The 72,089-nt window shown below is 32.4% G+C and overlaps 5 protein-coding genes and 1 long non-coding RNA gene across 10 annotated transcripts in view; 4 read left to right on the top strand and 2 right to left on the bottom strand.

The window, feature by feature from the left end:
- Window positions 1-4,039, top strand: part of LOC107916923 (cellulose synthase-like protein E6) — a 5,937-nt gene extending 1,898 nt beyond the window's left edge. Inside the window, exons 2-7 of the mRNA XM_016846298.2 lie at window positions 853-1,171; window positions 1,827-1,967; window positions 2,063-2,194; window positions 2,274-2,486; window positions 2,560-2,784; window positions 2,977-4,039. Of these exons, the coding sequence (XP_016701787.1) occupies window positions 853-1,171; window positions 1,827-1,967; window positions 2,063-2,194; window positions 2,274-2,486; window positions 2,560-2,784; window positions 2,977-3,873 (1,927 nt within the window). The 3' untranslated portion in view covers window positions 3,874-4,039. The remainder of the gene's footprint in view (window positions 1-852; window positions 1,172-1,826; window positions 1,968-2,062; window positions 2,195-2,273; window positions 2,487-2,559; window positions 2,785-2,976) is intronic.
- Window positions 4,040-33,003: 28,964 nt separating this feature from the next.
- LOC107918220 (cellulose synthase-like protein E1) lies at window positions 33,004-36,277 on the top strand. Its single transcript, XM_016847759.2, has 8 exons — window positions 33,004-33,445; window positions 33,538-33,856; window positions 33,961-34,098; window positions 34,209-34,340; window positions 34,524-34,736; window positions 34,859-35,089; window positions 35,187-35,534; window positions 35,624-36,277. Exons 1-8 carry the CDS (start codon window positions 33,174-33,176, stop codon window positions 36,182-36,184), a joined length of 2,214 nt encoding a protein of 737 aa, XP_016703248.1. The 5' UTR covers window positions 33,004-33,173; the 3' UTR covers window positions 36,185-36,277.
- Window positions 36,278-48,713: 12,436 nt separating this feature from the next.
- LOC121203018 (transmembrane emp24 domain-containing protein p24beta2) lies at window positions 48,714-51,668 on the top strand. Of its 2 annotated transcripts, none has more exons than XM_041076694.1 (5): window positions 48,714-48,951; window positions 49,497-49,706; window positions 50,310-50,496; window positions 50,590-50,697; window positions 51,358-51,668. In XM_041076694.1, exons 2-5 carry the CDS (start codon window positions 49,497-49,499, stop codon window positions 51,489-51,491), a joined length of 639 nt encoding a protein of 212 aa, XP_040932628.1. In that variant the 5' UTR covers window positions 48,714-48,951; the 3' UTR covers window positions 51,492-51,668. The 2 variants fall into 2 exon arrangements, with proteins under 2 accessions (XP_040932628.1, XP_040932626.1); XM_041076692.1 differs by lacking the exon at window positions 48,714-48,951 and adding an exon at window positions 49,002-49,147.
- A 166-nt stretch (window positions 51,669-51,834) lies between these two features.
- LOC107922044 (protein NOI4) lies at window positions 51,835-55,195 on the bottom strand. Its single transcript, XM_016851874.2, has 3 exons — window positions 54,861-55,195; window positions 52,363-52,548; window positions 51,835-52,220 (listed from the first exon to the last, which is right to left on the bottom strand). Exons 1-3 carry the CDS (start codon window positions 54,864-54,866, stop codon window positions 52,176-52,178), a joined length of 237 nt encoding a protein of 78 aa, XP_016707363.1. The 5' UTR covers window positions 54,867-55,195; the 3' UTR covers window positions 51,835-52,175.
- Window positions 55,196-55,337: 142 nt separating this feature from the next.
- On the bottom strand, window positions 55,338-60,064 carry LOC121206183 (pentatricopeptide repeat-containing protein At5g55840). Of its 4 annotated transcripts, none has more exons than XR_005901205.1 (3): window positions 59,674-60,064; window positions 56,195-59,567; window positions 55,338-56,107 (listed from the first exon to the last, which is right to left on the bottom strand). XR_005901205.1 is itself a non-coding variant. In XM_041076688.1 (2 exons), the coding sequence occupies exons 1-2, from the start codon at window positions 59,969-59,971 to the stop codon at window positions 56,317-56,319; spliced, it is 3,549 nt and encodes a 1,182-aa protein (XP_040932622.1). In that variant the 5' UTR covers window positions 59,972-60,064; the 3' UTR covers window positions 55,338-56,316. The 4 variants fall into 4 exon arrangements, 1 of the variants encoding a protein (XP_040932622.1); XR_005901208.1 differs by having other exon boundaries at window positions 56,243-59,567; XR_005901209.1 differs by having other exon boundaries at window positions 55,338-55,828; window positions 56,243-59,567.
- Window positions 60,065-66,777: 6,713 nt separating this feature from the next.
- On the top strand, window positions 66,778-68,853 carry LOC107921430 (uncharacterized). The gene is made up of 2 exons (XR_005901202.1): window positions 66,778-67,719; window positions 67,802-68,853. It is a non-coding gene; the product is annotated as an uncharacterized lncRNA (long non-coding RNA).
- Window positions 68,854-72,089: the final 3,236 nt, after the last annotated feature.

The raw sequence follows: 72,089 nt of genomic DNA, 5'->3' as shown, positions 1-72,089 counted from the left end.
ATAATATATTGGCATGTCGATCCATCCAACTCTGTAATGGACAGAAATAATAAAAAAATTCATAAATTAACAAAAACAAAATCTTGAAATGTGTGCTACTCCATAAACTTCGATGGTTGTTTTCTTCTGTCTTCAAAGGCCGATTACCTAAAATCTCGATTTAACCCCTAATTTATAATTTTTAGAATTTATAAATATTTTAAAGTTATTAATTTCTTTTTTTTATATTTTATACAATATTTTGATTTTATGTACTTTATATATTATTATAAAAAATTTAAAGAATTTTTTAAAATTATATATTTTATAATAACATGATAATTCCTCATTAAATAAAACAAAAAGTAATGAAAAATTTATAAATAAATACTAATAATTTTATTTTAACATAATTAAATAATAATTAATTATAAATAAATGCTAAAATCCTAACCCTAAATTTAAAATCCTAAACCCTTAAACTCAAAATCTTAAATTTCAGAGTTATTAGTATTTATTTATAATTAATTATCATTTACTTATAAGTCCTTTATTTTTTTTATTTAACGATAAAGTGTCATGATATTATTCACTGATAGTGCATGAGACTTATGTACTTATGGTGCATTTAATATTACTCCATATTTTAAATAATGAATTATTGTTTTTCTTTAAAATTTTTAAATATGTTATGCAAATAGTAATTATTTTTATGTTTATTTTAAATATTAAATTTTTATTCTAAATTTTCTATTGGTCATAATACAAAAATTAAACAATCTAAAAAATAAAACAAATAAAAAATATATAATATATTTTAATTATACATGTTAGTTAATGTTTTGATTTTGATTGATGTCATGAAATCAACAGTTCTTGCAAGTTACCGGGGGTGGACATATTTGTATGCACGGCGGATCCCACGATGGAGCCACCAACTTTGGTGATTAACACCATTTTATCAGCGATGTCGTTGAATCATCCCACTGAGAAGTTAAGCGTCTATCTTTCCGATGATGGCGGATCCCAACTTACCTTTTACGCGCTATTGGAGGCCTCTCGTTTTTCCAAGCTTTGGATACCGTTTTGCAAAAAGTTCAACGTTGAACCGAGGTCACCCGACGCTTATTTTATTCACAATTTTGACCTGCATGAACACACCGCAGACGCTCAACAGCGGCTGTTCATCAAGGTAAAAATTCAGTGTTTAAATAGGTTAAATTTTGTTGTTAGTCCCTGGATTTTAACAAAGTTTGAGGTTTTGTCGCTATACTTAAGAATTAAATATTCTTACCTTTTCTATTTTACAGTACTGATCCAATTATTAAAAGTACTAACCCAATTATTTAAGTTGATTAGGCTATTTCATACAACATGGCATGGCAACCAAAGGAAAAATTTCATATTAGCCCCTCAAAATAAATTAAAATATTCAATTAAGCCTTTTTCGCCATTGATTAAATAGAAAATTTTTATTTTTGTCTCTTCAAAAAATTTAATAATTCAATTTAATCTTTTTTTTACACATTTTTTAGCTTTGGCCCCCGAAATTTTTATAATTTTATCTTGGCTACCTAAACAAAATTACTGATTTCGCCTCTACATAATATTGACGGAAAACAAATATGTCAGGCTGAAAATTTTAAATTGAAAAGGTAAGAAGATTTAAATTTCAACTTTTAAGTACAGAAATTAAATCTCAAACATTGCCAAAATACAAGGACGGTAGCACATTTTTACCTTTTAAACAAGTATTTTTTTGTAGCATGTAGGAAAACAAGAGTAATCCCCCAACATTTGATTTGATTTTAAGATTTAATTGCTTTTTTTTTCTTTTAATTTTGAAGGAACAATATGAAGGTATGATTAAACGAATAGAAGCAGTCATTAATAAAGGTGGTGTTCCAGAAGAACTAATGAACCAACACAAAGGATTCTCTGAGTGGGATTCTAATGTAACCAAGCAAAATCATCAGCCCATTGTGCAGGTATAAAAACACGTACATTTTTTTTCACCTTGTATATAGAATTTAGATAATTTATTATTATTTCTTGAGAATTTTTCTTTTTTTCTTTTTTTCAGATTATTATTGATGGAAGAGACACCAATGCTGTAGATAGTGATGGTTGTCGATTGCCTACATTGGTTTACATGGCACGAGAGAAGAGACCAGATTGCCTTCATCACTTTAAAGCTGGAGCCATGAATGCACTGGTATAACTTACTCTTCGGTGAGATCTGGTTTTTAATATTACATATGTTGCATATGATTTTATGTATTCGAATGATGCAGATAAGAGTGTCGTCTGAGATCAGCAACAGTGCGATCATTCTCAATTTGGACTGCGACATGTATGCGAACAACGCGGACTCGATTAAAGAGGCTCTTTGCTTTTTCATGGATGAGGAAAGAGGCCATCAGCTTGCTTTTGTGCAGCATCCACAGAAATTCAATAATATTACCAAGAATGATCTGTATGGGAATTCCTCCCCAGTACTCCATAAGGTTGGTTTTATGGTAAAAGATATTGGAAATGTTTATGTTCTTCACTGATTGCTTTGGTTTCATGGTTTTGAAGGTTGAACTTCCTGGAATAGGTGGTTATGGTTCGGCCTTATACTGTGGCACTGGCTGCTTTCACCGACGAAAGAGTCTTTGCGGAACCAAGTATTCTGAGGAACATAAAAGGCTATGGAATTCAGAAACTCGAAAGGATGATAACAGGACGGTTCATGAATTGGAAGAAGCATCTAAAGTTCTTGCTAGTTGTGGCTTTGAGAAGGGAACTCAATGGGGAAAAGAGGTATATTCAATGTGGCATGGTATAAACATAGAGATCGCAAGGAGTTCAAAGCACTCGCTAAACACACTAAACCCGAGTCTTGAAACAAATTATATTACTTGATGACTAAGCAATTTTTTACTTTATATTTCTTACCTAATATACCAATAGATAATAACATTTGGGTCAATATTTGGTTGTTTGTTTATGCAGATGGGATTAATATATGGGTGTCCAGTTGAAGATGTGGTTACGGGCTTGGCAATCCAATGCAGGGGATGGAAATCAGTTTATTACAATCCAGACAATACAGCATTTATAGGAGTTGCTCCACCAACCTTGGACATGGCTCTTGTTCAGTTCACCAGGTGGTCTGATGGGCTGTTCCAAATTTTCTTATCCAAATACTGTCCTTTCATCTACGGATACAATAAGATCAAATTGGGTGCTCAAATGGGTTACTGTGTCTATCTGTTATGGGCTCCATCTTCCCTTCCTCTCCTCTACTACGCGATCGCTCTCCCCTTTTCTTTGTTCCGAGGCATTCCTTTATTCCCCGACATACGGAGCAGATGGTTTATACCCTTTGCCTATGTGTTTGTATCCAAGAACATTTACAGTTTAGCCGAGGCTTTAATTTTTGGAAGCACATTCAAAGCATGGTGGAACCTGCAAAGAATGTGGGTACATAGAAGGACAACATCCTTCTTCTTTGCCTTCATTGATTGCATAGTGAGACAATTGGGATTGTCTCAAACGACATTTACTGTCACGGCCAAGGTCGTCACAGACGATGTCTCGAAGATGTACCAGCAAGAGATCATGGATTTCGGGAGCACTTCCATCATGTTTACTGTTATATCAACGTTGGCAATGCTGAATCTTTTCAGCTTAATTGGGGTAGTAGTTAAGGTGTTTATGGGGGGATTAGAGTGTAAGGACATGGAAAAGTTGGTATCGCAGGTTGTCCTTTGTGGGCTTATGGTGACAGTGAATGGACCAGTGTATGAAGCACTCTTTGTTCGTAAGGATAAAGGCAGCATGCCGGGTTCGGTCATGTTCAAGTCCATAGTTTTAGCTTCGTTGGCTTGCCTTATCCCTTTAAATTAGATCAGAGATCAAAGTACCAATTTCCATTGTATTGCTCGGTGTATGCTGTTTCAATAGTAAATAAGAACATTCAACTCTCTTTTTTATATGGGTGAAAATGTTGTTGTTTAATGTATTGAATTATCTTGTTGAATCATAATTTTTATTTATGAAGTTTATTAATAAATATTTTATATTTGAATTTTTTTCCTCTCGAAGTTTATTTTTATTTTAGGACCATAATCTTTGTATGATTTTAAAATATAAGTTTAATTGTTAATACTATTAAAATTCTTTTACTAAATTCAAGTTCATTATAACTACATTTTTTTTAATTACAAGTGAGTTTTTTTTTTAAATATCAAAATATTATATCAACAAAAAAAACTCAATGACATACAATTGCATCTGAATTTTGAAATATTAAAAAGTAAATGGATCAAATTCCTAAAAATAAAAATACAAATATTAAATTTCAAACTTTTGAAGAGTATAAGAATTTATAGCATATTTTAACCTATATGTTACTTATATTTGAGTTTTTTAATCAACATAATATAAAAAATAATTTATTACGAAAATGGTATAAGATGTAAATTAATTATAAAAATGGATCATTTTCTATGGTGTTTTTGGGTGTCGCCAACCCATCAAGCGACACCGCCCTATATTTCTCTCCAACTTCTGCCAATCATTCCGGTGAAGTAAAAAAGTATTTTTTTTCAAGTGATGCTGCCAACATGTCAGACAGCACTAAAAAGTATATGAATATTTATAAAATAGTAAACAAATAATATACGAATATAAAAAAAATATTTTGTAAGGTGGTGCGACTTGACACATTGGTGGATCAAGTTAAAAATTAAATATATACATTTCTATTCATATAGTATTTATTTACTATTTAAAAAAATATTTGTATTTTTTTTATGTTGCTTGACATGTTAGTGACACCAGTTAAAAATATTCTTTTTACTTCACCTGAATGATGAGCAAAGCTAGAGGGAAATCTAGGGTGGTATTGCTGTCAGGTCGGTAGCATTCAATAATATTGTAGAAAACAAACCATTTTTATAATTAATCTACATCTTCTACCATTTTCGTAATTAATTATTTTTATATAATTTAAAAAAAAAACCCTTATATTTCCATAGCCTTTTACGTCATTTGCATCAATCAACAGGATAGAGCATAACATGGTTAAAATCAACTTGATTACACAGTAATTTTCTCTAATGTCGAATGAAAATAGTGATAGTTCTCTTTCGTTGGAGTATCGGAATACAAAAAAAGTATGGTTTCAAGAAACAAAAAGGAAGGAAGAGTAATGACTCGATAGTCAGGAGTATCGGAAAGTGTATTTTCAGGACTCAATTTCTATTAAATCGGATCCGTAAATATTTTTATTTAATATTTATGGAGTTTTATTAGAGATGAATTAATTTTTAAATTAATAATTTTTATGAAATTAGGAGTTATTAAGCTACGAAGACTAAATCGCGTAAGGGTTAAAAGTTGAATTATAGATTAAGATAAATAAAAAGTAACTAAAGTAGCAATTATATCTCTGCTTAAGTTGTAGTGGACGGCATTAATGATGTATATTATAAATATATATGTTATAATAAATAACATCAACTTAATGAATTATATATTAATAATAATTATAATAATATTAGTTAGTGGAATAAAAACAACCAAAATCCATTTTTTTTATTTTATTCTCCATGCAAACCGAAAACAATTGAAGAAAAGAAGAGAAGCATTCGGCCTTGGTTTAAAATTTTCAAGCCCAAAATTGATTAGTGCAATTTAGTCATTTTCTTGTAATTTTTATATTTTTAGAATCCTGATACTTTGAGTTACCCGACCCATGGTATAAATTTTAGTATTGCTTAAGATTTTAGATATTGTCATTGTTGAATAGTTTAAGTATTGGGGGTATTGGGGATTAATTTGATAGATTCAAAAATTAGAAGTGAAAAAAGGCTAAATAGTGAAGTTAATTGTTGATTTTGAGTAATAGGGACCAAATTGAGAAAAATTCAAAATTAAGGGGTAGAATTGAAAATAGAGAGCTAAATTTAGCTTATAATGAAATTAGTATAAAAATTTGAGGTTAAATATGGAGATTAAAATTAGTCCTGGTTTACAGGACTAAATTGAGGATTTAGCAAGATGTATAAAAATTGAAATTTAATGAAAATTTGAGTTGTGTATTATTAATCTATTTAATTATTTTATTCCGTAGCAAACGTTGTCTCGGAATCCTCAAGTAAGAAGGGGAAAGACAAGGTCGACGTTGAGTAACTCAGAATATACAGTTTGTATTTCTATTATCCGAACTAAACTAAAAATTGATGCATATTGCTATAACTATCATGGTAAGTATTAAGGTGAGATTTGTTATTCGATTGGAAGATTAGAATTGATGGTTGCGTATGAAAGCAAATGTTACATAAATGAAAAATATGTGTATTGAGAAATTATGGTTGCTATTAAATTTAATATATGTTTATATGTGTGTTAATGTACATATATGAAATTGGAACATTGGTTGCATTGAAAAGTGAAAGAAAACCCTATTAACTGTTTCGGGTTGAGTCAGATATAGATGACATGTCATAAGATAGGAAGAGTTTAAGGATTTCTTCGATCTCCAGTCGGTGAGGCACTGAGTGCCAATTTGCTTCGGTTTAACCAATGAGACACTGAGTGTCAACTTATATAGCGCTGGGCACAGTTGTTACTTCGGATTTATCCGATGAGGCACTCAGTGTCAAACTGGTGTGTTAGTTAGATCCGTGTATCCGTTCGAGTCTGAGTCATGTTAATAGGTGAAATTAAATAATAAATTTATGTGTTTGATATTGAGATGGAAAAAATGAGAAATGAAATATGAAATGATGAAATGAGATGTGAATTTTAAAATGAATTCAAGTATTGATCAAAGAGATGAATCATGTCATTGCATAAGTTGAAATATTCAAATGTCATTGTCATGTACCAAAACATATGGAATCTAATGGATGTGAATAAAGAATGAGTAAATTTATGTTATTGATTTGAAACATATGTTCATAACATTACTTATTGCATTCTTACATTTTAATTACTTATATCAAGTCTAAATTGTTCGGAATATAGAAATACCACCGAGTTATACTCAACGTGCATATTTATTTTCCGTGCACAGGTTAAGTACTTTTCAGCTTACCGTCGATTTAACATCCAACAACGATCTCGAACCCAACTGTGGTGATGTTTTATTTTGTAATGACATGTAACTAGGGGGTGGGTCCTTTGTCAATGTTGTTGATGTAATGATATTTTGGTTTTTTAGTGAAATGATGGGTAATTGTGTATATATATATTGTTATAGTTGAGGCAATGTTGGTATGATAACTTAGTCTAATGTTTGGTATGTGTTTAGCTTAAAATTTGGTAACCTAAGGAGCTGAAAGTTAGTCTAATTATGGAAAAATTTGGCATGAATAAAAGCTTTAAATGGTTGATGCTTTGCTAGTATGTTTGATGATACAAAATGTTGTAGCAATGAGGGTACATTGGTTGGGCATATTAGATTATTGATTTGGCCTGTTTTAAGCATGTTTAATTATGTTTTGAATAGGTTAAATAGTTGGTAATTGAGTTGCTTAGTGTCCAAGTAAGTATGAATTGGTAAACTTAAGTTTTAAGGTACATTTAGGTACATACGGCCTGGGACACGGTTTACCACACGGCCTTGTGTCACACATAGGTGTATGCCCTAACGTGTTGTGAAACAGTATAAGTGTAATTTCCACATGGGCTGACACACGGCCTGCAACATGGCCGTGTGAGATTATTTCGAGAGGTACACCACCCAGGCACACGGGCGTGTAGAATAGTCACACACCCATGTCAAGAGCCACACGGTCTGTGACACGGCCGTGTGACCCAAGTTAGTGAGTTACACGAGTAGAGACATGGACTGGGATACAACCCTGTGTCCCAACTTCGAAAGTTACATGGTTTAGGGCGTTCCACACGGGCTGGCCACATGGCCATGTGACCTCTATTTTTAGGTATTTTTGAAATTTGCCCTAAACTTCCATAATTGTTTCAAATTAGCCATTGTTTGATTTTAAATTATTTTTAGGGTTCCGTAAACTTTTATTAAGGAATGTAAAAGTAGTTTCACTTTGATTTGGAATGAAATAACATGAATCATTATTCTATTGTATAAGACTCTAATATAAAAGTATTAGATTGTCATGATCTACCCATGTATAATAGATGATAATAGTTAGCTTGTACCATTGTTTATGATGTAATTAAATGTTTTGATTTGTTAGTAATGCACGTGACCCTAATCCAATGACAGAGAGGGGTTAGGGGTAATCCAATGACAGAGAGGGGTTAGGGGTATTACATGAAGGCACTGATATGGTCATAGATCTATCTCCTGAACCAACATCTTCATGAAAAGACAGACACTTTGGTAGGGGTTCAATTGAGCGAAACAATACGTCTATTGATTTGGATAGGAGGGTTGAAGAAGATTTTAATATCTTAGAAGGAGATATAATGAGATCCACTATTAATTGAGTCTCGTCGATTGCATTCTTTGATAGGCTTCAGCAACTTCTGGTTAAGGAGATGGATACCACAGTGGTGGTTAAACTATTGGGAAGAAATATCAGCAACAATACCTTTCAAAATAAGATCTACAACCTATGGCGCTCGGCCATGCCTTTCAAACTAATGGATGTTGAACATGGATATTTCCTGGTGAAATTTCAAAGCAATAAGGATTTTGAAAAGGTGTTTACCCAAAGGACATGGGTCGTATTCGAATAGTATTTTATCGTACAACCATGGACTTCGAACTTTAATCTCTCACAACCGTTTCCTAATGTTTTCATGACATGGGTTAGATTAGCTAGCCTTTCAGATTTCATGTATAAGAGGAAAATTTTAAAAGAGATTAGAGGTTTGATCGGTCAAGTGGCAAAACTAGACTATAACACAGACAGTAGATCGATAGGAAGATTTGCTCGAATGGTGGTTTACATTAACCTTAATAAACCTCTAATCCCAAATATTATGGTAAATAGATTTATACGTGTCGAATATGAGGCCTTACCTTTGATTTGTTTTGGTTATGGAAGGTACGATCATTTGAAGAATATATGTCCTCACTCTGTCAGTAATTTGGATCAACCAAGGGAGAAGGAGGTGTCGTCGGTCAGAAGTGTCCAGGGGAAGGAAGATGAGGTTTTCGGGTCATGGATAGTGGTTGAATGAAAATCACGAAAACTTTCCACTGATAAACGAGAATCAAAGGAAAAAATCAGGGACATGATTCATTTGGATTTAGATTTAATATATTAGAAAAGGGAGTGTTAGTTGCTGATGTTGCTGCAGATTTACAGGGAATTTCTTTCCAAAAAGGGGAATTCATTATGGACAGAAAGAAATATGATTTTAAAAAATCCAGTGGGGATGTGAGTGAGTCGGTCAAAAAGGATAAAGCGCTAGGAGTTTAATGGGCCCATTTGATGGTGATATCCAACACTTAGGCGTAGTAAAATCAGGAAAGCCAAATTCAGGCTTTCGGCCGAACGGGGTTGCTGCTTCTTCAGGCCTGGAGGTCCACCTGCTAATGCGTTAAATGGGTTATTTTTGGAGGATTCTAGGCTTAGTCCAAGAGGCCAATCAGTAGCAAAGGAAATAAATGGCCGGAATAATAATTCCTTTCCCGCATGCTTGGCCAGTCCCTTTCCTGGTGTATTTATTGAACCTGCACAAAGAAATCTTGGGCCAAGTCGAAAAGGACATTTTGTAGCAGGTATGGGTCTAAAAAACATTCTGTTTTGAATCAGGTTAATAAAATTAACCCATAAGCTGAACCTGCATAAAAAATATTGGAGATTGCTACCAACTTAGACTCTTTTATGGAAGTTGGTAAGGATTTGAAACATTCTTTTAGTTCTCAATTTGGCACAACATCACACATTAATCCTACCTTTGAAGGATCGACCGAGACTAAGGTACCTATTAATAATGTTTATTGGACCCAGCTAAACATTCTGCCATTATTTTTAATGATAAGTTGGATTCGAAAAAGAATATTCGGGTGAAAGATAGTGACACTAGAAATTTGGGGGAAGGGTACAGGGAGTTAAAGGACGTGGCTCGGGATCCAAGGGTGCTTCTGTTGGGAGCGAAAGAAACCTCAACAGAACCACTAGGGGTTGTAGTGGTCGGTTCAAAGTTGCTGGCAATTCTCGGGTTCCTTTAGTAGATGCAATGAATCCCATGACCAAACTGATTAGTGAACAAATTGGATCGAGCTTTGGTACTGATGCAGCAAACATTGTTAGGGATAGCCAGAAGAATCTAGAAAACCCCTAGCAGTAAAGGTATCATTTCTAATATTTTTTCTTAATTTTTTTTATGAATTTAACAATTTTTTCTTGAAATTATCAAGGATGTGCAAATAGTAAATTTCCACGCATTTTTCATGAATATAACCAATGAGTACAAACTATTTATTGTGGATTTATTAGAAACTAGAGTTAGTGGAAGTAAAGCGGATTCAATTATTGCTAGACTGGGCTTTTAGTTCTCTCGCCATGTGGAAGCTATCGATTTTTTTGGATGTATTTGGATTGGTTGGAAAGATACAATAAAAGTTGAAATCATTCGGAACCATCCCTAATTTATCTTAGTTCGAGCCTTTGTAATGTCGGAAAAATGGTTTGGAAAACATAGCGGAAAATAAATTTAGGGAAAAACTAGAGTTTTAATTTTTTTCCAAAGACAAGATTTTTGTTGTGATATCTAAAGTAATAAACATTTTATCAAAATTATACCTTTTTTATTCGTTTAGGATGAGCGCTTCGACCAAGTAGTCTTCTCTGCTATCCTCAAGCTCACTTCTGCCAAGTGTGAGCTCACTTTGAATTAGAAAATTTTTCACAAAAATTACTAATAGGGCAATTTCGTAATTTCTCTAAACTTTTGGGTTAAATTATAAATCAAAAAAATATCTCTAGAAATTTTCTGAAATAATCTCTTCAGATAATTTTCTCTCTTCAACTTTCTCTTGAATTCAAGCGTGTGTGTAAATAATGACCCAAGGCTCTCTTTATATAAGGAGAGTTTAGAGAGTTCAACTGTGATTAAACTTAATTAATTTAATATTAAATCTTATTAAAATAATAGAATGTTTATTAACATAATCACTTCAATATTAAATTAATAAAATATTATTAAAATAAGAATTAAATTAAATTTAATATTAAACCATTAAAATAATATTAGTTTTTGAATAATTAATCTAAAATCAAATTCTCTGGTGGAATTCCAGTAAGAATGTTACTCTTCCACTACTCAACCACCGATGACCAACAGTCATCGGCCACCGGGACGTCGTGTCGCAGCCATCGGCACCACTATGTCCGGTGATGCAGGTGCGACACCCTTACGGCACACCGAGCTGGTTCGGTCCGAGTCAATGACGACCCGATCATTTCAGTTTAGCCACCGGTTGAACCGTTTGTCCAGTTTCAAATATCAGGCCTAATTTGACCAATTTTTGGGTCTTGGTGTCGCTTTTGAGCCCCTGGGCCTAATTTACGATCTTAGGTCCAATTTTTAAGTTTAATAACCTATTAGGTCAGTTGTCTTACTTGAAAATTAACTTTCAAAAATATCATATTAATTTTAATTGAATGGATTAATTTAATTTTACTTGAACAAAATTAAGTTTTCCAAAATCACTTAGATTTTCCAAATTAATTTTTTAAGAAAATTCTTTAATTTAATTCTCTAGTTGAACAATTTTCACTAACACCTAATTTAATTCCATATCGAATAAATTGACTCAATTAAATTATTCCTAAAGTTGTAAAATTTTCTTCTAATTCAAATGTATTCCGATCGAGCTTTTGTTGAGCTAACGGAGGGACCAATTGGACTTATACAATTAAGCTTTAGTGATTGCAATTATGTCCAGAAGCATCGTTCTTATAATTCGCAAATTTAATCATGGAGTCAGTCCACAAGAAGTACCATGATTGAAAACTCCTTATTGTATACTCTTTACGAAAGCAATTCATCCAACTGCTTTATCCAATGATCTCGTCATGTATGTGTTACCCTCATATGATATCATTGATTTCTTTTAGTTATATTCGTTCACTTAATACGACCTTATTTTATCTCATTGTCACCATTGTGTCTTCTTAATGATTAATATGATCACCGTCAACAAATGACTATGATAAATTGTACGTTCGAGAACTAGCAACTCGTGGCCACGTTTCATATTTATCAATCCACGCAATGCTAACGAGAGAATATCATTAACTCTTTAATTAAGCTATGAATTCCACTATTGCTAGTAAAGCTATGCCATAAACAAGTTATGTACTGAACATACAGGCTATAGGCTCGATCATCTTTAGAAAATAAGCCTCTACTTATATCAAAGCACATGATTTGCATACGTATGGTCAGTGACTAACTCAGGATTTAGGTAAATCACATTATGAAAGTCACAAGTGAATTAATTTACAAACAGATTCAGAATTAATTCATCTTGGGTCTAGTCCAATGATCATTCTACCAATGAATACATCTATGTCTCTACTCGTGGAGTCAACTGCTTCAATAGCCAAGACTAGCCATCTCGCCAGTTGGAATTGTAGACGATATAATAATTCTTCTTAGTATTTGAATAAAATGCTCACTTTGATTCTTTTACGGGATTACAGAATCATTTAGATTATCTACTGAAGTAAGTTGTCTTCCTCGCAATGCAAACGTTCTTTACAATGCCATTTATTCCAGTTTGAACTTTAGACAATCAATTAGCTAATATTTGCTTGTCACAATTTCTCTATACATGAAAAATATAAAAGACATAAATACAAAAGACATAATAGTGAAATGTGAAATTAACTTTACCTATTTATTCATCGTTCAAATAAATAAATAACAGTTATATGTTTACTACAATAGGGGCACATTTCCTATCATGTAACTTATATGTCGAGCCCTATTTTTATCACTTTTGTTTATGGAAGTCTAGACAAACAAAGAAGAAGAAATCATTAGGAAAAGCTTGAGACGAGTACTCCGGATCTTTCTATTCCTTGGATAACAATTAGAGACTTTAACGCAATTTTTTCTTCAAGTGAAAAGAAAGGTGGGCGACATTTTAGGAAGAAGTATTCTTTTTTTTGGGGATTTTATGGATTCAAATTAGTTGAATGGTCTGGGTTTTTGGGGGCAATCTTTTACTTGGCAGAAAAGAGGGATCCACAAGCGTCTTGATAGGGCTATTGGAAATAATGCGTGGCTCACTAATTTTTCCAATAGTTTGGTGACTCATCTGCCACGAATTAAATCTGACCATAGGCCTTTACTCCTTTCTCTAAGACCTGAGGATAACTTTACCAAAGGAAGATCGTTTAGATTTGTAGCTAAATGGGTTGAACACCCTAATTTCTCAGAGTTTGTAAAAGGTAATTGGAATTTTAATGGAGACATGACTGCTTCCCTTGATCACTTTACTCTCAGCATTAAGCTTTGGAACAAGTTAGTATATTGTCACATTGGAAATCATAAGAGCCAACTTGTTTAGAAATTATCTGATGTTCAAAGGAAGATGGAGCGATTTGATTCTACTTTCTTGCATCATTTAAAAATGAAGGTTTGAGAATATTTGGAGAATATTTTATACCATGAGGAATTCCTTTGGAGACAGAAAGCAAGTTGTGGTTGGCTCATCTTGGGTGACCAAAACACAAATTTATTTTATAAACGTACCCTTTAGAGGAGAAAACATAATAGGACCACTACTTTAAAAATTAATGGAGAGTGGGTTCTAGATGATGAATCCCTTCACTCTTAGGCAGTTTCGTTCTTCTAAACACTCTATGTGAGCTATCGAGTCCTATGTAAGACTCCCTCCTAGCTCATTTCCCATTTTGAGGACTAATGATATTCATTTTTTGAGTAAGAACATTACTGATAAGGAAATTAAGAAATAACTTTTTGATATGGCTCCATTAAAAGTGCTTGAAAGTGATGGGTTTCATGCTTTATTCTTTTAAAATCAATGGGACCTCATTGGTAGCACGGGTTGTAATTAGGCTAAGATGGTTTTTGTTAGGAAAGCTATTGACCCGGATCTGAATAATACTCTAATTTTTCTTATTTCAAAAGTTTAAAATCCCGAAAATCTATATTAATTTAGGCCTATAAGCTTATGCATTGTCCTTTATAAACTGGTTATGAAAATTATTTCTAACTAATTCAAAGTTGTTTTTCCAAGGATAATTTCACAAGAACATGTTGGTTTTGTAGCAAGCAGGAATATCACAGATAATGTTCTTATAGCCTAGGATGTAATTCACTCTATGAGAATTAAACAGAAGAAAAGGAATTGGATAGCCATTAAAATAGACTTAGAGAAGGCCTATGACAAGGTTCATTAGGAATTCATTGATGCTTCTTTCCATGTTGCAGGTATACTTAATTTTATTTGCCATGTTATTATGTCTGCTATCACGTCTTCTTCTATGCAGGTATTGTAGAATGGTGTTCCGACCTAGAAATTTAGGCCGGCAAGGGCTATACAACACGGATGTCCACTTTCTTCGTACATCTTCATGTTATGCATTGAGTGGTTAAGTCATAGTATTCATTCCACCATTAATTCAAGGAAGTGCAGTCCTATACATTTATCTCGACAATGTCCAAATTTGTCTCACCTCTTTTTTGTAGATAATCTAATTATTTTTGGGCAAGCTGAAATGCAACAAGCTAATATTATTAAAGAGACTTCGGAGAAGTTTTATAGATACTCTGGTCATCAAATTAACAAGAGGAAAACGAATATGTTTTTATCTAAAAGCGTTAGTAAGGATTTGAGAGATCAGATTAGCAGGTTCTTTGGTTTTCATAGGGTTAAAAATCTTGGAATGTATTTGAGAGTTCTCATTTTTATGATAAGGTTACCAACAGTACTCTTAATTTCGTGGCGGAGAAGGTAAGGAGCAAGCTTTACAGTTGGGATGCTAGATAGTTACCCATGGCAGGGAGAGCTACTCTTGCGCAATTTGTACTTTTATCTATTTCGAGCTACTTTATGCAGTCGATAATGATACCTAAAAGCATATGCATTAAAGTTGAAAAGTTGGTTAGATAATTTATTTGGGGTTCCTCGAGTGATAAAAAGAAGATGGCAATGGTTAGTTGGGATTCTATATGCCAGCTACGGTCTAATGGAGGTTTGGGCCTTAGACGTTTAAGAGATCATAACACCTAGTTTATGATGAAACTTGGGTTTCATTTTCTAACTAATACCAAAGCTCTGTGGGTTCGCATCCTTAGATCGAAATATAGAATTCAATATGGCGTTCCTGAGGATATTTTATGATCTAGTTGTTTCTTTATTTAGAGGGCACTTTCAAAAGTCTAGCCTTTAACCCATGAAAATTTGTTATGGTCAGTGGTTAATAGAAGAAGAATCAAATGTTGGTTAGACCCTTGATTACCGAATGTTGTGTAACGACCCAAATTTTAAGGTCATCGAAAAAGTGAATTTTCGGATCTTCAATTCTAAAAATAAGAATCGTAAATATTTATTAGAAATATTTACGAAGTTAAGTGAGAGGTTAATTAGATTTTACTTAAACAAATTTAGCTTAATTAAGGTTAATTTAGTAAAAGGACTAGATTGAATAAAGTGTGAAAGTCTAATTATAAACTATAGAAAAGTCAATGGACTAATTTAGCAAATAAACCTTTAGAGACAAATGTCTGGTAAGTAAAAATACATATGTAATATTTTAATTGGTACAAATGTATGTATATATATGAATTTACTTATTATATAAGTAAATAATTATAAAAAGTAAATTATATTAAATTATATAATTATAATATATTAATTTAATAAAGAATGAATAAAAGAAATAAAAACAAAGAAAAAGAAAAAGAAAGGCACGAATGAGCAGGGAAAGAAAGAAGGAAGAAGGGAAAGAAAAAGAAAAGGGAAAATTAGGGTTTTAAGATTTCAAGCTTGATTGGTAAGTCAATTTGATCCATTTTCTTGTAATTTTGGTGTTTTTGAAATCTTGGAACAAAGCCCTACTTGAATTATGTTGAAATTTAGGAAGATAGTGAATTTTTAGATGTTGATTAAGTTGAATTATTGAGTAAATTATGGGATAAAATAATAAAAAATTCAAGTTAGAAGTGGGAGAAGGATTAAATTGTAAAGAGAGATATAAGTTTTGTAATACTAGGGATTGAATTGAGAGAATTCTATAATTAATGTTTTATGCTGTAAAATTTAAGAGTTGAATAGTCTAAAGTGATAATTGAATGAAAATATAGGATTTATTTTGAAGAAAAAGAATGGTTATGGTGGAAGGACTAAATTGGAATTTATGTAAAAGCTATATAGAAATAAAAGAGTGTGATATTAAATAGCATACATTGATAATTTTAAATGTTAAATTTTATGTAGCCAACGTAGCACCAAAAACGTCATCGAAAAAGGGGAAGGAGAAAGTAAACGAGGAAATCGAGTAACCTCGATAATTACGGTTTGTATTTCTATAAACTATGCTTAATAATTTAATAAATGTAATTGTTATTTTTATTTGGTTAGTATGTATGATAAATGATGTGATAGAAATTGTTACTGTTTCTGTATTAAAATGAAATGATTCAAATACCCTATTAACAGTGTCGGGCTAAGTTGGATATAGTTGGCATGCCATAGGATTGGAAGTGTTCAGGGATATTCCGACTGTGTGTCGATAAGACACTATATGTGTCGACTACTGTTACTATTCCGGATTCGTTCCGATGAGGTACTCTGTACCTGACTGTTACTGTTACCCTTACGGTGTATTCCAGCTTCAGCTGATGAAACACTATATGATATTCCGGTGTGTGGGTTGGATCCGTGTATCCGTCTAGGTCCAAGTTATGTTAATAGGGGTAAATGAAAGTACTGAAGACCGGCTGTTATTGATTAGTGACTGTGACTGTTATACGATTGTTGAAAAATATCGAATGATATGAAATGTATATAAAGAATTGCTTAATTACATTTAAGAGCTATAAGTTAAAGGTAAGTGATTAGGTTATTAAAATTATGAAAGTAAAAGTTTTGAGTTACAATACATATATACGACTTATTATTGTTTTAAGCATTAGTTTATAGAAATACCACTAAGTGTATACTTAGTGTACGGTTTGTTTCCGTGCACAGGTTAGGTACAAAGTAGATATCGTTTCAGCATCCAAGCCAACTCTTGAACTCAAATACTTGGTGATGTATTTTATCTTGAGAAATGGCATGTACCTAGGCTATTTTTGAAGTTATTTTGTTTATAAGTGATGTCGGTGAAGAATGTTAATAGATAGCTAATTAATGTAATGAGTGTGTTATAATATAGTCCTTTTTGAATTGAATTGAATGGTATTTAAGTGCAAATTTTGAAGAAGTTTGTTTTAAGGGTTATTAAATATAAGAGTTAGTCTATGGTTTGATGGTTTAATGAGTATTAAGTGTATTTATCATATTTTGGATTGGTTGAAAGACTGTATTTAGGTTGTTTACTATTTAAGGTTTGCAGGGTTAGAAAAATTTGAACTGTAAGGCTCATTTTGAGTCCACACAGCTTGTCATACGGGCGTGTGTTCAAACCGTGTAAGACACATGACTTAAACACAGGTATGTTGATAGGTCGTGTGTCCCCTGCATCCTTAAATATGAAGTCAGGATAGCACACGGGCAAAAGACACGGCCGTATGAAGCACACAGGTTCAAAGTACTGTCGTGTGTCAAAAACATGTAAAAATGGCTTAAAAATGGTGAAAAATCAGTATACCACATGGCCTAGCCACATAGGCATGTGCCCAAGCCATGTGCCCATCTGATATTTAAAAATTTGCAAGTCAGACTTGCCCACCGGCTGGCCACACGGCCATGGGAGCCCTACGGGCTGGCCACAAGGCCATATCCCAGGCTACACGAGCGTGTGCCCCCCTATCTTCAAGGAAAAATTCTCAAAGTTGCCAGTTTAGTGCCGAATCACTTCTAAAGCATGTATTGGGCCCCGTAGGCCCATATTAGGGACTTTATGGTGAAATTTTTAAAGAATTGATCTAGAATGCTAATTTATGATTCAATTTTGTATAAATGTTAGTATATAAGTCCGGTAATGCCTCGTAACCCTATTCCGGTGATAGATACGGGTTAGGGGTGTTACATATTTGCCTGTTAGTTGACAAAGTTCCATCCCACGAAAACCTTGAGAGGGATTGCCTACATAAAGATATGGTTACAGAAGATAGTAGTTAGAATTTGGAACTACTTCATCTCTAGCTATCTAATGATATTATTGCGAGAATTATTGAGATCCTTTCTTTATACCCTTCAGTAGAGGCTGATAAAATTGTTTAGGCTAGCTAATTCATCTGCAAGGTCTTTTACTATTAAAAATGTCTACTGGAAGCTTTTCGAGATGACATGGAATCCGGAAGATGAAATATGATAGATTTTTTGGAAGTTTCAAGGACCACAAAGGGTTAGATTTTTTTATTTGGATGGTTCTTAAATATCATCTCCTTACTAATATGGAACATACCAGAAGAGGTTTAGGAGATAATAGTGCATGTAGGATTTGTGACCATAACTTTGAAGTGCTTTACACATTATTAGAGATTACAATGTGGCTAAAGTTATTTGGGCTCATGTAATCCCAACAAATAAGCATAGACAATTCTTTTCTAGAAACTTGAATGAGTGGTTTGTGGGGAATTTACAAAATCATTTGAGGATTCTAATAGGGGAAGTGGATTGGCCTTATTTGTTTGGTATAATTGTCTAGCGCATTTTGAAGAATCGTAACCTTCATGTGTTTCAAAGCGTTCCTTAGAGCATTAATAAAGTGCTCAAAGGCTCCTTGTGTTGGGCTAAATAGTATGCCTCTGCTCAAAAATTAAAAACTGATATGAGGTTTATAACATTTTCTTCTTTAGCTTTGACATGTAATTGGATTCAGATGTACACCGATAGAGTTGTTAAAGCGAACTTAGGCACTGCAACCGCAGGAGGAGTCATGCAAGATCGAAACAGAAAGTGGTCTTTACGCTTCAACCAGTAGTTGGGGATATGTTTAGCTTTGGAAGCTGAATTATGGGCTATCTTTGATGGCTTGACTCTTATCTTGGATCGAAGACATGATAAAGTATTAAAGAATATAGATAGTATGGAGGTAGTTCGTGCTATTCAAGACACCTACTCAAGGGACTCAAATTCTGCTTTGATTAGGCGAATTCTACAGTTGATAACAAATGCAAAACAATGGCATATTTAGCATATTTTGAGAGAAGATAATAAAGTTGCAGACTACCTAGCCAAAATGGCTTGTAATAATAATAATAATGAGATCAAACTGTTTGATCAACCTCCGAGTGAGTTGTTAGTTTAGATTTAGCCTTCCTTAGCTAGTGGCAGAGCCAAGGGGGGCTAGCAGGGGCCCTACTCCCCCTAAAATGGAAAATTTTCCATTTAGGCCATTTATAATTTATCAAAATTTAAATTAGTAATTGTAAAATTGTACTTTGGCCCCCAAAAAATAACAAAAATTTGATTGAATCCTTTAAAAATTATAAAGATATAGACTATTAAAATGGTGAAATTGTATTTTTACTATCGTAAAAATATACAATTTAATTTCGGCCTTTTGCCCCCTAAAAATTTTTTTTGGCTCTGTCATTGTCCTTAGCTATGTTTATTTACACGAAAAAAAAACAATCAACTTGATTGACTTAACTAATCAATTCAGTTAAGTCAATTTTGGTTTTAACAGTTTTAACGGTTAAATTGGTTATAGGATCAATTTATTCGATTACTGAATTTCATAATCGAACTTATCCACTTAATGGACTCAATATTTAATTATTTTAAACATATTTGTATTTTATAATAAATAAATAAGTTTATTTGGTAAAATATATTTATATTTTCATTAATTTAAATATATATTTTTATAAATATAAATCACATAATTGACCAATAAATCGATTCAAAGTCAATTAATTTATATCATATAAATCAATGGATTATTGTATATGACAACCAATTAAGTTAATTTAAAAAAGAAAAAACCACCCAACCAAATGAACAACGGTATTATAATGAAGGTGATGGTTGCGTTGGGACATTCATATGGCAGCCAATGATAAGATTAAACAGAAAAAGATTGATGTGTATACATCATCTAATTATCTTTATATGGAGGTAATCTATGTGTTTTCTGTTTTTGTTGTTTTCGGGGCTTTCTTTTGGTGTGTTTTTTTTTTAAGATGCATAAATTTCATGTGTGTATAAAATCATTTAAAATGTAATATATATTTCATGCATTGTATACAAATATTACGTAAAGTATCACAAAACTCTATATACTATCTTTTAGATTGTATTTTAATTTTTTATTAAAAATAGATAAATTAGTTTATGTATGTTAGATGAGCGAGTAAAATAGCTTATTAGTTTATTTGTTAAATTTGCACTGTTAAATATTTGTTTTGGTGTTTATATATAAGGTATAATAACAATTTTAGAGTTAAACATTTACATATTTATTCAATTTGACCTCTACTCTTTTATTGGAAGTAAATTTAAATTTTTTTGAAACTAATAAGGCTAAAGAGTTACCAAGATCTTAGTAACAAATTAAAAAAAATCAATTAAACCCTTTTAAATTTTAAAAATTATTAAAAGATTATAAAATTTTTAAATTATAAAATAAAAAAACTATAGAAATGCTACTTTTCAGAGAATATATTCTCTGGTTACAAACTTTTTTCTTTCAACAGAAAATCTTCATTGTTCATGCCAGAGAATTTTATTGTTCATCGCAGAGAATCTTCATTGCTCATCCGTCTTTTTCTTGTAGGGAATCTCCCCTATTAAATTTGTCTTTGCTAAAAAATTATCATCATTTTTTTTTGTTCTGGTGATAGTTACTGAAGTGATATCGTCTACAAGATCCACTGTTTTGATTGAAGACGCTAAGGATTTCTTGTCTTCTGATCCAGAATTCATTGAGCTAAGCATTTTAGCTGAGTTTTTTGTATTCTTTCTTGGTCTTAGCTTGAGGCAACATTGCACTAACAATTGATTTTGCTTGAAGGAATTTTGCTATAGTTTGATACGGGGTCACGGACTTACATAATCTTAGATTCTTGTTGAAAAATTATCCAAATACTTGGAATCGTATTTTTCATCATTAATTTTTTTCCCACCATTTCATTTTAAAATTTCAAACTAATAATGGAATCTCAACACATGGATCCTGCTCATAAGAGTAACTCCAGGAAACAACCCAAAAAATACACAATTTTGAGAGAAAAATAGATAGTTCTTTTATTTGGAAAGAGCCGTCTATCAGAAAACAAAATAGATAAAATAATAAAATATTACAGATATGGAAAACTAGGGCACATCTCAAAATATTGTAAGATTAAAAGAAAGATTAATAATATAAATCTAGATGAAGAAATAAAACAAAAAATTAATGAAATTCTTTTAGAAACAACTTCCTCCAAAAATGATATAACTACTAAATCAAATAAATTACAAATAAACGAATTACATACAACATCTCAATCCTCTAATAAAAATGAACCTTCAATTAATATTTTAACCAAAGATCAAGAGTTGGTGATTGAAGTTATTGATAAAATTTAAGACCCAGAATTTAAAAGAGGATATCTTTTAAAACTAAAATCCTCATTAAAAGATAAACAAAAAAAAAAGAAATTATTCCTCATCAATCACAAAGGTACATTATACAATATATAATATTTAATAAATATGAGAAAACAAAATCCAGACAAAATTACAAATTCTGAATTACAAATGAAATAAAACAAATTAAATTGGAGCTTTTCCAGCTTAAAAATGAACAACAAGAAATGAAAAAACAAATACTAACTTTAAAACATGAAAACTCGTAGGATAGTTCTTCAAAAAAAATTGAGTCCAAGCTTGAAAAAAATACACAAGAATATATGATGGTTCTTACTGAGCTATCTATCCAAAGATATTTAATAAAAATAAATCTTATTATAAATAGTAAATTTCAATTGGAAACAATAGCCCTTTTGACACAAGAGTAGATCAAAACTATATTAAAGAAGGGATAAATTTTTTATTAAAAAATAACAATACTGACCCATTAAAATCTAAAGGCTATAAGATTTTTTAAAAAATTGACCGTTATTGTTTTATTAGGTCTTGTTAATTTTTTAATAAAAATTTTATAACTTTTTTTTAATTTTTATGATTTTTTAATAATTTTTAAATTTTAAAAGAGATTGATTTTTTTTAAAATTTGTTTCTAAGGTCTTTTTGAACATTTAACCTTATTAGTTTAAAAAATTTCTAATTTACTTCCAATAAAAGAGTAGGGGTCAAATTGAATAAATTTGTAAAGGTTAACAGCTAAATTTATTATTATACCTTATATATAAACATCAAAACAAACATTTAATCGTGCAATTTTAACAAAGAGGTTATTTTGCTCAATCATCTAACGTACAATATCTTTACTTCAGTATATATAACATGTATGATGAATATGATAGATGTAATTTAAACAAAATTTGGTACGTTTTTTAGACTTAATTGGAAATATTTAAATATAATTATTTTTGGTATTTTTAAAAATTTTGTTTTAAGTAAAAATTAAATGAGAAGTTAAAATAATTTTATTTTTAGTAAAATTAGAGGACGAAATAACTCATTTGTCGATTAAATAATAATTCAATTAGTATTAATATTATTACTAAAATACGTTATCCTTCTTTAGAAAAGTTGGAGAGTGGCAGGCTTTGTATATAAGAAAACATGTGTTTCCATGTCAGTGATGCATGTCACTAGCCGACACAATGAAACAGTGAACAGAACGGTTATTTATTTCAGCCTAGAAAACTGAAGAGTTGAACAAAATAGAAAATAGATAAGTTTAGTTATTCCAGCCTAAACAAGGATATTTAATTTAAGCTACTGGTTAACAGCAAAGTTACATCCTTTTTGGTATTTCAATTCTAACTAAGCTTTATCTAATGGATTAAACCCTAAAGTTTATTCCTTTTAAAGCAGCCGAATTAATGATAAGTTTAGAGACATTGAATTGTACTTCTTTTCTAGTTGGAGGTTCATTTGCTGTAGCTGGTGATATAATAACCAAATATGAAGCTTGAATACTCCATTCAATTCAAAAAGAAAAAGACAGGCTTTTTTTTATTATTATTATAAAACTAACCCAAAAATTAATTAATTATTAAATGAATTTTTTATAAAATATTAAAATAACCTAAAATTTATGATAAAAGTTGGTGGAGCCAAAGTGTTGGGTGCCATCAACATATCACGTCAACAATTGGAATAAAAAATTATTTTTTTAGTGAAGCCATTTAAATGGTGTCACCTATATAAATACTAAAAAAAATACTGTAATTTTTTAAAAAATGAAGGGGCTTTAAGTAATTTTATATTTTTCTGATGGAACCAAATAATTTGACACCACTAGATTCCAACACCCTATTATACTGCCTATTCCAACACCCTTTTCCTGATTTTTTTTATTTATTTTTCATTTTTTCATTTTTATGATTTTTTATTTATTTGTCCTTTTTCGTTTTTTATTTGTTTTTCTTTATTTACTTTTTCAATTAATTAATTATTTATTTGTCCTTTATTTTTATTTGTTTATTATTTGTTTTATAATATTTTAAATGTATATTTTAAATGTTTTATAATATTATTTATTAAAAATTTTAAATATATTTTTTAAAATTATTATTTTTTAAAATTTTAAATATTATTTTTTAATATTATAAAATATTTAAAATATATTATTAATAAAGATATAACCTTTCAAATTTAATATTTTTATAATATTTTAAATGTATATTTTAAAATTTTAAATATAATTTTTAAACTATTTTTAAAGATATTCAAATGTCTTTTTTAAATTATATTTAAAATTATAAAAATAATATTTTATTTGGAGAAGCCATTTAGAATGGATCCACCACTTTGTTACAAGTGTAATTTTTTTAAAATATGTTTTTAATATAAAAATTAAAAATTTGATATTTTATTTTGGTGTAGTAATTCTTTATGGCTCCACCACTTGGTTCTCTAACATATATAGAATGGTGAGATTGTTGTGTTTAGTAGGAGAGTTCAAAAATTTTGTTGAAGATGAATAATGAGGTGTTTTTGGTGTACATTTTTTTATAGTGAAATTGTAGAAGGTGATGTTGGTTGTGTATTTCAAGGTCGGCAAAGAGTAGGGTTGCAATTCAAAAAAATGTGAAGCTGGCAAAAATGAAAAGGAAGATTAGTGCGAAAATAGCTATCCATTGTGGAAAAGCGATGTCCAGATTATTTTACAAGTTTTCAATCTCTACAAATCTGTTGAAATTTTGTGAGATGCAATTGTTAGATGATAATGACTTAGGCACTATGATGAAAATATGGTGGTCGACTGGGAGTGAGAACCCTCAACCAGTTGAGTTATTTGCTGAGTTAGAGAACTTAGAGCTTGTTGAGAATGTTAGTCTAATAAGTCAACATCACGGATTTGACTTTTATCTTAATGTCAAACGGGCAGACCAGTTAGAATGCGGAGGGACATCGTAGTTACCTGAAAATCCAAATTATGGTGGAAGTTCGTATAATAACCCTACCCCAATCCTCGTTTACAAATATATTCGGAGGTGATAATAAGCACAAAGGCAGACGTCGAAGAAAAGACCAATAATGCTGAAGATTTTGATCAGGACGTTAAAGATTTTAGTAACCCTGATGTTGATGAGGTTTCGAACGATATCGATGATGAAGGCTCGGATGAGGTTGAAGATATTTACAGCCTTTTATTCAGTAACCCGAGTCGTGGCATTGTTTTACAAAATGAACTCGGGGGCGACATGTTGAACGTAGATCCAGATGCAACAGTTGCATCTGAGTTCCCTAAGTACGCCGATATACTACTTGTTCATAGATTGGCGTCAAATTAGTAGTTTGAGGAGTTGTTCATTGGGCAACGGTTCGAGAACAAGGTAGACTGTGTGTTTGCCATCAAACAGTATAACATGAAGTTTTCGATTGATTACAAGCTTGCTAAGTCTACACTGACATTATATGTTGGGGAATGTTGGAGAGCCAACAACGGGTGTGGTTGGTGGGTTCGAGCTGCATTTATACAAAGAACTCAACAATGGTAAATACGAAAATTAGAAAGACGTCATACATGTACTGTTGCACGTATATCTCAAGACCACCGGAAATTGGATGCCAAAAGTATTGGCAACTGTATCATGCCACTAGTGAAAGATAACCCAATCATTCTTGTGTCGACATTGATTGCGAACATGCAAGGCCAATTCTAGTACAAAGTGTCGTACAGGAAAACGTGGTGGGCAAAACAAATGGCTTGCAACAATTGTACGGCAACTGGGATGAGTCATACAATGAACTTTAGGGTTAGATTTCAGTAACGGTGGAGTACATCCCAAGAACTATCGTGGACTTGCAAACATTGCCTCATAGAGGCCCAAATGGACAATTAAAACTAGGGAGAAGAGTTTTCCGTCGATTGCTCTAGACTTTGGATCGATGTGTTAGGGCCTTTTTCCTACTGCAAACCGCTAGTGCAGGTTGATGGAACGTGGCTTTATGGAAAATACACGCAGATATTTCTGAATGAGGTTGTAAAACCCAAATTTTGGCTAGCCCACTAAACCACAAACAAATAAACCCACTAAAAGTCCAGTCCATATTACAATTCAAATCAAAGCCCAACAATCAGACCCAAGCTAAACAAGGCCCGATGGCCCAAAGTGTTAAACACTTTCAGAAAAAAAAAACCCTAACCCTAATGCCTTTATGCACCGCACCCCTCTCTGCTGCCACCTGTTCCTCCATGTACGTCCTCAGTGTGCCTACCGCTACAACTCTGCCACAATCACCTACAAACACGCAAAGCAGAATCAAAACAATGCAAAACAGTTATTAAACAGTAGTAGGACAGAGAAATAAAAGATGTATACATGGCTATAAAAGCCAGATTCACCATGTATATTAGGGGGATTTTTTTTCTTTTGAAAAAAAAAAGAGAACAATCAGATTCAAGCAACAATTTCAGATTAAAAGTAAAACTTTTGTCATAGTTTCTTAAGGTATATTTTCATTTTTATTTATTTTCAATATAACATATATAAAAATTTTAAAATAAAAGTCTTACCTTTGTTGTAGATGGAACCGAAAGGTTTCTCCCTTTTTTTTAAACTTTCGGTTGGGTTTTTTTGGGCATTTTCACCTCGGATCTGGATTCGGAAAGCCAAAAAAGCTTAAAAAGGGGCTTTTTAGTTTTTTTCCGGCGAGCAGAACTCCCACCGGATTTCGAAGATAAAAAGGGGGGGAGAGAGTTTGAGAGATTTTTTTTAGTGTTTTGGGGAGGAAGAGAGAAAATGAAATTTTTTTAAAAGAAAATTTGGTTTATATAATGATGCAAAACGGTGCCATTTTTGGCCTAAGCTTCAGGCGCCAAAACGACGTCGTTTTGAGCTGGACCGAACCGACCTGACCCGAACCTCTTAGGATCCGCGTGTTTTTGGACGAAAGGGTTAATTACGCCCTTAGTCCTTCCTCTTTTGAGGCTGGTTACAATTAGATCCTGTTCTATTTTCTTTATTTTTAATTTTGCCACAAAATTTTATTTTTCTTTCAACTTGGCCCACCTTGAAGCTGCGCGTTTTGGAGGGTCGGATATTGCCCATTTTGGTCCCTCTTTGTTGTTCATGCATTCAATGTAGTCATTTTCCTTCTTTATATATTTCGAATTTGCCCCGAATTTTTGTTTTAAATTCAATTTAGTCCTTTTTTAGTTATTTAGCTACTTTATTATTAAATTAGTTAATTTTATTATTATTTTCTTTTACTATTATTTATATTCATTATTATTATTATTACTACTATTATTTTTATTTTCATTATTATTATTATTATTATTACCACTATTTTTATTTTTATTACTATTATTATTTTCATTATTATTACTATTACAATTATTTTTATTTTTATTACTGTTATTATTATTACTATTATTTTTATTTTTATTAATATCATTATTGTTATTGTTATTGTTACTATTATATTATTCCCTTTTTATTTACCTATTACTTTTTAAATACACTCATTTTATTTTTTATCATCACTCTCATTATTATTATTATTATTATTATTATTATATCCTTTTATATCTTCCAAAATTTAAATTATTTATTAATTGTGTTATTATCATTATTATCATTTTTATTCTGTTTTATTTAATACTCTTATTTCCTTATTTATTTACCTATTTCCTTTTTTTATCTAAACTTTTTAATAATTTTTTTTATTTATTGGCTTATGGTTTTTATTTAGCCTCGTTTATTTATTTCATTTTCATATCTTTGCCTGTAACACCTGTCACCCTTATCCAACGTCGGGATAGGGTTCGAGGCGTTAACGGACTTTAACATTTATAACAGCACATAACATATTACCAACCATGCATGGCAAACAAGCATATGCATATCACCAATATCAAACATAACATAAATAGCTAGATTTATAAGTTAGAATCATTAGCTCACTAAAGACCAATATATTTGGCCAAATTATAATAACACATATTATAAAACTAGGTCCCTATACATGCCACTCACTTGATAATTCTAGCATATGTGTTTATACTGTCAATGTGTTGGCTTGATAATGTGATGCTGCCTCCGACGATCTCCAACCCGGAGCTAACCTGACAACACTAAAAGAAACGGAAAGGAGGGGATAAGCTTTACGCTTAGTAAGTTCGCATGAAATAATAATAAGCAATTTACTAACATGCTTTCCATAGTAAAACTAACCCAATTGTACATTTACACATGTTCTGGTTAAGCTGCTTTCTTGAGTCATAGTCACTAAATCATTTATATCTAGAGTTACAGAACTTCAAATTAAGATCCGTAAATTTTCTCAGAAACTAGACTCATATATATTTCCACCATAAAACTTTAAGATTTTTTCGTTTAGTAAATAATTATATTTTATTATTCAAAGTTTCCCCTGTTTCGCTATTCAACAGCTTCGACCTTTCTTCACTAAAATTTATTTATCTCATAGTACGAGACTCGGATAATGTTCCTGTTTGTTTCTATTAAAATTAAACTCATCAAAGATTCTAAGAATATAAATTATAACCCATAATTATTTTTCTAAAATTTTTAACAATTTTTCTAAGTCAGAACAGGGGATCTCAAATTCATTCTGATACTATCTCACAAAAATTAGAATATCATATAATATACAACTCTTTTGCTCCCCATGTTTCTTTTATATGAAAATAGACTCGTTAAAGTTTAATTCCATAATTTATTTGAAATTTAATTCAACATACACAATTTTTGGTGAATTTTCAAAGTCACACAACTGCTGCTGTCTAACACTGTTTTACTACTAAAATTCACTCTTACATAATTTCACTTAATCCATTTTGTCTTATCGAAGTTCACTCAAATATCGAGCATATTGCTCAAAATTTTCTTAAACATATACCTGAACTTATTCATCATATAATCATGTTCACATGTATTTTTACTTAATCGATTTTCCCGTTGAACTCTTCGGAATAATAACTGATACTCAGTTGCCTGTACATATTTTCACACTTGTAGCCAAAGCTATCTGGTACGCATAGTAGCCTGAACTTAGTACTACACATGCGACCAATTATCCATTACACGTAGTAGCCTGCACTTAGTACTACACTCGTGACCTAACCATTTGATACACATAGTAGCCTGCACTTAGTACTACACACGTAATCGAAGTTATCGGGTACGCATAGTAGCCTGCACTTAGTACTACACATGCGACCAATTATCCGATACACGTAGTAGCCTACACTTAGTACTACGCTCATGACCTCACAATAGATCATTCATATCGTTTCTATTCCGAACGCTCAACCGGGAAATTCCTCACTTTCCAACATGTTACAATTTATTCATAGTCCTTTTTCAATTTACAATTTACAACAAATAATCATTCTATAGGTAGCCACATTTCATATGATAACAAAATATAATAAAATAAAAAGAATCGATAAATTATTTACGTACAAACTTACCTTGGATTCAGAAATGGCAATTTACCATTCTAGTCCATAACCTTGTATTTTCCCGATTTAAGCCCAAATCTCGATTTTCTTGATCTATAATATCACATTGAGCCTACAAATTAGTCACACTATTCATATGGGTCTAAAAATCATATTTTTACAAATTTATATTTTGACCCCTAAACTTTTGCATATTTGCACTTTTCCCCAAGGTTCAGAAATTAGACTTCTTCCTATTTTCTTATGTTTTATGACATGCTGATCATTTTTCCCTTCTATAGAAACATCAAATTCTCACTCTAACATGTACTTATGAACATTAGGTATATTTACCGATTATACCGTTTTATTCGTTTTCACGTAAAATCGCTTAGCAAAAGTTGTTTAACACAATTTCAAGCTTCATATTCTACCATTAAACATCAAAATACATGCATATCATTCATGGGTAAATTTTTAAACATAAATCCTAGCTCAAAATAATGGTAGAAATGAGCAGATCATGTTACCGGGATTTCAAAAATACATAGAACATTAAAAGTGGAGCTCGAAATCACTTACTATTAAGCTTGGACGCTTAGCCAAATCCTAACCATGGCTGCTCTTGGTTCATTCTGCTGTAGCAAGAAGAAAGGGACACATTTGGAGTTTAAAATTTGTCTTTTAATTTATTTTACCCCTAAATGACCAAAATGCCCTTTTTACTATTCTTTCAAATTTTACCCAATCAAGTCCATTTTGTCCAACAAGTTATACAATGGTTTAATTGTCATTTAAGTACCTCCCATTTAAAATTTCATAACAATTTGATACCTCTAACATGTAGAACTCAACTTTTGCACTTTTTACAATTTAGTCCTTTTTACTAAATTGAGTGTCCAAACGTCGAAATTTTCAAACGAAATTTTCACGAAATCATTTGGTGAAATCGTAGACCATAAAAATATAATAAAATTGAAATTTTCCTCATCGAATTTTTGGTCCGGAAATTACTGTTCCGACTAAGCCTAAAATCAGGATGTTACATTTCCCATTACTTTTATTTGTACTATCGCATCTGTTATTATGTTGCCGCGCATATTAGCTCTGCGATTCACTTTCATATTTTACTACAAATCGTATTGCATTAATCTTTACTCAACACATAAAATTTCATTTTTTCAAAACAATGCAATATTTCGTATTTTAGAAATTCGAGAGATTGTACCCTAACATACTGGGTTTTGATTTTTCTCGTTTGATCCAAATGACCAAATATCCTTTTAAAATTAAAACGTACAAGTTTTGAAAATCAAAAGACAAGCTTATTCTCGAGGATTTAACATGTTGTGTCCTAATGTACTGGATATGACATTTTATTACTTCGGGACAAGAAGGTCTTTAGTATCCGTTTCAATTTATTCAAGCAAATTGTTCGTAAAAATTAACATTAAAAAGGAGAGGATCGTATTTTCAATTCTTTTCGGGTTTTCAACTTCCGACACTAAGACACTAATTAATCAACTAGGTACCAATTTTGGGCGTTACGAGGGTGTTAATCTTTCCTCGTACGTAACCGACTCCCGAACTCGTCTTTCTGAATTTCGTGGACCAAAAGTCATTGTTTTAACAAATCAAGCGTTTTATTAAAACAACCATTTTACAAGGTGATCTAATCACACCTAAATAAAAAGCATTGGTGGCGACTCCCATGTTCGTTTTCATTTTCAAAACCAAAGTCGACCCACATCTTTCAAAAAATGGTTTCGACAGAGGTTGCATAAGACGGTAACGGAAATGTACTACCAGTCACTTTCACCATCATGCAGTCAGAGAACTCCAAATCATGGGCATATTTTATTCGAAAATTGCGGAGGTATGTTGTTAGGCAAGACAACATTTTCATTATCTCTGACAAACCGAAGAGCCTTGTTCCTACGATTCGACAATCAGAGGTTCCATGGAGGTCTGTCTACTGTACTCTTCACATCGTTGTCAACTTCCACAATGAGTACAAGAACAATGATTGGAGCAAACGAATCGTGAACATGAGTAAAAATATCGTATTTAAATTCATATTTGTAAATATTTCGAGTTCATTTCCTAATTGGGATGGTAACGTGTTTATTGAATTGATATCTATAATAATACTTAGAGTTTTACATATAATATAAACCAGACATATTCAAACTCGAAAATTTATCTTACATACGAGAACTTTTATAAAAAAAATATTCACTCATTAAAGATAATTTTAATCATAACTCTAATAATTTCGAGCTTGATTCAATCTGATTTAAACACTTATAATATGATATATAGATTAGTTAAAGTCAAATTAATATATATTCTTAGTTTCCTCATGTGAATGCGATTTTTAGTTTTTATTTAGGTGGTGTCAAATTAGTGGAAGACAAATGTAACTTTTTTGTACTCCACAAATGGAACCAAGCACGGCAACAATGCAAAATGAAGCAGAAAGGTCGTCATATTAAAAAATTAATATATAAATTTATGAATGTGTCATAAATTTAAAAATCATTATTAACACGTAGAAATTAGTTTCATGTAAAAAGGAGTAAAAAAGGGTTAATAACAACTAAATAGAGATCAGTTTCATACAATTAAAACACGTTGAGCAAAGTAGCGCTTAACAAGAAAAAAACAAGAAACTAAAATAATTTTTTTATTTAATTTATAATTAATTTTACTGCTTCATTAATCCTCGATGAAGTGTGATCCATATTTGCTCCAGAAGATATTTTGATATCTGCATAATTTTTAAAAAATTACATAAATTAAATATACTTAATTATTATATTACAAAAACAATAAAATAAAAAATACAAACTATAAATATCTTACTAGTTTTTTTTTTCTACAAAATATTTGATGGAGGGACCAAAACACCACCTTCTTAAATAGGGATGTTCTTCTTCTCCTCCTTTTTTTTTAACTAACAATTATTATGCATTATAAATCTAATGACTAGTTACATCGCTGATGTTACTGACACAATGTGACCAGTCATAATCTATATTTTTAATTTTTTACTATATATATTTTAAAAAGCCATAATTTTTTAACAAATAAATCCTTTTTTTTCTCATTTTTTTATTTTTTGGTCCTCGTTTTTTTATTTCTATTAAAAATATCCCTTTAATTTTCTTAATTTCAAATTACATAAATTATTCACAGGCTTTTTTTTATAAAACTAACTCAAAAAAATTAATTAATTACATAAATAATCTATTTTTTGATAAAATATGTAAATAACCTAAAACCTACCGTAAATATATAAATATGCATAAAATATTATTAAACAAATAAAAAAACAGAAAAAACAAATAAAGAAAAACAAATAAATAAAACAAATAAAGAACAAATAAATAAAACTGAAAAGGTAAACAAAGGAAAACAAATAAAAAACGAAAAAGGACAAATAAATTAAAAAAATCAAAAAAGGAAAAAATGAAAAACAATTAAAGAAAAGGGTGTTGGAATAGGCAACAAAACAGGATAGGGTGTTAGAATATGGTGGAACCAAATTATTTGGCTCCACCAAAAAAAATAATTTTGCTTAAAGTTTCCTTATATTTTTTTTGTAAAAGATTACAATATTTTTCTAATATTTATATAGTCAGTGTCATCTTACATGATTTTACCTAAAAATTAATTTTTTATCTCGATTATTGACGTGACATGCTGGTGGTATCAAATATTTTGACTCCGTTAACTTTTACGGTATATTTTAATTTATTTTTGTATTTTACCAAAAAATAAATTATTTACATAGTTAATTAATTTTTTGGATTAATTTTATTATAATAATAATAATAATAATAATAATAATAAAAGAACCAAAAAGACAACTTGAATACTATTAGTAGTATCAATTTGACCAAGAAAACACAGTATAGATTCTGGAATAAAATATAACTTTTTTTAATTCATGAATTTATTTCAATGCATTATTGATAGAATATAGCAACTTGTATAAAACAAACAAATATTGGTGAAAAGCCTTTCAAGTTGTTATTATAACCAGACAGGTGAACAGTCGTCCATGTTTGAGTAACAGAGATGGGAAATGATGGATACCTCCCTTTGTTTGAGACAAAGAGAGCAAATGGAAGAACCCTTTACAGAGTCTTTGCAGGGTCTATATTCGTGGGTATATGTTTGATTTGGAGTTACAGAGTGAGCCATGTACCAAGAGATGGAGAAGATGGGAGACTGGTTTGGATTGGTTTGCTTGCTGCTGAGCTTTGGTTTGGTTTTTATTGGTTCCTTACTCAAGCTCACCGTTGGAACCTTGTCTACAGACAAACCTTCAAAGACAGGCTCTCCCACAGGTTTTTTTCTTATGTTTCTTATGTGTTTGTGTTACTGTGTATTTGATCAGGTATGGAAATGAGTTTCTTCTGTGTTTGTGTATGGTGGTCAGATACGGAAATGAGTTGCCTGGAGTGGACATATTCGTATGCACGGCGGATCCGGTGATTGAGCCACCAATGATGGTCATCAACACTGTGTTATCAGTTATGGCTTATGACTACCCACCGGAGAAGCTTTCGGTGTATCTCTCGGATGATGCCGGCTCACAGCTTACTTTCTATGCTCTATTGGAAGCCTCTCAGTTTGCTAAATATTGGATACCATTCTGCAAAAAATTCAATGTGGAGCCAAGATCTCCAGCGGCTTATCTTGACTCCATTTCTATTTCAGATGACTCCAAGCAGCCTAAAGAATTAGCAACTATAAAGGTAACAAAAGAAGCTCATTATTGTACCATAAAGGAACCTTTTATATAGAGAGAGTGTGTATGTGTGTGTTTAAAATCTTAGGCTTCTCTACTTTTTCTCTATAGAAATTATATGAAGACATGAAGAACCAAGTCGAAAATGTAGCCAAGCTAGGCCGTCTCCCTGAAGTTCACCTGAGACATAAAGGATTTTCTGAATGGGATTCATATTCTTCTAGACATGATCATGACACCATTCTTCAAGTAGGTGAAATTGAAATATCAGTTTTTGTATTTACTTACTGATAAGCTAACTTTAAGCACTTTGAACTAACTGAAGAATGAAATTTTGTTGCAATACTTGAACTTGACAGATATTGATTGATGGGAAAGACCCAAATGCAAAGGATAGTGAAGGATGTGTATTACCTACTTTAGTGTATGTGGCTCGGGAGAAGAGACAACAGTATTTTCATAACTTCAAAGCTGGAGCTATGAATGCACTGGTACTCTCTGTCTTCAACATGCAGTTTTTCTCTAGTAAACACATATACTTCTTATGTTTTATATACATATATATTTGTAAGGATTGAATAGTTTAAGAACCTACTCATTATGCAACTGAGCCGCCTATCCTTGATTATTATAATGCCACCAAGACTAATACCTTGACATAACACGAAATGCAGATAAGGGTATCATCTGCAATTAGCAACGGCCAGATTGTTCTTAATGTGGACTGCGATATGTACTCAAATAATTCACTTGCTGTGAGGGATGCTTTGTGCTTCTTCATGGATGAGAAAAAGGGCCATGAGATTGCTTATGTACAGTTTCCGCAAAATTTTGACAACATTACCAAGAATGAGCTATATAGCAGTTCACTAAGAGTAATTAGCCAGGTAATAATATTCATGTAATGTTCTATGCTGAAACAAGATTTTCTCTTCGTAGCAGTCTACATGATTCCAGAAAGTGTCTCATGGTTTCAATGTGAAACCTGTTGATATTGAAAATAATATAGGTGGAATTTCATGGTTTGGATGGCTATGGAGGCCCCCTTTATATTGGAACTGGATGCTTTCACAGAAGAGATACACTATGTGGAAGACAGTTTAGCAGGGAAATTCACAATGAATTCAAAATAGACATTCCAAGAGATAGAGAAAGGGAAGAAACTACTGCAGTATTGGAAGAAAAATCAAAGGTCCTTGCCAGTTGCACTTACGAAAATAACACTGAGTGGGGAAAGGAGGTATATATATATATTCTTACTATCCTTCACACAAATTCACATGAAAGTGTATATTTACACAGTGCATACTCTCACCTTATTGCATGTTCAATTTCAGATGGGGTTGAAATATGGTTGTCCAGTTGAAGATGTGATCACAGGTTTATCAATTCAATGCCGGGGATGGAAATCGGTGTATTACAATCCTGAAAGGAAGGCTTTTCTAGGAGTTGCACCAACCACACTTGCTCAGATACTGGTGCAACACAAGAGATGGTCTGAAGGGGACTTTCAGATACTACTTTCTAAATACAGTCCAGCTTGGTTTGCCAATGGAAAGATTAGCTTGGGCCTTCAGCTAGGATATTGCTGTTACTGCCTCTGGGCCACTAACTGCTTGGCAGTGCTATACTACTCTATTGTTCCTTCCCTTTATCTTCTGAGAGGCATTCCTTTGTTCCCCGAGGTACATTACTTTTCTCCATTCTCGTTCTCGGATAAGTTTTCGATTTAATCTGTTGGTCGACTGAATCTACGCATTACGAACATATGCAGTTGTCAAGTCCATGGTTTTTTCCATTTGCATATGTCGTGATTTCGAATTATATGTATAGCCTAGCGGAGTATCTATGGAGTGGTGGCACGGTCCTAGGCTGGTGGAATGATCAAAGGATATGGCTTTACAGAAGGACAAGCTCCTACCTCTTGGGCTTCATTAACATCATTGCAAAATCATTAGGGCTACATTCTGATTCAGCATTTGTAATCACGGCAAAAGTTTCAAAACAGGAAGTTTATAGAAGATATGTGAAAGAGATAATGGAATTCGGAGACTCCTCTCCGATGTTCACTGCACTGGCGACGATTGCCTTGATAAATCTAGTTTGCTTGATTGGATTGATGAAGAAAGCAATCGTGAATGAGGGTATACCTATAATCTATGAGACAATGCTTCTACAATTTGTTCTTTGTGCCATTCTGGTTCTAATCAACTGGCCCTTGTACCAAGGACTTTTCTTTAGGAAGGACAATGGCAAGATGCCAAACTATATAGCTATCAAGTCAATTGTATTAGCTGTGTCATCTTGTACATGTTTTACATTATTCTCGACTTAAAAAAAAATAATGTTCATTTTGGTTTAATTCTCTGTAACTATCACTCCATGATTTGAAGAAATAAAAGGATACCCTTGTTAGCCTTCGGGATTATTCTAAGCCTAAGTTGAGACAAGATCATTAGTGTTTGTACCACAAAAGGCACCCTGCATATATGTGTTTTGAGTCTCTTTATACATGAAAGGGAGATAATGGAGTTTGAGGCCTCATCTTCTTCTGCAATGTTAAGTCTCCGGGCAGATACAGCATTGCTCAACTTTACTTTGCCTGCTTGGAGTGGTGCTGTAAAAGATGGCCTTAATCATGGATTCAACGAGCCAATATAAAGCACTGGAATCTGCAAATAATTTAAAGCCAAATATGTATACATACACTATCATTATGCTTCAAAAAATCTCCTCTTTTTTTTTTAATCAATTCTATATAAATAATGAAATTTTCATTTATCTTTTAAAACTTTTGTTTTCATAAGTGATCAACTATTAAAACCTATAAAAAAAAAGAGTGAAACTCTGATATTGTGGAAATGATTACATATTTGACATTGTTATCTAAGCAATCATTTCATGCTTATTTATGGATTACATGCAATTCAACAAAGGAGTATTAGAGTGTTCTTAATTGTTTTTATTTTTTTATTGTGAAAATTTATTTTCTTATATCTATTTTTGTATATAATGCTAAAGTTAGGTATAGTCTTTCTCTAATATTTAAATAGGAAGATAATGCGCTTCAGTATATTCTAATTTATATCTTACTATACTGACAATAATATCGATGCCAATTAAATTAAAAATTAATTTACTATAATTAAAGTTATTTTGTGATGTATTTCAGTTTTACGAATTTAAGCATGTCCAGACAAATGTTATTCTATCATAACGTATACATATGAAAAAAAAAATTAATTAAAAGATTCCAAATTGGACTTTAGCATTACCAACATGCAGTAGCATACTATCATTTTAATAAGAGAGTAATTAATAAATGAGCACTAAGAAGTGAACAAAACTTTATAGAGTTGGATAGATCAAGAAATTGACTTTAATTGCAAGTATTTTCTTATTGTTATTGTAATAACCATTTATTCATTATATATGATTAAAATATGCTACGTTGTAAAAATAAATTTTAAAATTATTTTGAATTGATCTTATAAGTATTTATGATGAAATAAAGGTAACATTTAGGGTTGGATTTTTATCTGGAGAGATTTAATGGGATTTATTTTAGATCGACAGATGTGATTTCAAGACAGAAATGAAAATATTGTAGCCTTTAGATTAGGACACGTCATTAAATGAAAAAAGTAAGTTGGAGGCTTAGGGCTAGTTTAGCAATATTTTTGAAAAGTGTTGTGTAAAAGTGCTTTTGAAAAGTTTGGTTTAAAATTTGAGTATTTAGCATTGTTGTCAAAAAGTACTTTTGATAAATAAAATGTCTATTTTAGACATGTTATTATTATCAAGTAACAAATATGCATTTAAATAATATTTAAATTAGTTAATATTATTATATTTTAGTAAGAATATAAAAAAATTATTATAACTTGTTGTTAATATTTTAATTTATGAAATATAAATTTTAAATATTTTTAAGCAATAAATATTAATTATTTATAAAATTTAATTAGAATATATAAACTATATTTTAAATATTTAAATATAACCATTAAATATTTGTAATTAGTATTTTAAAAAATATTATTTATTTTTAATTAATGATTTTAACACATTTGTAATTAAGCACCAAGAAAAAAAAAGAGGGAAAAGTACTTTGTTATTGCAAAGGTGAAAAAGTAATTGAGCACTAAAAGTGCTTTTGGGAGGAGAAAAGCTAAAAATTTTAACTTCTCCTTTTTAGAGGTGCTTTTCAAAAGCACCCCTAAAAAGCCAAAAATTTCAACTAAAAGAAACTTGTTTAGCATAACTTTTCTTCCATAAGTACTTTTGGAGCGAGAAGTGCTTTTTTTAAGCACAGCAGAACAAACCTTAGAACTAGTTAATTCTATTAACAAAGAGAGAGAATATATGTCTTTTCTTCCAAACTTTTGTTCCCCTAAAAAATTTCCCAATTCTTAGCAAAAGGTGTAGCATCAAGTTTGTTAAAATTTCCACAAGGTGTTGGGAAGGATGTTTTACAAGACATTGTTGTTCTTGGAATTTATGGTTTGAAATGTTATATTATTCGAAATGAAAAACAAGAAAGTGAAATAAATGAAAAAAGTAAGGCAGTTACAATGAATGAATGAAAGGAGTGAGAAATGTCTTGAAGCTTATTTATTAAACGCACCATTTCATTTAAATTCCAACCAAATGGGTTGTTGTAGTTATCTAGAACTTGGGCCTTGGTTAAATAGATATTGGTTTGGCTCGTTATTTATATGAAAAATCCTTGAAAGATTTAGTATCCTTAAAGGATACAAAGTTTTCTGGGTAGATTGCTTAGTTAGATTAAGAAAATCCTTATCGGATTAAAACAATCTAGACAAATGCAATATGATTGTCTTAGTGAATATTCGTTTAAAGAAGATTATACAAATGATCCAATTTTCCCATGTGTTTTCATAAAAAGTCTAGATTAGAATTTATGATAATTGTTGTGTATGTTTATGATTTAAATATTATTGAAACTCTTGTAGAGCTCCAAAATGTAGTAAGTTGTTTAAAAAAACAATTTGAAATGAAATATCTTGGAAACAACAAAGTTTTATCTCAGCCTACAGATTGAGTATTTAAAGGATGAAATCTATATTCATCGGTCATCTTATACAAAAAGGATTGTAAATAAATTTTACATGAGTAAAGTTCATCCATTGAGTACTCCAATAGTTGTAAGATCATTGGATGTGAAGAAAAACCCCTTTCGTCCTTATGTGGACGGTAAATAGTTATTTAGTCTTGAAGCACCATATCTTATTACCGTAGGTCCATTAACATATCTAACAAACAACATGCAACCTAATATAACATTTGTTGTAAGTTTGTTAGTACAATTTAACTCTTCTCCAGCATTGGCATTGAATGAAATTAATCATGTATTTAGATATCTCAGAGAAACAACTGATTTGGATTATTTTATTTAAATGATTCAAGGTTTTAATTAGTTGGCTATGCAAATACTGGATATTTATCGGATCCACATTGATGTCAATCTCAAAAGGGGTATTTATTTACATTTGGAGGTACAATCGTACAATAATGTTCAACGAAAAAAACATTAATCGTTGCCTCTTCAAATCATGCAAAAATAATTGCAATGCACAAGGTAAGATAAGAATGTATTTGGTTGACGCTATTGACTCAACATATCCAAAAGATAAGTGATTTACTTCCATAGGAAAAGATGTAGCTATCTTAAACAAAGATAACGCAACATGTATAGCTTAATTAAAAAAAGGATACATCAAAGGAGATAGAACAAAACATATCTCACCAAAATTATTCTTCACTCATTTTCTTTAGAATAAATGTGATATAGAAGTTAATCAAATCCATTCTAATGGTAATTTCACAAATTTGGTTATTAAGACAATACCAACTTCAGCAATTGAAAGGTTGGTATACAAAAATTAGAATGCATCATGTTAAGTGACGTTCTTATTAAAGAGGGTCCAAGACATGATGTGCTCTTTTCCTTTAACCTAGGTTTTGTCTTGTTGGGTTTTCTAGTAAAAGTTTTTAATGAGGCAGCTTACGATGTGAGATTATATACTTTCTTTTTCCTTCATTAGGTTTTTATTCCACAAGATTTTTCTTAATAAGGTCTTAAGTAACGGCCCGATAGTTAGAGATGTCGAAAAGTGTATTTTCAGGACTCCGTTCCCATGAGTCGGACCTGTAAATATTTTTAACAAATATTTACAAAGTTAGTCTAGTAGAGAATTGAATTTTGGATAGGTAATTATCATGAATTTGGAGTTATTAAGGCTTAAGGACTAAATCATGTTAAAGTTAAAAGTTGAATTATAGATTAAAATAAACTAAAAGGGACTAAAGTAGCAATTACATCTTTTTTTCTTTTTAAGGGGACAACATCAATAATAAATATGTAAATATATATGTTAACTATTGTACATATATATGTTGTAATGAATATATATTATAAAACTTAATGTATATGTATATGTATATGTATATTATAATTATTAAAATAAAAACAAATTAAAAATAAAGAAAGTGGGAAAGCATGCAAACAAATTAGAAAAGAAAGAAAAGAAAAGAAAAAGAGAAAGAAGGCGAGACCGATTGCAAACCTAGGGACTTTTAACTTTTCAACTTCAATTGGTTAGTTAATTTAGTCATTTTTCTTGTAAATTTTATGCCTTTGGAATCCTGGTACTTAGAGCTACCTAACCCATATTATAATTTTAGCATTGCTTAATATTTTAAATGTTTTTATTGTTGAATAGTTTAAATACTAGGGGCTAAATTGATAGATTTTTAAGTTAGAAGTGGAAAATGATCAAATTGTAGAGTTAATTCTTGATTTTGAACAATAGGAACTAAATCGTGAAAAATTCAAAATTTAAGGGTATAATTGAAAATAGGGCGCTAAATTTAGCTTAGAGTGAAATTGGTATAAAAATATAAAATTAAATGTGGAGATTAAAATTAGTCTCGGTTTAGGGACTAAATTGAAGTTTAAGCAAATATAGTGTAAAAATTGAAAATTTAATGTGAAATTGAATTGTGTAATATTAATGTATTTTAATTGTTTATTCCGTAGCTAACGTCATACCGGAATTCTCAACTACAAAGGGGAAGGATAAAATCGACGTCGAATAGCTCGGAATTCATGGTTTGTGTTTCTATAATCTGAACTAAGTTGTAAATTATGGCATTTTGAATTATTGCATATGGTAAGCATTTGAGGTGAGTACTTTGGTACTTTGAGATTGAATTGAACTTATTTTTTATTAAAATGGATTGATTTGGTATATTATGAATGCATTGATTATATGAATATTGAATTGAATATATGTTTACGTGTGCATAAATGAGAATTTCAACCTCAAATCGATGAGGCACTGGGTGCCAATTTGCTTCAATTTAACTAATGAGACACTGGGTGTCAATTTATATAGCGTTAGGCTCAATTATTACTTTGGATTTATTTGATGAGGCACTGGGTGCCAAACTGGTATGTTGGTTCCGTTCGAATCCAAGTCGTGTTAAAAGGGAAATCAAATAATATAAAGTTGATATGCTTGATATCGAAATGACATGGTTGAGAAATGGAAAAGAGATGAGAAATGTAATAGAAATGGTGAATTGATGTGAACGTGAATTGAATTATGAGAATTGAAACTATGAATAAAATTAGAGATGGAATATACCATTGAATGAATTGGTTTCTCAAATGCTATATGAAATATTATTGCCATGTACTAAATTGATGAATTCTTTTGAATGTGAATAAAGAATGAGTAAGTTAGCATTAATGAATTGCTACATATGTCTTACAACATTACTTATTGCATCTTTATAACTTATCTATTCATATCAAGTTTATATTGTCCAGATTATAGAAATACCACTGAGTTATACTCAGCGTACAGTTTTGTTTTCCCGCGCGCAGATTAGGTACTTCTCTTTTGATTATCGACTCAGCATCCAACAACGATCCCAAGCTCAAGTATGGTGATGTTTATTTTTGTAATGGCATGTACCTAGGAAGTCTTTGGTTGTTAATTGAATTGTTGGTGTAATATGGTTTTGGCTTAATATGAAATGTTGGTCACTTGTATATGCTATGGTTTAGGCAATGTTGGTATAGTTGTAACAACCTAATTTTCATTGGTATCGGGAATAGAGATTTGAGATCACTAAATCCGACGGGTGAGTTGAAAATTTAATAAATTAATACCTATGAGTCAAATGTGAATATAAAAGCATTTTTGAATTAGTGAATTTGGTGATTTAAAAGAATTAATTAGGTAAATTGGGTCGAGAATGAGGTATCGAGACCTCGACTTCATAAATCGAGCCATAAATATTTTTAGAAATATTTATAGAGTGTTGGTGAGGAAGTAATAAAATTTAGTCAGAAAATTTTGACGTTTGGGTGGTTAATTAAATAAAAAGGACTAAATTGAAAAGGGTGTAAAAGTTGCTAAAAGGATTAAATAGCTCAATTTTCAAATGAGTAAGGACCTAAAGTGAAAATAAGCCCAAAGGAGATATTTTGGACTGCAATAGCTGAGAAAAATCAGGAAATGGGTGAAATAAGGGCAAAATTGGAAAATTGACAAAATTGACTAAATAAAAATGGGACTAAATTGGAATTTCTAGAATTCTCTTCATTTCTCTTCATATTCATCAGCTTAAAAACATCCATGGAGGAGGGTTCAAGCTAGTTTTCATACTCTAGCTTCATGTAAGTTTAATTCTTGCTTTCTCCTTGAAATTTTTATGTTTTTGGACTTTTACAATTGGATCCAACTTACTATTTCATTAGTTTTTGATTCCATGTCTAATTTTTGAAGTTGTTATGGATGAATGCTGGAAGTATATGATGATTTGGCATGGAATTAGAGCTTTAAATTATTTATATTCTAATTTTATTGAAAGAATTGAATAGAAAGTGAATGTTTGGGACCTAATTGTAAACGAGTTTGAAGTTAGAGTTTTATGTGGAAATTATGAATTTAAATAGTTATGAAATAACTTATAATGTCTAGAAAAAGTATTAATTGAGAAAATTATCTTAATTGAGGGGTTAATTGAGCAAGGAGTGAATTGTATGAATTGTGAAATTTGGGGTAAAATGGAAATCAACATTTTGCACTAAAACTGTTTTGGGCAGCAGCAGTAGTTTAACTTTAAAAAAATCACCAAAAATTGTATAAATGGAATTAGAGGATGAATAAAATATGAAATTAAATCTTATTGAGTCTAGTTTCTTATAAAAGAAATTATGTAAGCAATGGAATTGTAAATCATGAGATTCAATAACTTTTGTGAGACAAGGTCAGAATGATTTCGGGTTCCCCTGTTCTGAATTTGGAAAATCAAAAAAAATTGGATAAAAATAATTAGAGGCTTAAATTTATATGTTTAGAATCCTGAATGAGTCTATTTTCAATATAAACAAACGAGGACATCATTCGAATCTTTTACGAGAAGATAATTAATTTTTAGTGAAGAAGGGTCGGAACTGTCAGACAGCAGAACAGGGGAGACTTCAATGAATAAACTGTATTAATTGGCCCAACAAAAAATTATGAAATTTTTATGGTAAGAATACATATGAGTATAGTTTCTGAAAAAATTTATGAATCTTAATTTGGAGTTCTGTAGCTCAAGATAAAAATAATTTAGTGACTATGACACAGATGGACAGCTTGAATATTCACATAAGTAGATAGTGAAAATTATGGATAATGTTACCTACAAGTGTGTTGTTTATACTAAGGATGTGGATGGAGAGGAAGAGGAGAAAAATATACAAAAATATATGAATGACTCGTGTATAAATTGATCACATGCCCGATTATAATCGATAAGTGTTGGATTAGAAATGATATAATGTTTTATTTGGTATATTTATTATGAAATTATGATTATCGTTATAATACAAAAATTGAACTTGTGAGTTTATATGGCTAAATTTTAGTGATTATTTGTTAATTTTATGAATTTCATGATGTGTTATTTCATATGTATTGATGATAAAATCGTGAATAATGTAAAAGCATGAAAATTGAATAAATGATCAAATTGAGCATTTCAGTTCAGTGACAAGATGAATTGAAGGAAAAGACCATGGTTGGACCATGGTTGGACCATGGCAACAAGTGATAAGTGATAGCTTCGGCTACACTTATCTGATCAAGGAAAAGTGAAAGTGATAAGTGATAGCTTCGGCTACACTTATCTGATCAAAAACAAATGACAAGTGAAAAGTGGTAGCTTCAGCTACCTGATCAGTGAAATGTGGTAGCTTCTGCTACCTGATCAGTGAAAAGTGGTAGTTCCGGCTACTTGATCAGTGAAAAGTGGTAGCTCCGGCTACCTAATCAGTGAAAAATGGTAGCTCCGGCTACCTGATCAGTGAATAGTGGTAGCTTCGGCTACAAGTGACAATTGATTTCCGTATAAGACCATATCTGGGATATGGCATCGGTGTGATATATGCTACTGTATAAGACCATATCTGGGATATGGCATCAGTGAGATATGTGATTCGTGTAAGACCATAGCTAGGCTATGGCATCGATATATGAATATGTGTAAGACCATAGCTGGGCTATGGCATCATTATGTGAAGATGTGTAAGACCATAGTTGAACTATGGCATCGAGAAAACGAAGTACTCAATTCCGTAAGACGTTCACTAATTTGACAAAGTTTGGTAAGTGTTACATGGAATTATGTGATACAAGGAAGTACGAGTTGATAAGATACGAGTATAGAACTTGGTTGATAAATGAATTCATTTGTGATTATATAATTGTTCATCTTGAATGTACTGTTCATATGTATTGATAATTCAAATGTTTTAATGAATAAAATTTCGATATGGAATAAATTGAACACGAGACAAATAATTATGAAATTGAACTCGGAATTCATGAAAATGACGGTTATTGATATATGGAGACATGAGACATTGATATATGAGTATGGAAAATGTTTGATAAATGTGTTTATTCATAATTATAGAATTATATACCTCATGTGTACTATTTGCATAAAGATGATATTTCAAATACTTTGGTTATTTAAGCTTAAATATGAAATAGTCTGAAATTAAGATAAGTTGTTATGAAAATATATTTAGATTATAGAGATATGGCTGATATATGTTGTATGATTACATAACGTGAAATTGTGCATATATATATGAGAAATTGAATGAGAATTAAGCCCATACACGTTTCTTGTTATTTATATGAAGTGTACGACTGACAAGGGTGATGAAGTTATAAACAGAGACTTACACAGGTTGAAAACACGAGCGTGTGACTCTCCAAAGTGTGAAAATTTTCTAAGTGTTGTAAAAGTTTCATATGTTTACAATTTGGTCCCGAACCACCCTGAATGTATGTTTTGGGCCCCGTAGGCCCATATAAGGGACGTTAAACATATGTATGAAAGTTTTTAATTTAGAAAAAATTTTATGGCTGCTTTTTTTTACATGATTGATCATATTAAGTTTGGTAATGCCTCGTACCCTATTCTAGGCTCAGAATACGGGTAGGGGGTGTTACAATAGTAGCTTAGCTTAATGTTTTGGTATGTGCATAGCTTCCAATTGGTAATTTAAAGAGTTAAATTATGGCAAATGTGGTATGAATAGAAGTTGAATGGTTGATTGTTTTGCTTGTGTGTTTAATGATATAAATTGAGGTACCGATGAAGGTACTTTGGTTAGGCACCTTAGATGGTTGTTTTGGTATTTTTGAATATTTTTAATTGTGCTTTGAATAGGTTTAATGGCTGGTGAAATGGTTGCTTAGTTCCCAAGTAATCACAATTTGATAAACTTGAGTTTTAAGGTACATTTAGGTGTACACGGTCTGTCATAGGGTTGTATGTCACACACGGGTAACATACACGGGCATATGCCCTGAACGTGTAGAATAATTGCATAAGTGTAGTTTCCACATGGGCTGACACACAGTCGTGTGACCCAAGTTTTAGAGTTACACGGGCAGAGACACAGGCTGGGACACAGTATGTGTCTCAAGTAAGTGAGTTACATGAGCTGGAACATGGTCGTGTGTCCCAATTTCGAAAGTCACACGGCCGTGTGTCCCCTGTTTTTAGGCTTTTTGAGATTTCACCCTAAACTTCTAAAATTGTTTCAAATTAGCCCCTGTTAGTTCTTAAATCATTTTTAGGGACCTGTAAACTCGTATTTAGGACTGTATAGGTAATTTTTACTGTGATCTGAATGAAATTGCCTACATTTTAATTTTGAATTGATTAATTGATTAATTGATTGATTTGATAATAATACCTATGACCTTAATCCATCAACGAAGAGGGATTAGGGGTTTTACATTTTAATAATTTTTTTATGGATATCTAAGAATGAGTGTTATAAATCCTATTAATGTGGAGGTCCATAACTCCTTAAAATACCATCCATTTATGAAAAGTAAATCTTATACCTAAACATGCTTCAAAGTGCTTTTAAGTAAGCCTTCATTTATTGTAGTTAATTGAGATAACGAGTCTTATAAATAGAATCTTGCAATTGATTCAATATATATATGTATATATATATATGAGAATCTCTCATATCCTCTTGGTAATTTACTTGTTAGTGATCAAAGTGATTTTAAATAAGTCTTCATTTATTGCATTTCATTAATGATGTAATGAAGTATTAATCAAAGCATCAAACAGATAACACTAATGGCTAAAATAATTTTTTTAGATTTGAGTGAATAAAACAAAAACACACTAATAGTTATATATGACTACGGTGTAGTTTACCTAAATTTAAATCTAAAGACTAAACCTCTTTTAGAAGAAGACCGAACAAAGTAAAATCCATTGAATATTGTTAAAGCTTAATGATCATGCAATATGCATAAGTTTCAATAACAACACCGTCAAAGCATCGATCAAGCACATACTAAAGCCCACAATAATTGCACAAGTATCCACCATATTTGCACACATCACACCCTACACTTAGATGTGCACAAACTTCTACCACCAATCCATTACTGTCCTTCACCAACATGCCTAAGAGGTCAGCCTAATCTTGCTCATCAAAGGCTTCATTTGTATTAATCTTCATCACATTTTCCTTTTGCACTTTTCATCGAACAAGTCGTAGCCTATGAGGTAAGATAATGTGTCAAATCAAGATATAAATAAAAAAATTAAAATGCATACTTCTTACTTTCTTAGAGATAATTCTTACTTTCTCAATGCCTTAAAGGACACAAAACAACCCCTCATCGTATGTACCGCATCCTCTATAGTTTACCTAAATTTAAAACTAAAAACTAAACCTCTTTTAGAAGAAGACCAAACAAAGTAAAATCCATTGAATATTGTTAAAGCTTAATGATCAGGCAATATGCATAAGTTTCAATAACAACACCGACAAAGCATTGATCAAGCACATACTGAAGCCCACAATAATTGCACAAGTATCCATCATATTTACACACATCACACTCTACGCTTAGATGTGCACAAACTTCTACTACCAATCCATTACTGTCCTTCACCAACATGCCCAAAAGATCAGCTTGATCTTGCTCATCAAAGGCTCCATTTGTATTAATCTTCATCACATTTTCCTTTTGCACTTTTCATCGAACAAGTCGTAGCCTATGAGGTAAGATAAGGTGTCAAATCAAAATATAGATGAAAAAAATCAAAATGCATACTTTTTACTTTCTTAGAGATAATTCTTACTTTCTCAATGCCTTAAAGGACACAAAACAATCCCTCATCGGATGCACCACATCCTCCCTAAGCGCAGCACACCATTGGCATCTAAAATAATTAGAAATCAAAGTAAAAGCAATCTATGTTGTAGTGGGAAGTATTCCATGCCTTGCCTGTCAAGTAAACAATTTGATGTCTTTTCCTTCCACACATTTCTCCAATAATATTTACATAGAACCAATGGACCTTAATAAAAGCTAATTGTACCTTGTTTTAGCGGTGAACAAGACTCAGTTCAATTTAAAAAATATTGAATTTCGAGTTAATTGAATCGAGTTATTTGGTATTTTTAAGCTAAATCGTATAAGTAATTTGAGTTTAGAGTTGGAGTCGTATCGAACTTTGGCGTAAGTACCCCTTTGGTCCATGCCCAATTTTGAAAATGAACAAATTGATCACTCTCAACAAAAATTTAAAAATTTAAAAATTTTCAAAAAAAATCAAATTAATTTATAAAAATCTAAATATTTATAAAAGTTCAACAATTTATATTTTTAAAAAATTATAAAAATAAAAAAATAAAATTCTAAAGAATATATAAAAAAAGTTTAAAAAATTCTAAAATAATAATTTTGAGACCTAAATAAGTAAATTAACTATTTAAGTTTATCATACTAAAGTATTTTTTCTCTTATTTTGTTTTAAAATAGTTTTCAAATATATATAATTTCAAATCTGAATAAATCTCAAAATTATACATAAATTTTAATTTGGTACCATTATACACGTGAAACTCTGATTAATCCTAATATTAAATTAAATGAAAAAAGATTATATTAGCATAGACATATTATAATTGTAAAGTAAAAATAAAGTCAAATATTTAGAATTTATTTTCTTTTTGCTATAGTTTTTAAAATTAAATCATATTAGATAAGTTCATTGGATGAATTAAATTAAATATTAGATGAAATATCATTCCAGAATGATATGTTAAATTGATTGACTTACGAATCTATATATAACAAATGAAATTTCTTATATAAATTTTTAAAATTTTTAATCGAATAAATGGAATTAATGAAGTAATAATTTAATGCACTCGACCACCAATTTTATTATGAAAAACAACTTCAAATAAATTTCAAGACCATTAAAAAAAGACAACAGGGCAACGCTGGAATTTCCTTAGAAAAAGATGTTATTGTGTAGGTGTGATACAGGTGATTATTACCATGTCAAAGACAGCCTCGTTAGACCCCTCTTCAAAAGTGCCGAACTCCTATATAACTCTTCTCTCTCCATCTCTTGTACTGTTTCTGTCTTCAAAACGCCTCGAAAGATCTAATCTTTCACCTTCTTCTAAACTCTTCAAATAAGGCAAAGAAAAAAAAAACACCCAAAAAGGTAAACTTTATTTATTATTTTTAATTAAATTTTGTAGCTTTTGTTTTTGACTTTCATAGTTTTGATCTAGTTTTGAATTGTTTTCCTGCCTTTTTCCTAATACACTGAATAGATCATTCGTCTAATCCCACCTTGTTTATATGCTTTCTTCTTTGTTTTGCTTTAATTATTGTGGGTTTTGCTTGGGAATTTTCAGGTTCGAATAAGTTTTTAGTTTTTTAATGTTTTTTGGTGTTAAAAAATTTCTTGGTTTTAATCAATTATCATGAACTTGAAAGATAAGAAAAAGAAAAAAGATGGTGGGAATTTCTCTGGGTTTTCAATTCCATGACTTGTTTCGGAATTTCTCGCGGAATTTCTGTTGTTACTGTTTATAAATTATTAGTTTTCATGGTTTTTTTTAGTTCCCAGTGGTTTTTGAAACGCATTAATCTCTTGGCATTTGATTTTATATACTTTGATGTATGTACAATCAAACTAGTGCAATATATTCATATTGTTTATCATGTTTCATAACTTGGATCCGTTGACTATGTAATTTGCAGATGAAAATCGGGTTCCTTGTATTTGTAGCTGTTGCATTGCTAGCATTCTTGTGTAGCCCGAATGCCGTGTATGGAATTAGATTCGTAATTGATAGAGAAGAATGCTTCTCTCACGATGTTAAGTATGAAGGGGATACAATTCATGTGTCGTTTGTTGTCATCAAGGCTGATTCAACTTGGCATAATAGTCATGAGGGTGTTGATCTGGTGGTAAGCTTCCTCTTCTCCTTATTACGGCTAATTTGGTTTCGACATTGTCATTCGTTCCTTATGCTTCAACTGCTAGCATGTAGTTCAGTTTCTTACTTAGGGCATAGTTAAGAGTGTGAACTGCAAGAGAATAGTATTTTAGAATTGGTGATCTCGTGGATCTAAATCAGATCTGACTCCTCTATTACTTATACTGATTATGAGCCCTTTTCTCAAAGTCCAAAATCGAATTATAGTTTGTATTACATGAAAAACATAAGTTTCTAGTCCATCAACAATATACTCTTGTATTGGAGACAAGAAATGGAAACAGATTCCAAATTTTCCACTTTTAGGAACCTATCAGCTGCTAAGGCGATTATTAGGGGTTGTTCTTTCTCTACAAAGTTCCATGGTGCTTTAGGTGGTAATAAGTCGTCTTGATCTGAATAAGTTGGATTCTGAAAATAGGGTCATAAAATTTTTTACTTATAGTGCTTTCAAGTCAAACGATAAGATGAACATAAAGATTCTCTTTTTCTTTTGAATTGCCTATTTGCATAAATTGTTCAGGAACTCAAATTTAACAATCTTATTTTGCTTCCTACTTGTTGCGATTATTAGGTGAAGGGACCTACCGGTGATCAGATTCAAGACTATCGAGACAAGATAAGTGAGAAATTTGAGTTTGTTGCTCATCAGAAAGGAATACACCGTTTCTGTTTCAGTAATAAATCTCCTTACTATGAAACGGTTGACTTTGATGTACATGAAAGTCATTTTACATACTATGATCAGCATGCAAAGGATGGTGAGTCGTTTTCTGTTTGCTTTTATGTTTCTCTTTTGCTGTTGAACCTTTAATATAAAGAGTACTGAGTGCTGTTCTCATGCTTCTCTGCAGAGCATTTCAACCCTTTGTTAGAGCAAATATCTAAGTTAGAGGAAGCTCTTTATAACATCCAGTTTGAACAGCACTGGTTAGAGGCTCAGACAGAACGTCAGGCAATAGGTATATTCGTATTAAACTTTTTTTTATTTTTAATTACAGACAGCTGTGGACGATGTTCCGTCTTTGATACCTTTGAGACTTGTTTATCTGTTACCATACCTTCAAACTCATAGGTAGCTGAAGCCTTTACTTTGAATCCATTCGAGACAATTGTTAGATTCAATTGTGAATTACAATAAAGTGTCACTTCGTTATGTTTTAAAACTTATATGATTTAGGTTGCTAGACTATGTTTATTAGATACTTTAGACTTGTATGCTAGGAGTCACTTTTTGACATATTTTGCTCACTGAATGGCTGAAAAGTTTGTTTCGATACATGTAAATATGCATGTTTTTTTTTATTTATAAATCATAGAAGTAATCTAAGCTTTGTTGCATATCGTGAGGATGAAAAAGAATTTAGGTGAAACCATTCTTTTTTTTGGTCAAGACTCGGCTAGAACTAGATGACATGGGTTCAAATCTTGTCACCCTTTCCCCTTTCCCTTTCCCTCAATATTGTATGATAAAAAAATATATGTTTTTGAGACGCTGGTGCTAATAGATATTATTCAAGGAAAAAGAACCCTTTAATGTAGGCATAGCTTGAATTGCTCTCATGATTCCTTTCCAGTTGATTACTTTTTCTTCTAATGATTCTCTGTTACTATAAATGCAGTAAATGAAGCCATGAGTAAAAGAGCAGTACACAAGGCCTTTTACGAATCTGCAGCACTAATTGGAGCGAGTGTTCTTCAAGTTTACCTACTCCGCCGCCTTTTTGAACGAAAGCTTGGAATGTCCCGGGTTTAGTTTTAGCACTGCACTGCAATGTTTCATTAGCTATAGGATCATGCAGACTATTGTCATCTCAGGCACTTGATACATACAATGAATTTATGAAATCAGTGACGTTTTCTGTTTTTGAGTCTTTAGATTTATCATTGTTGAGTAAACATAAACTATATAAAGCATGATTGGTTCAAGTTATTTCTGCTAAAATTGTTTATGGTTCCATGGTTTCGTTATGTTCATCAGCCATCGGTTGCTACTCATGCAAACTTTAGAGGCATATGATGTTCCTATGCATATTATATACATACTGCCATTGAAATATTTTCCCAATAAAAGGATGAAAAAGTAAAAGATAAGCATAGAAGACAAAATGAAATAGAATTTTTTGAAAAACACACCAATCACATGTATAACATGAAGAAGGAATGTGTCACGTGAAAGCTCTATGGCTTGTAACACAAGGATGGCAAAAGACAATGAAATACCACAGCTTCTAATAACATCCCACCAAATCAATAAATATAGATACAGTAAGTGTTTTGTCTTCTTTACTTCTCCCTCCCACCAGAAATAAATTTTACACGACAAAGAAAAATCCAGAAGGGCTTATCAAGCCTTACAGACCCTATCTTGTTTAGGAATATATGGTGGGGCTTCAATATACTTGTGGAAGCTCTTATGTCTTATACGAGTAGGGCGTCGTCAAGATTCCGCAGGCGGGGCTTGAACGCAGCAAAACCATTTTTTCTGAAAAAAACAGTTGATAACAATCATTGTAAGCAATACCAAAGCAAATTGTTATTTTTTTACAGTCAGTCAAGAATAGACTATCACCACTGCCTAACATATGCAGCTAGATGCCAAGAACAAGTCATTAGATGTTACTTACAGGTTGGGTTTTGCCAGGATCAGCTCCAGGCTTAACATTAGAATCAGACTTTGCCGGTGACTCAGGCTTGCCACCTGTTTTCTTCTCGTCCCTTGCCTTATTAAAGATCACAGTGAATCCCTCAGCAGATGCAGGATCGTTGACATCCCATTCACCAAATTTTGGCAATGGCCGACCCTTTTCCTCCTATTGCACAAAGTAAAAAGTGAAATGTCCCATTAAGACCCTTATAATCGAAACACGTAGACAGAAAAACTATCAACTTAACCTGGCAAAACTATAGCATGTATAAGTTTCACCAAGCAGCTAATAGCAACAAAGTATTCAATTACCAGTTGTAACAAGCCAGTTAGTTGCTAGTCCTGAGAGTTCTCAACAAGCGTAAAGATAGATTACAATCACAAAATGAACAATTCATCCGCAATCAATAAGCAAGAAAATAGTCTGGCATTGATGATTTTTAAACTCTAAAAGGAGGTAAAAGGAAACAGAGGATATAATAACCAACTCTTAATTGATTCTCAAGCAGCCAAGGTACTTACTAGTGTAAGACATTAGATGTTTTTCATTTTCAATGTCATTATAGACTACAATTTCTGTTGAGATCAAACATTGCGATAAAGCTTTTCTATTCTGAGCTAGAAACTACTTCAATAGCTAAATACAATTAGAATGCAAAACATTCAATTGAAGATAAAATCACTGATACAACCTAAACATCTAAAATGCCAGTGAAACTGCCAAATCAAAGCTGCTAATTACTATAAGGGAGTTACATAACTTCAGCTTCAACTTAGTAAATTCCATTTATTTAACAACCACAAAATTAATTGGCATGCTTTGCAATATTATGAACAAACAAATGAAACTTTGTAGACTAAACCACAAGATGGAGTAGAAAAGGATTTGTGTTCAAGTCTTCAGTTGACACTACTCACGAATTCAATCCCTAGACAACCCTTACTCCCTACCCCTTAAAAAAAAAAGTGACTTCCGCAGAGCTTAGATCACATTGCCTGATTATTAGCATGGTGGGGCTAAAAAGGCATGTGCAGCTTGCATTATTACAAGCCTAAATTAGCCAAACAGCAACACTGGTTACTTTTCTAGAGAAAGCACTCCGAAAAAACTTGTCTAAGAACAGAAATTCACTTCAATCACTATTTTCTAATAGGATATCCAACAAAATATCATAAATGGTTCATGAAATAACTATTTTAAACAGCGGTATAATGATTGACACTACAATTTTTATTCAAGGGAGACGTTTGGTGGGTAGAACAATGAAAGAAAGCCATGCCGACATAGCAACAGTGCAATCAATTAACAGATCAAACAGAAGCCTCCCTAATGAGCAATAATTGACTATGAATCGCAACGACCATTTGTGGAGATAAAAATGACCACATAAATTCATAATCATATGCATCATCAATATAAAACCACAACCAGGTGACAAGAAATAATCATATCCTTGGAAAGATAAGTGAAAAGCTTAAGTTATCCTGCAACATGACAAAAAGGAATCCGCCAAAAAGTAGAACATGACGTTACATAAACTAACTATCAAAGTAATATCAAATCATGCAAATCCAAGCATAATTTAGGAACATAATATATGATGCCATAGATCCCATAAAGCAATCTGATTACTCAGTGCTAGTTAATTTAATATGAACAGGTTGACACAAAAGATTCATCCACTTCAGGATATGAACAAATTTATGGATTATGACTTCCACTATCAAGCTGATAGTTACAGATTAAATATCCAATAATATACAAGTAACAATCCATGCCCTCTAAAATATCCCCAGAAAAGCTAATATTCTCTTCTGGGCATATATAGATACTTGATGTGTTCTGAAAAGAACATTATCACAATCCTAGTTATTACTCCTTAATTACCCAACTTCAATGATTAATCAGAAACTACATTTTCAACACAAAAAATAATGGTACATTAATCCTACTTAGACAAAGATTACAAAAAACACCTTGAAACAATTTACCCATTTGATAACGCATTTCATTTTCATTCAATATTAATCTAATCTCCCAAAGTCTAATTGAGCAAAATTACCTTAAAAACAATTCCAACCATAAATCATGTCATTACATAAATGGCTAAAATGGTACTCAGTTCATCAGTTAAAGAAAAACAAAAACAGACACACACACACACACACACACACAAAAAAAACATCTTCCAGCAAAACTGATCAAAGGAAGCAATAACAGAAAGATGAGAGGGTAAATATAAAACAGGAGCATCAGCAACAAAATCAAACCTGATTTTTTTTCTCTTTTTAGATAGAATGAAAATAAATAAAACCCAGAATCAAAAACACCCAAAAATCCATGAATCAGAACAATCCCAAGCTCAAAGACTAAAAAAATGGGAAAAAAAATAAATCAGACAAGAAAGTTAAACCTTGTTTTAAAATGAATTTAAAACAGAAATGAAAAGAGTAAAAAACCCAGAAAAGATTACATACCGACATGGATTCACGAGAGAAAAACTTTTCTTGTGAAGAAAGAGAGAGAGAGAGAGAGAGCGAGAGAATGAGAGTTTTGGGAGAGAGAATGAAAGAAGAGAATTTTTTGGGAGGAATATGTGAAGGAAGAGAAGGAGAAAAAATAGGAATCGGGATAAACGGCGTTAGTTTGGACGGTTAATGGAAAGGTACGGTGGTGGGGAGAAAGGGATGAATAGGAAAACTGAGTCGTTAACTCGTTAGACTCGTTACTCAATCAGCCAGTGATTACGTGGAGCCCGGGCATGGATAACGGAACCAGTAATATGAGCTGGCAAACGTTTTTTTTCTTCTGACATATACTATTATTACAGCAATTACTACTATTATTATTACAATTCCTTTTGTTGAAGATTTTTCTTAGAAAACTGGTTGGTTGCTGTAGCATTTTCTAGCTTCAATTGCCGTCATTACTACCAACACGTTCATCATCATTCGTCCAGGCCTAATACCAGTCATGAAAAACAAATAAAATCAGAAAAGCAGAAGAACATGTTACAAATAAGAATAATTACATTGACCATATATTCCTAGTTAATGTTGCTAGATTTTGTCTCACTCAGTCATTCCAAGAACAGCATACAACATTTTGTAACATGGGAAATCTATAGAATCTAACCTACCAATCAAATTTACATGCACTATATACACTTTGCCTCCATTATCAAGCACAATTCATTAAGCTTGCTAAACGAGCAGGCTTCATCACTCATCAAACAGGCTCTTGCCCCCCCTATCTTTATTACAAGGAATCCTTGTTCTCATGAAAACAATAACATTGCATTATGTTGTTGAAGAAAGGAATCTGGTCCAACACCACATCGATTAGAGGGGCATTCACCAGAAATTCATCGTTCCCGCACCTACAGCAACGGCATGATTGTGTCTTCCATATTTATTTCCAACGCTATCAATGGCAAGAGACAAACCTAAACCAATAATCAATTGGTAAGAACTGTATTGAACAAGACAGTAAATTCATGCGGAACAATACAAAAACAGGAACTTTTCCTTTCAAAGTGTTTTAAAATTGGTTAAATTTTGCTCAGGTCTGAACAGTTCAAGGGAATTTGAAGCAAAGAGAAAGGGAGAGAAGACAGTCTTCTTATGATGTATCTCCGTTGGTTCACAGTCCTATTTTGACACATAAGTGAATCAATGTCTACCTATGCTTTCTGGCTTCATGATCACAAAAAGGAAAAAGAATCCTGCCCAAGAAAGCTTATAAGGTATAAGTTGAATGTGATAGAAAAATAGTCCATAAATGACCAAAAGATAGACGACTTGACACAAACCAAATCAGAATGCCACGACTGGTTGGGAAGTAAAAGTTTGAAGCTAACCAATAAGAAGATCTGTAGAAAACTGGTCTATATTTTCAGCAACCAACAACATCGTTTCACATTCCCGATTGTCTTCAATGCCATTTCCTCTTATTCTGCTTCAAGTACTTAAACCTTTTCTTGGCAATTATCAATGCCTTCTGAAACTGCTCCGTACTTCCATCCCAATCACAAGATATGATTCCCCTACCCTTTAAGTCCTCTAAAAGCACATCACTGGTAGAAGGGTTACTACCCTCGATGAGAAGAGCGTCAACTAGAACAGTATAAGTTGTGGCATTGGGCCACAGACCATTTTGTTTCATCTCTTGACATAGTTCAAAAGCAGCAGCTATGTCCCCATTAGCACAAAGACCGGAAATGATGACATTGTAAGCAACAACATCAAGTTTCAGACCACACAGTTGCATTTTATTCCGTAACTTTAGAGCCTCGGCAATGTTACTCTCTTTGCATAACATGTGCATTAGGGTGGTAAATGTAGCTACCGTTGGAACAAGTTGCTTCCGGAGCATTGTATCAAGAACCAATATTGCTTCTTCAACTTTCCCACTTAGGGCAAGTCCTCGTACAATAGCACTCTCAGCAACATCAGGGGAAGTGATACCAAGTGATGTCATTTCATCCTTCAATTCCAATGCTGCTTGCAAATTCCTAGCTCTACACATAGCATTAATCAATGTAATATATTGTTTTCCCTTGGGAAGGTAACCCTTGTGAGCCATTTCATGTAAAACAATATGGGATTCTTGGAGCGCAAGATTTCTGTTGAGACCAATAACGAGTGCATTGAGGGTCTCTGCATCAGGAAATATTCGCAAAAGGTTCATAGCATTAACCAAATCAAAGGTCTTTCCGGTATCACCTCTTTCACAGCACTTGCTGATAAGCATGTTAAATGTAAATCGATCAACTTCAACACCTTCAGATATCATCTTCTTCAAGATTTTAATACCAACATCCAACATGGCTGTCTTGCAAAGTCCAAGAATAAGGCTATGGGATGTTAATCTATCAGGCAAAAGACCACTACTGATCATGAGTTTAAAAAGAAGAGAGCAAGTCCGTATGTCTTTTTGCTTAGCATATCCATGCAACAAAATATTATACGTAGGCAAACTGGGGCATAAGCTTTTGCTTCTCATCATGGAAAACAGATTATTTACCTTCGTCAATTTTCCCCTCCTTGAGGTTCCATCTAGAGCAGCATTAAAAGCAATAACATCAAGATACCGGCTTTTTTGCTCCATCTCTTTATAAAAATAATAAGCAGCCTTTGATTGGCCTGCCTTGAAAAGACCATCAACTAAACAGGTGTACGTAACTTGATTTGGAGTAAAAAATCCTTTATCCATCAGCTTCCCCAGAAATAGAAGGGCAGCAGCAACTTTTCCCTTTCTACATAACCCATTAAGAAGGATGGTATATGTATAACTATCAGGAAGAACACCAAACAGAACCATCTCCTCGAAAAGGGCCACTGATTCCCACATATTTCTCGATTTGCAAGTCCCAGCAAGTATAGTGTTGTAGACAACGTTATCTACAGCGGAAGGAATGTAATGCAGCTTGTTCAAAAATTTCTTCGCTTCTACCAGATTTCCACCCTTGCATAGTCCTTTTAGTAGGCTGCCGTATGTGAAAAAACTGGGAGTATTACCTAATTTAACCATCTCATCGAACAAAGAAAACGCTTTCAGCCCATCACCCAAATTTCCACAGCCACTTATAACACAATCAAATGTGATGGAGTTAGGGTTAGGACCAATCCGACTCATGTGACGCATGAATTCCTCAGCCTCTCTAACTTTTCCATCTCTACACAAAGAAGCAACCAACGTGTTACAAGTAAAATGGTCAGCAGCATGACCACTGAAATTCATAATTCTGTAGATTTTCAACGCTTCCGTGACAAGTCCCATCTTACAAGAATTGTAGATTAATGTGGAGTAAATAACTTTGTTAGGTCTAAATCCAGCTCTATACATTTTACATATAATTTCTTTTACACATTTTATATTCCCAGCCTGGTAAAATCCATTTATAAGCACAGAAAAGGTGATAATATCAGGAGCCACACCCTCCTCAAACATCTCATGGAACACCTGTACAGCTTCATCGAACAACCCCTTTTTGCATAGTCCGTCAATCATCTCAGTGTATGGTATACATCCAAAACCCATCCCATTTGTCCTCATTCTCTCAAAAAACCTTCTCACTAAATCGAATTTGCCATGCTTGCACAACCCATTTAAAAGCGCTCCATAACTGACTTCATTAAGCCGTAATCCCACTTTTTCCATCATATCCATGAGTCTTAAAGCTTCTTCAAAGTTACCCTCATTCGAATGCCCTTCAATCAAAGCATTGTAAGTAGCAACATTTGGAGAGAGATTAAAATATGCCATCTCATCAAAAATCCGAGTAGCAACCCCAATACTTCCCACCTTAACTAATCCATTAATAAGAGTGTTATAGGTAATAGCATTGGGAGATATCCTTCTCTTTCTCATCTTTTTTAACAGTAAGTAAGCTTTTGCACTTCTATCATTTCTACACAAATTGTCAATAAGCATATTATATGTACATACATCTGCTTCAATACCCTTAGACCCCATACGGTCAATCAGCTCAAAGGCTGATTTATATCTTCCCTTCTTGCAAAACCAATGTAGCAAAGTATTGTAAGTAACTATAGTTGGAACATAACCGCTATTCTCCATCTTTCTCAGCAAATAAACAGCTTTCTCGAGCTTCCCTTCGACACACAAAACATTGATCAATATATTAAAAGTAGCTATATTAGGACAAATCTTCAAATCAAGCAATTCCTTGAAAAATTCCCAAACTGAAAAAACTCTCCCATCCTTCACCATTGAACCTAACATCATATTACAAGTATAAACCGACGGCTTAAATCCTCGAAACCGCATCAAATTAAAAGTCTCCAAAGCATTATCAATCATTCCATCTTTCAAATAAAACCTGATCAATAGATCAAAAACTGAAGGGTTTGAATTGCAAAGAGAGTATGTATCCATCAAAGCACCAAAAACAAACCTTGACCCTACAGCCAATTTACACAATTGCCTCAACAATGATTTAGCAGAGTCATACATTCTAGCTCTAACAAGAATATGGGTAGTGATTGAAAGTACATGAGTGAGATGATTGTGTTCCAAACCAGGTTGGTTGATAAAAAAGTTGAGAAATTTCAAAGCTAGCCTTCCATGAACTTGCCTCAAAGAAGCCAACTTGTAATTCATGTGGTTCAGTGATTCCCAACGGTCTATAGTTAAAATTGTATATATGCTGTTCTCCAATTCTACCAAAAAAAAGTTAAAAAAAAAAACAAGACTTCATAGTAAGAAACATATATTTCATACAAAACGTTGAAAACATTAAGCATAACGAAAGTAAAGAAGAATTAACGGAGAATTGCGAGTGGTTTTTGACTGTGGCGTTTTGGTCATCTGGTTTTGAGGTAGTGGTGGAAAATTGAAATAAACCCAGAATAGAAAAAGGTCTGAATTTGGCGTATTCGAGGTGGAGTGAAGCTAATAGTGTTTTGGTGGTGGAAGAACTCAGAGTCGAAGACATTACCAGTTTTGAACTGCAACTAATAGTTTGAGTTGTGTTTGTGTTATGTCCTGTAAAATGTTGTGAGCTTTGTCGAATGTCTTGTAGAGTTGTTGTTTCCAATATTAGGCCTCCTGAGTTATGAATCATTGCACATTAAAATGTTTCATGGCTGCTTTTGGGCCTTTTTGTTTCGGGGCAAATTGGGGTTCCGCTTTTGTAACAAAAACGAAAAGGAAATTGAATTGAAAAGGAAAACGGAAGAGAATGGTCGAATTCTCGTCTTGGGACTTGTTTTATACATACGTTAAGGATTTAGTCTTTATTCTTTAATTCGGTTAATTTTAGTTTCGCTATTTTTCGCATTTTAAAATTTTAGTGCAAGCTAAACATAATCGTTAAATTTTCTTATTTCCAAAATCTTATGCATGTTAATTTGTTATTTCCACATAATACTCACAAATAAGCCAAGTCATTTTGGTTAATAGATTTAACGGTTTACCATTTGAGTCTAAACTAAAATTTTTAAATTTTGAAAAATATAAAGACTAAAAATGATAAAATTAGAATTTGACCTAGCAAATTTAACTATTACCATTTAGATTAGGACTAAAATTATATACGATTTAAAATTAACCAAAATAGATTCTAGAGACTAAATCCATAACTTATAGAAAATTTTGATAAAAGAAATTAAAGTAAGAATATTTCAGTGAAGTTGGACTATACATGGCATATATAGGTACATAATGAGACTAGAGACTCACACATAGTTAATCAGACTTGAACCATGAATCTTCAAAGACCGAGGGCCTTTATCTTAACCAATGCTCAAAAATAACACTTATTATTATACATTTTAATATGTTTAAATAAATTTAAAATTATATTATAATAATAATTGTTGATACAATGATACAATAAAGAGAGAACATAGAGGAGAGGTGGTGGTTATTATGGAGTCCGGTTCACCCAGACAAAGTGGAGAGATTGACAAAATGTAAGCTTAGTATATTAGAAGAGTCTATTCTTCCTCGTTCCTAGAGGTATTTATAGGCAAGGTATCTATGTAAGGCAACGTTAACGTGTTGGATTTATCATTAAGCCATCATTACAGAACGCGTAGGGTGGATATCTTCTATGGAATGAGTATGTCTGTGATGAGATAGGTTCTATCATTTATTCAAACTTGATGGTGTGGAGCAGTATTTGGTGATCAACAACTTCATGTTCCCGATATAGGTCATGGACTCAAACAACAGATAGTATGTGGTTGTTTAAATGGTCATCTTGAAAAATGGCTTGCGGATGATCTTCCAACTTATTAATAGTTGTTTTACTATTTAGGTGTCCTCTTCACTTACCACGTGCCTTGATACGAATAGGGAATAACAATAATGATAATTTATATAAATATTAGATAAATTGAAATGCAACAAAAATTAAATATATGGCACGACACAAGAAAAAATATGAAAATAAAATCAATATATCTTAAAACCTAAATTTTAAAGTGCCAATGCATAACCTTTAACCATTAGATTGTTTGAAACTCATTTAAATATTATAAGTAAATATTAAAGACCAATTGACCAAAAAAGGCCTATTCCCAAAAAAATTATGGAAATGGGCTAGTTTTTTCAAAAATAACGGAAATGATCCGTTTTTACAAAAAACGCACACTGAGTTAGCGTCATTTTTAGGGAAAATGCAGAAAAACGTGTCCAGCTTAGCGTTTTTTTCCCTGATGACATGTAAAATGCGCTGAAGTGGAAGCATTTTACTAAAAAGTGTCCACGTGGGCATGCTTTTACCTGTTTTCCAACTATTATTTGAACTAGCCATTGGACCCCCACCAGTCCAAAAAGAAAAAGTATAAACCCCCTCCCACACACACATTTTCACACACAATTCTCACAATTCTCTCCTAAATTCTCAAATTTTTCACAATTCTCAAAAAACTCTCAAATTATTTTCCTAAATTTTATTTTTATCTAAATTAATTTTTTTTATTTTTTATTAGTAATTCCAAGAAATAGTATTTTATTAAAAATTTGTTCATGTTCAATTTAGAAATTATCGGGTATTTGATATGTCTTGATGGCGAACACGTTTCCATCAATCAATTGCAAAAGGTAAGAATAAATTTTAATAAATTTTAAATTTTTTAAAATTTTTTAAAGTTTTTTATTTCATAATTATAATTGAACTTAATATTTTTTTGTAACTTTTATGTAAATAGGTGGAAGATCAAATTTTACAATGACATATTCGTAATCTACCCAGTCCTCCATCACTGTTGATCGAAACATACTTGAGGGAAGCTATTTTTTTCACGTGGCCTTCTTAGGTCAGGGGTGTAAGTTGGATTCGAAACTCATAAGTGCATTGCTTGAAGGTCCAAAACAGATGCTTGAACACTTGGTACCCACAGAACAAATGATCGTTGTAGTATGCGATACCCGTTACAAGATCTGTTATGCAACCAGGTACGTACCTCTCCAGCACTTGACACCACTACCATACCTTGTTGTATAACGCATCTCACCCACTGTGAATCTTCTCCAAGGCCTTCTACTTAGCTATCCACGCCTTGTGGTACGAAGGCTTATAGTTGAATTGGCTACAAATATTTGCAATTAAAACTGACACATTAGTTATCGAATCTACTTTCACCATCGGTAGTATTAGGCCCTCGATCATATCTGAATCCAACTTCGAATGATCCCGTGAAACACTTGCAACCCAACGAGTACGTCAAATTAATTGGAAATAACTTTAAACCTTAAATAAAACCCTAAAAACCTAGTGATAATGTACCAGAGGCAAATTATACGGACCGGTAAAACTTTATAATCATCCATAACCCTATCTTCTTCCTAACAAAAGCCATGATTTTTCATGAGCAATTGTTGTCTCGCACTGCACATTTCCCATCGAACTTCTCAGAATTGGATTTAACCACGTGGAAGTTAACCCCGTTCTTGATGCTGTATCGCTTCAATGCTGTGAGAAAATCATCTTTACTGGAAGACTTCCTATCTATTTCCAAATTACCTGAACCTAACGATGCACTTCTGTGGCTAGGCCTCCTATATGGCAAGTCTGCAAACTCCAACGCATCCTTTACCGAAAGATTGACGTTATGCATGTGGGCTAGCAGCGAGTACGCTGTAAATCATGGATCTTTTTCTTATTCTTCTTCTTCTTCATCTTCATTACCCCCTTTACTGTCTTCAGGTTTAGTTGGGACAGGCTCTGGTTCAGAAAATAATCTAACTTCTAAACTGTCGGCACTAGGCTCTCGGGGTGGATCCATATTGGATTCATTGGTGTGTCGTTGAAAGCACCAAAAGTAACCTATCCCTATGAAATAATGAAAAAGAATGGTATAAGGGAAGTAGGGTCAAATCCTCAGGGACTGGATTTGCACAACTTCTTATTCTTGGAGATCCCGAGCACAGTCGTGCCCAAGAAAAAGCGGCGTACCTGAAAAAAAACAAAAAAAAAGAATTAAAAATATGGAGGGGTTGAAATTTTATATATTGAAATCTAAATTGTAAAGAGAAACAGAATTGAGAAAAGAGATTCTTTGATTGAGAGATTCCAGCCTCCGGTTATCTCAATCCTCCTTAGGTTCAATCTTAGGCTTTTAGGTGATCTTTCTCATAACAAAATAAGCCAGTTATAGTGGAAGAGGATGCCTACGACCGCCAACTCCACTTAGATTTTAGCCTTACAATTTAGAGGAACCTAACTCTAGCCAATCGTCACTTTTGTAGGACCGTCTTACACTAGATCATCACTTCTCAATGGCGAATGTGACGCCATTTTGTCTCTTGGGCTTGAAAACTACTGACGCAGTAAGCTAACGAACCGGTTGTACAACCTTCCCAAAACATACAAAGCGGCCGCCTTTGCACAAGATGAAAATATCACTTTTGAAAGGACATGGATGGAAGCGCCAGTCCCATAATGCGGAGAAATGATGAATACTCGTTGAAAAGGCTAAGTGCAAATTCTAAGCCTCATGAACCTGTTTTAGAGAATCTCAACAACCTTTAGTTAGATGAGTTCAGTAGCTCATGCTTTTTGGGAAAAAATAAATAAGTTTAATCAAATGAAATTTTATTGAATAATAAAAGAACAAAAGCTAATAGCTTTAAGGAGACAGAGTTTTTATAAAAAAGATGAGTCTAATTTGTGTCACTTGATCCTTTTTTATAGTACATAGAAAACTTAGTTTATTTCCTATTTAAACTCTAAAGGATAAATGAAGACAAAAGCTAAAATTAAATCTAAATAAAAATCCTAACAATAATCCTAATAAAATTCAAATTTAAATAGAATCTTATGTTTAAATCTCTTCTTTGACTTTTTGCCCCCAAGTCTTTTACACTTTGTATTTTTGCACCACTTCTTTCCTATTTCGTATGCTGACCTATTTTTTCTTCAAATTCAAGCTTTTTGCTCCTAAATTTCATTTTTCCTACAATTTAGTCCCTACAAGATAAAAAACCATAAAAAGCCTAAATTAGTAAGATCATACTCAAAATATATATGCAATTAACACATAAAAGTATGTCATTTTAGAGTATTATCATTCGTTGTCATCTTCATTCTCCGACACTCTAACATCTACCATGTTGGAGGTCCACTCGCCGGTGGACGTCGTAGGGAGTAAATCATCCCTTCTCGTGTACGTTCCAAAATGTCCAAAATTACATGTCGATTACCAACCGCTGGAAGATGATTCCATTCCCTAGTAAATATTCCCAGCGTCGAACATCGACCCATCGAGGTGCATGTCTCATCCACTAACTGAGTGTCGTGCAAGGGTCGTGTATCACCAAAACCTGATGGATCGATGTTTTGCCTCCCACGATTGAAATCTAAGGCTGAAAGGGATGAGTGTCCTCCCATTGATGATCCCGGGATATCATAATGGGAACTTTCTAACAGAGTGGTTGTACTATTGACATTTTCAATCGTTTTCACCTCTCGGATATGAAGAGATGTTGAAGTCGCAAGTCCTTCATCCAGTTTTGAAAATTCCACATATAACTCAAGAAACGGTGATCCACTTTCAAGGTGCTTCTGCACCATCGCCTCTAAGCCCCAAGAACCTTTAATAACAAATAAGTCATATCTCACCGGATCAACCGAAACACAAAATCGATACTTAATAGATGAAACTCACATTGTAATAGATCCAAAGATTTTTTTCCTAATTCTTTTATGAAGTTCTGTCAACTCTATGTTCTAGTTAAAAGTCAGTCGCGTCGTGTTCTCTGATAAAAAGGTCACGCCGTTCTTGTAATAAATAATAGTATTAATTCGTCCACTCATTTCCAGCAAATTTATCTGCCGAAAGAAATTCAAAACACGAAATATTAACACAAAAATAAAACATTATGCAATAAATATAATGCTTCATATAAATATTAACATGAAAAATCAATTATACCTTAAACCCTAACTTCTATTCTTCTGAACTTCTTCAATTTCTATTGCTCCAACTTATGCCATCAAAGGCTAAAATATGGGTTATTTATAGCCTAAGGGAATGCATCCCACTCCTTTCTGTAAAATGCCCTAGATAGTGGGGGTTGAAATTTGTAGAAGAAAAACGCTCCAAGCATGACGCACTATTAGAAGCAGTAGTGAAAAAAGTATCCAGCTGAAAACGTTTTCAGTACTTTTGCTGACAGTGTTGCTTGGAGCGTTTTTCATCTACAAACTTTAGCCCCTACTATTCGAGTCATTTTCCACAAACCTCATCTCGAAAATCTCAAGATATTTTTTCAGAATCATCTCATCAAATTTATTTTCTCAAAAGCAGCAATACTAAAAAAGGCGTCCAGTTGGAAGTATTTTCAGTACTTTTGCTGACTATCCATCCTACTTAGAGCATTTTTTCTCTAAAAAACTCAACCCATATCGTCAAAATTATTTCTTCAGAACCTATCCCCTCAAAACTATTTTTTCAGAACCGCTAAACCCTAATAAATAAATAAAACCCTAAACTTAAACACTTAAAAAATAAAAAAACCATAAACATTAATTTCATAAACCCTAACCCTAACATTAACCCTAAATAATTAAAAATTAAAAACCCTAATTGGCACTAGGAAAACACAAGCAAAAGCGTGCCCACGTGAACGCTTTTTAATAAAACGCTTCTATGTCAGCGTGTTTTATATATCATTAGGGAAAAAGCTTTGAGCTGGACGCACTTTTCTACTTTTTCCCTGAAAACGACGTCAGCTCAGCGCATTTTTTTAAAAACAGGTCATTCCCATTTATTTTTGAAAAAATTGGCCCATTTCCGTAATTTTGTTTAGAAATGGGCCTTTTCTGGTCCATTGGTCAATATTTTAAAACCAATATTTAATATATAATTTAAAATTAAATAAAAAAAGTATTTAAATAATATTACTTTTTTTTATTTGGTCGGAGATGAATCTAAAAAAATATTTCTAAATACATAAATCCTTTCAGATAAAGTCTCCTATTAGTCATTGTAATTTGTAAAAGTTGTAGATTTGATCCTTGTATCTTAATTTGATCAATTTTAGTCTTTATATTTTTTGAATTGGTCAATTTTAGTTCCTTTACTTTTCAAAATTTAAAATTTTAGTCTAGTAATTAAATTTGTTTGGTTAAAATTCAATTACTAGTCATGTACTATACTTACAATTATATATTTAGTCCATTTTCTCCAATTAGATCATTTTAAGTCCTTATATTTTTTGAAATTTGAAATTTCAGTCTGACACAAATACTGTCGTTAATACATTAATTGAATTTTTAGTGAGTAATATATGAAAATAATAAGCTAGCATGACATTATATGTATCACAATATATTTGGCACATTAGATTTTAGAAATAACAGAACTTTACTTAATGAATTTAACAATTATTGCTTGGTGATGACTGAAATTTTAAATTTCAGAAAGTAAAAGGAGTAAAAATGACCAAATAAAAGTATAGAGATTAAATTCACATAATAGAGATTATACCAAATAAAAGTACAAGGACTAATGGCAAAATTTAACCAATTTTTTCACTATCATTTTTTTTCTTTGGTTTTGTTCCCTCTTTCTCTCGTTGCGTTTCTTTCTCCCTTCCCTTCACCCATGTCCCCAGACTCTCATTTTAAAGCCTCCATGTCTACCTTAGTGATCTATTGTCTGGAGATGGTTCTGCAAGCATAGCTCACGTGGCAGCTTAGGATTTTGATTGTACGAGTTGTGCTTCTTCTATATAAGAAACAAGGGATTTGTTGTGGGTTAGAGGTGAGTGGCCTAGCCTATGTGGTGTTAGTTGAGATTCCAGGAATGAACCGCGTAGCATCCCATCCCATGCACCATTTCAGCACTCTCCCCCAAATTCCTTCTATTCATTTTCCTAAACCGTGTAGGCTCCGTGTTTAACAGTGTTTTCCTCTCTTATAAATTGCCTCACAGCCAAAACCCAAAGAAGAAGAGAGATTAATAAAAGAAACCCAGAAGCCAAGGAAAGCATTAGAGAAGCGCCTGGCAAGTTAGACAAACTTCGAAGTCAATCCTTATCAATCTCAATCTACTTTAGATATTTGCTGGAATTTGTTCTCTAATTCAAATCCAAGCAGCAGCATTATTACTATTATTTTTATTGCCTTCAATTTCTTTCTCTAACTTGTCTTCGCCCTTCTCTCATTCTTATCTTTGGACTTTGGTTCCTTTCCTTCTGTTCAATAATCCATGTTATACCTACACCTACATACACCAAGATCCAATTAAGGTCTAATAAATGCTTAGAACAGCTCCATGAAATATGAGACATCACAACAGACCAACCAGTAGATCTGGGCACAAACAGGCAGCTGAAGATCTACTATAGATACTAATTCAGGTATAATCTCTATTCTGTTTCACCATTATCATCTTATATCTGGCTTTCCCTCTTGCTACAACACTAACTTGACCATCGAAAGGCATCTTGAAGCACAAAGTCCGATGCTTTTTAATTTTCTTTGCCTTGCAGATCACCCGGTTAAAAGACCCAATCCATCAGTCAGCCTAGCTCGCCACATAGAGACACCAACAAGAAAGTCAAGAAAGATTAGATCTAACTCATGCTCCAAGTTTTAAGTGTGACCGAGAAAAAAATATTGATTGTTGTTTAGAAAGAATGGAAGCCATAAGTTAGACAGGAGGTGGAATAAAAAGGTATCCAAAAGTTGTTGGAAGCCATGACGGTAGCGGACTTGAGTCTTCCAAATTCGAAAGATGGGGCGAATGTGAAAATGATCACAATGAAAACAATGAAGATGGCAATGGCAATAGCGACAATTGTGGTAATGGAAAACCACGAGTTAGAAAAAAAAAATCCAAGAGGAAAAGGGACAAATTGAAATGTTTTTTCTACGACGATTCACACATGTTAAAAAAATGTTTGAAGAAATCCGCGCTTAAAAAAAATTGGGTTAGTAAGTCCTTGGTACTTGGTTCAAGCACAAGGGCTGTTGAAGCTAAGGAAGCCGAAAGCGAGAACAAGCCAATAAAGTGCTTCTTATGTTATGGTCCGCATAAGTTGTAGAACTGTTCGAGGAAGTCTATCATCGAAGGAAACGATGGAGCAGACAATGAGCTTAAGAAGTTTGGTTCAAGTAAGAAAAAAGCCGAAACCAAGAGAGGAAAGAGAAAAAAAAAGAAACAAGTAAAGTAATAAATCCTAAAAAAATCTGATTCAGCGGAGTGAGAGCGAAAACTTAATTTATGAAAACTTCTAGTCTCAGGAAAGAAGTTGAGGGCTGCAGACAGGGGTACATAAAGTGAGCTAGAAAATACTAGCCAGAGCCTGTAAAAGATTACATAGCAGCCGATGAGATGAAAGTTTGTTTTTCAATTCATAAAATGTCCAAAGCTGTAACTATATAATAACGTGGGGGACACTTATTTCTTTTTGTCTCTTAGTAACTGCTTATCAGAGAGCACTTTATTTTTCTTTTCCAATTATATATGCATAGATTTATATTATATGAAACGAGTGCTTCTCCATTAACTCAATCCATTTGAACAACCATGATCCAATATAATCAATGCACTAAATTCTTTTTGTAATTGTGTTATAGGAGGAAGATAGTCTGCCTCATTCTTTTTTTGAAGGATCTTTTAGCATACTTTTTCAAACCTAACCTTGTTCTGAATTCTAAAAACAAAACTACAAGTCTATATTTTAGTATGTAAGAACCAGTCAATCAATTGACTTGAATACTTTTATCTAGACTTGCATACCAACAAAAAACCTTGTGTTGATAATCTGACTGTATTCCCTGATCTCCGCAGCTTTTAGAACATATACAATATTAATGATTGCAGCAAAACAACGATCTTAGAAATTGTATATATATACGATGTCCGTTTCAGATTAATACCATGATTTGATGTTTCTAGTTTACATATTTTTAATCATATTCTAAGAACAGATAATGGTTGGGAAGTAAGTCTCTAAAGTAGAAACAAAGACATTACTTTAAAGAATGCTTTATTAAGGGTGCCCTAATTAGGGTGTGGTTTTTTAATAAAAATATGACAGAAACTTGAGAAAAAAAAGAGAGGGTTTTATGTGCCAAGAAGGACAAGCAAAACTCTAAAAGAGAGAATAGACGGGAACTGGTATTTATTTAAGAAGAGAAACTTTTGATGAATTTTAACTTTTTTTCCCTTTAATTTAGTTATATATCTGGGTTTTGTTTTCTGGTCAGGCTTTAAAAAAAAAACCTATTTAGTGTTATAATCACTAAAATGGAAGGTGGGTTCTAGTGACTGTTCACACCATGAAAGGTGCAGATAACAAGTGTAGTTCATACTGGGGAGGCGGATGGTGGTTCTTTGAAACTGAATGGCCTGAGGTTGGATATTCTATTCTGGTTGGCCGATCTAGGAGTTTTGGGGCCTGCACTTGTTTGAAATTTGATGATTTGAATGTTTGCTGGTTTTGTGCTTGTCTAATTTTGATGTTCTCCTAGTGCCATAGGAGTTTAATGCTTTAGTGCTTATTGTGTACCTGTTGTGGATGTTTGTTTAGGCATTGCTCTTAACGTTATTAGCGATGTATTTGACCTTGAGTGCATTAAATATAATTGGACTTGATAATTCTTTTAGTTGCATTTTGGTATTACCCTTACGTTATCATGGCATGGACTTAGTATTTTAGAAGTATAATTAATAATGTGTAGCAGTGATGTCCTGATGAGAGGAAGAAAGAAGAAAAAATCAAAAGAAGGCGAAATTGAGAGGAAGGAAAGCGTGTCTATTAAACATTGAATCTGATTTACTCACCCAATATTGACCCCTCTTTACTATGTATCTTCTCAGAAAAATTACATTAATTTCCTTTCTGCATGCTATTCGTAAAAACATACGCCATTGAAATTTGCATATAAATTCTAGTCAACAAATCTTTAATTTTTTTTAACCCAATTTATTTATAATTTTACCCTTTACTCCTATCTATCTTCTATCCTTCATATATATCAAACAATATAGAAATTTCGTCCTCTTTTTATGTCCCTTTCCTTCTTCTTGACCTGGAAAATAATTTTATTTTTAACTTTTCTTCAAAACCCTTCCTTCCTTTTGATTGAAACAGGTGAAGCTTCGTCATTATTTCACGCTGATTTCTTCTTGTATGACATCTTTTACAGGAATTTATTTGATCATTTTATTTTTAATTTAAAATAAAATCAATTTAAGGCTTAAACGCGTATCGAAGTAGGAAGAAACTGTTGGTTATATATATATACAATTTCGGGTTAGTTTCGTATCAACCAATCACCATGCTTATATATATATAGCAAAACAAAATCCAAAAGGTATATAGAATACAATTGTAAGCACAAGGATTCAGAGAAAGGCAAAGGCAAGTTAATGAAAAATTTGAAGCTTGCTATATATATATATATATACTGTATTGAAGGGGACAAGTTTTTCTTTAACTTGCCTTTGCCTTTGTCTGAAATACTTTGTCAAATAAGGTGTTGAAAAAGTTTGATGAGAATGCATGTAGGCAGGCCGGAGGTTGATATAGTTAGCAGGGAAAGGCTAGGGCAAGTTAAAGAAAGAGTTCAAATTTGAAAACCCATTTATATGGTTCAAAAACTTTTTCTTTAACTTGTCTTTGCCCTTTATAGGAACCTAGTAAGCTAACAGATTCTTTTACTAAGAAATACAAGAAATAGCAAATGATTGTATTCAATTTTTTTTATTGAAATCGCATGATGGAATAGTGTCCAAGTACACGTATATATACATTTGAGAAACCTTTTGAGAAAGCTGTTACCAGCTCACTAACTGCTTAACCTCCTAACTAACTACACATTAAACACATGTGTAATCTCATACTATAACATTCACATCCAGCTTCCTCAACTGGACCAACCCAAAGAAGATGACAAAACCGAGTAAATGCTGAAACAGACAATGGTTTAGTGAGAACATCTGCTACTTGGTCACAGGCGGGAACTTCACTGACAACCAACTCGCCACTAGCCACCTTCTCTCGACCAAAAAAACAGATCAAGTTCAACATGTTTGAACTTAGAGTGCAGAACTGGGTTAGCTGCAACAGCAACAGCACTAGAATTATCACACCATATCATCGGATTATCAACCGAGAAAGGTACACTTCATTTGTGCCAAAGCAAATACATTCGTGAGCTTCTTGCCCGGAGTTCTATGACTAACTACACATTAAACCAGGGATTTAAATAGCGGTCCGTTACCGAAATAGCGGCCGTTATATAGCGGTAACGGCACCGTCTGAAACCGCTACTGCCGAAACCCGCTATACCCGCAATACACAATAAGTAATGTAAAATTCACGACCGCGATACCTGCAATGACCGCAATAGCATCCGTTATGTCCGCAACCGCGATAAACGCAATGCGACCGAAAACGCGACCGCGGCCGCAATTTAAATCCCTGCATTAAACACATGTGTAATCTCATACTATAACAGCCCTTCTCTCATCTACTATTAATGAATGTTCATGGGCACAGGCTAGCTTTTCTTGCAGGAAAAGAAAAAGAAGTGATTAGCCATGTATGTATGTATCATGATAGAATGCATCAGGCTTCTGGTTTTCAGACCAGAAGGAGAAAGAAGAGGAAGTTTTTTTTTTTTATATATATATATATAGTTAAGGTATGAAACTAAAATTTTAGGCACGCTGCAGTTAACAAATTTGTTTTAAGATGCATCATGATATATATATATA

Source organism: Gossypium hirsutum, chromosome A01 (genome assembly GCF_007990345.1).
Source record: "Gossypium hirsutum isolate 1008001.06 chromosome A01, Gossypium_hirsutum_v2.1, whole genome shotgun sequence".
Taxonomy (NCBI): Eukaryota; Viridiplantae; Streptophyta; class Magnoliopsida; order Malvales; family Malvaceae; genus Gossypium; species Gossypium hirsutum.
Note: the sequence above shows the minus strand (reverse complement) of the source record. Positions and strands in the feature narration are given on the sequence as shown.

Coding starts and splice junctions, on each gene's coding strand:
- LOC121206183 (XM_041076688.1), bottom strand. CDS start 59,971: ATGATTCATAACTCAGGAGGCCTAATATTGGAAACAACAACTCTACAA. Junction 59,568..59,673: donor AAACCACTCGCAATTCTCCG/TTAATTCTTCTT, acceptor TTTTTTTGGTAG/AATTGGAGAACAGCATATAT.
- LOC107918220 (XM_016847759.2), top strand. CDS start 33,174: ATGGGAAATGATGGATACCTCCCTTTGTTTGAGACAAAGAGAGCAAAT. Junction 34,099..34,208: donor ATCATGACACCATTCTTCAA/GTAGGTGAAATT, acceptor TGAACTTGACAG/ATATTGATTGATGGGAAAGA. Junction 34,341..34,523: donor CTGGAGCTATGAATGCACTG/GTACTCTCTGTC, acceptor CACGAAATGCAG/ATAAGGGTATCATCTGCAAT.
- LOC107922044 (XM_016851874.2), bottom strand. Junction 52,221..52,362: donor ATCCTGGCAAAACCCAACCT/GTAAGTAACATC, acceptor TGTTTTTTTCAG/AAAAAATGGTTTTGCTGCGT.
- LOC121203018 (XM_041076694.1), top strand. CDS start 49,497: ATGAAAATCGGGTTCCTTGTATTTGTAGCTGTTGCATTGCTAGCATTC. Junction 49,707..50,309: donor ATGAGGGTGTTGATCTGGTG/GTAAGCTTCCTC, acceptor TGCGATTATTAG/GTGAAGGGACCTACCGGTGA. Junction 50,497..50,589: donor TGATCAGCATGCAAAGGATG/GTGAGTCGTTTT, acceptor GCTTCTCTGCAG/AGCATTTCAACCCTTTGTTA.